The following is a 71,048-nucleotide window of genomic DNA, read 5'->3' on the forward strand; positions in this document are numbered from 1 at the left end:
GGCAGTAGTATACTCTTTACCTTTGTGCCGTCTCTCCAGCCCTCCACTAGAAGATACTTGAATATAGGCTTCCTCAGCTCCCTACACTCCTAAGTGTCTTTCTCTTAACCCTCAAGCCCCAACTGAACTGAACATGTGCTGTTGATGTGTGCATGACTAAGACCCATGGGAAAATAGCTGCCACCACTCCCCATGGGACTCAGAGGGATGGCCAAGGCTTTCGCTGGTCTATGTGTGGACATTGACAGTGTGTGCAGAAAATGTCCACCATAACTTTCTCACTCCCCCACCCCCCAGACATAGTTTCTCTGTGTAGCTTTGGAGTCTGTCCTGAAACTCACTCTATAGGCCAGGTTGGCCTCGAACTCACAGAGATCTGCCCGCCTCTGCCTCCCGAGTGCTGGGATTAAAGGCGTGTGCCACTATGCCTGGCCAGCTTTCTCCCTCTTGACTGGGGCCTGAAGACAGCTATCCCACAGAGACTGCTCTGCTCCCACCCTACATTAGCTAGATTCTCTCCTTGACCAGACGTATACCATAAACCCCGCCTTCTTGTTCAGCTGTATGCAATAACCCACCTCCCTGCTCCACTCTATGTATTAAACACAATGAACCTCCGAGGTGGTCTGGTTTTATCAGAAAATCCAGACCACCCGATCCCAGCCTTTCTGTCTGTCTGTCTGTGTTTGTCATTTTTTTTTTCCTTACCACCCTGAGTCAGGTCCAAGTTCCTGGAACTATGCAAGGACTCAACACAGAACAAGGAATGATGCACGAATCCCAAGCGAGAGCAGGTGAAAAAAAGGCTTTCCCAAGCAGGGGTGCAGTCTCTGAGAGGGACAATAAGCATCAGTTGTCTTATCAGCTGTATATATCCTTTCGGTGACTCTCAAACCTCAAAAGTCTGCTAAGAAGTCGTTTTTCCTTTCTCCCATGAAGTGGTTCCAGAGCTGCCTTGGATGAACTGACGACCTTAGTCAGGGAAAGCTGAGACACCAGTGCAGCACAAGGGGCTTAGCATGTCCTTTCCGCGGAGGCGGGTCTCTGGTGAGGTTTCTAGAAAAGTGCAGGCTTAAGGCGATTTTATAGCTCGAAGGCAGAAAGGCCTTTGGCAGCAGTTGACTCTGCTAGAATTCCTGCTCAGTTCTTGGCAGAGGCTTCCACTGATGCCAGGGTCAGGGCTTCTCATGTGCACTGCCCTTCACTCCTATCTCAAACTGGCTGCACTGGGAAGACAGTCAAAGAGATGTAAGGACTGCCTGTATTAGTTGTTTTTCTATGGCTGTGATGAAACACCATGACCAAGGCAACTTATAGAAGAAAGAGTTTATTCTGGATGTAAGTTTCAGAGGGTTGGAGTCCATGAAGTGGCAGCTGAGAACTCACATCTTGACTTACAATCAAGAGGCAGAGAGAGCTAGAGTCTGGTATGAGTCTTTTGATATCAAAGCATGTCCCTAGTGATATACTTCCTCTAGCAAGGAAATTTCAAAACAGCCTAGTATAGACTCTGTTGTGTGGTTATTAGTTTTAACTCTAATGAAGATTTATAATGAAAAGGAGCAAGCTGAGCAAGGAAAAATATTTGAAGAAAAAAGTGAATGGAATTCACCAGAAAGTGAATGGAGCTAAGTCCTGTGTTCAAGGAGATAAACAGATTAAGAAATGGAATAAAGGGAATGGTGACCTCAGGGCAAGATCCCACCCAGCTAAGTTTCCAACTTGTGAAAAGGAATTAAAGGAAAGCTTAGACCTTGGTGGTGAGCATACCTTTAATGTCAGCGTTCTGAAGGCAGAGGCTGGCAGACCTCTGGGTTAGAAGGGGCCAGGCTGAACTATAGAACAAGTTTAGGCAATGAAGGAAACCATCAAAAACAGAAAGCTAGTGAAGATGTAATTGAACAAGGGGGCCATGGTCCAGCCCCAGTAAGCAGCAGAACTGGGCAACTTTGGCCACATGGTTCTGGAGTTAAGGATAGAAGAAAGTGTTGTTAGACTTTCTTTGGACTGCCAGCCCCCAAAGAATGACACAGAGACTTATTAATCATGAAAGCTTGGCCCTTAGCTTAGGCTTGTCTCACTATCCCTTATAACTTAAATTAACCAATTTCTATTAATCTATGTTCTATAATGTGGCTTTTTTTTTAAATCTCTCCTTCATTGTGTACATCTGACCTCCTCAGTGTCTTGCTGACATCTCCCTTGTGCCTAGATTCTAACCCTAGGTTCCTCTCTCTGCCTGGAAGTCCCGCCTAACCTCTCCTCCCTAGCTATTGGCCATTCAACTCTTTATTAAACCAATCAGCAGGTACCTTAGGCAGAGACACATCTTTACAATGTACATAAGGATTACCCACAATAAGAAAGGGGTTATGGAATTTGCCTTCCCAACTAAGGAAAGCCACTGAGGCCAGGCATGTGTCAGGGGTGTCCCTGAATGAAGGCTTAGAGAGGCCATTGCATGAAGCTGTGAGGTTGAAGCCTGGATTGCCTTGGAGACCCCAAGATGTTCAAGATGCCAGAGCTGTGGGATACCTGCCAAAGAGAGCTGATAAAAGGGAGTGGAACCAGCCCAAAAGAAAGAAGTGTGTTGCAGTCAACAAAGCTGAAAAGAGTTGGAGCTCTGAAGAGCGCTTTGACCATGGAGATGCAGAGTTTGGAGTTTGCCCAGCTGGTTTTTGGTCTTGCTTTGGTCCAGTATTTCCTCACTATGTTCCCTTCCCTATGTTTTGAAATGATGTATATTTTGTGTCAATATATGTTGGAATGATGTGATCTACTTTTTGGTTTTGATTTTACAGGGAATTACAGTTAAGAGATTGCATGAGTCTCAAAAGAGACTTTGAACTTTAGACTTTTAAATAAGTTTGAGACTGTTATAGACTATGGGGACTTTTGAAGTGAGACTGAATGCATTTATTTTTTATTTTCGTTTCTGGTTTACCTGTATGAGGGTATTGGATCCTGGAACTGGAGTTATAGACAGTTGTGAGCTGCCATGTGGGTGCTGGAAATTGAACCGGAGTCCTCTGGAAGAACAGCCAGTACTTTTAACTACTGAGCCACAGCCTTTGAGGGCCAAGGAGTAGAATATGGTGGTTTGAAAGAAAACCAAAAGCGAGTGGCACTATTAGGAGTTGAGGCTTTGTTGGAGTAGGTGTGGTCTTATTGGAGGAAGTGTGTCACTGTGGGGGTGGACTTTGAGGTCTCCTACACCCAAGATCCTGCCCAGTGTGACAGACCACTTCCTGTTGCCTGCCTATCAAAAATGTAGGACTCTGATCTCCCAGCACCATGTCTGCCTGCATGCCACCATGTCACACCATGATGAACATGGATTAAAACTCTGAAAATGTAAGCCACCACAATTAAATGTTTTTCCTTTATAAGAGTTGCTGTGGTATGGTGTCTCTTCATAGCAGTAGAAACCCTAAGTAAGACAGTTACTTTTGAGCACATCATGAGGAGTCTGCATGTCTTATGTATGTTCCCTGGGTACAATCAGAAAGGTGACCATGCTTTACTCATAAAAAAAAAAATAGGGGAATGGCCCCACTCATGAGCCTTACACTTACTCCCTTCATCTAGCTTCAGCCTGTCTAACATCCACACTTGAGAGAATTCCTACAGATGGAGGCGATGGCTCATCTGACTGCTTCTTGTTGATAGCGGATGATGGAAAAAGCTGCCAGTTGACCTGGAGGCCTGTGGCAGAAACTGGGAGGAATTTCTGTATCTGGTTCCATTTGTCAAGCTGTCTACAATGGACAAAGCTAGCTGTCAGGTGGAGTGCAAACACATATTTGCCAGTGGGTCTAGGAAAGACTGGTCCAGTTAGCTTTGGGACCAAGGAAGATGCGGAGGCCTTTTCAGGGCTGAATGTGTTCCTTCCACTGCAATATGAAGAGATCTGACTGTGAAATGACTGCCCCCTTTTAAAATAGATTATGGAATAATGGAGAAGTCTTATTTTCAGAAGGAGCTGGGAGGTCATGTCAGATAGAGCAAATCTAGGCAATCCACAAGATAAGCCCCAAGTAAAAATCTCCTCAATCCTATTTGAAGTAGTTATCCACACCAAGGAGCTACAGGATTGAAGATGTAGCAGATGAAGCCATAAGGTAGGGGTAAGAAAATAAGAAAAAGGTCATGGGCTGGAGAGAGATCGTTTAGAGGTTAAGAGCACTGGCTGTTCTTCCAGAGGATCCAGGGTTCAATTCCCACCAACCACATGGTGGCTCACAACCATCTATATTGAGCTCTAGTGCCCTCTTCTGGCTTGTAGGCATACACACAGGGAGAACACCATATACATAATAAATAAATAAATCTTAAAATATATAATATATATAAATTTATTGACGAGTGGTGGTGGCGCACACCTTTAATCCCAGCACTTGGGAGGCAGAGCCAGGCAGATCTCTGTGAGTTCGAGGCCAGCCTGGTCTACAGAGTGAGATCCAGGATAGGAACCAAAACTACACAGAGAAACCCTGGCTCAAAAAAAAAAAAAAAAAAAAAAAAAAAAAAAAAAAAAAAAAAAAAAAAAAAAAAAAAAAAAAAAAAAGAAAGAAAGAAAGAAAAAAGAAAAAAAGAAAGAAAAAAGGAAAAGGCCAACATTTCTTGGGCTAGAGAGATGACTCACTGGTTAAGAGCTCTTGTTCTTGTAGAGGACTCGGGTTTGACTCCCGGTACCCACATGGCAGCTCACAACTGTCCATAATTCCAGTTCCAGGGGATCTGACATCCTCATTGGGACCAGGCACACACTTGGTACACACATATACATGCAGACAAAACACCCATATATGTAAGATACATTTTTTTTTAAAGATCAACACTCAAAGCAAGGCTTTTCTATGCTTTCTGTTTAAGATCTAGGCACTTACCTATCTTCTTGAAGAGGGATTTTAATCCCTGGTTATGCTCATAGGTGTAGGACATAGGGCATATCTGGATCACAATTCTTGGTTGTCTGGTTTGATATCTCTGGGTCTGGATGACTATTGACCCTAGAATAATGAATCTGGAAGTCATGTCTGCTGATCTGGTGATGATGGAGTGGACAGGGTCACAGTGTGTGACCTTCCTAGTCTGAATATAGAGGTGGGGATAATGAAGGAAAGGACTTTGCCAATATCAGATTCCAAGGTCAAGGGGCTTTTCACTCACATAGCTGTGCCTCTCAGAGATGGTGGAGGGACCGCTGAAGTGGACCAGTGAGGGCACCTGTTTTATCAGGCTTATGTTTCCTCACAGAACACAAGTCATTAGAGGGAGGGCCTTCCACAGAGAATTTCAAAGGGGCTCAAGTCACTTAAGGAAGGGCTGTTCTGAACCTGGATCAAAGTCTGGGATATCAGTGTAGTCCATGGTAACTGAACTTCATGGTGAGTGTTTAGAGCCCTCCTTCAGGTACAGTGGAGGGGAGGTGGGACTCAACACCTAGTCTATTTGAGATCCTGTTTGTGGCCAGGTAGGCTTGTGGAATCCAAATCATGCCACAGTCTCACAAAGCAGACCTCTGATTACCTCTGGTGCCTTTTTGCTCTCTAAAACAAAGCCTCTATCCGCCCTGAATATTCTGTTTCCTCTAAAGGTCATGCCTCCCTGCCCTGTAGTTTATGTGGTGGTCATGCCCTGGAACAAAAGAGCCAGTTGCTTCTTTTTTTAAGCTCTGGGGATCACACCAGTTCCAATTTTATGTTTTAGGTAAATTTATGAGTGTTTTGCCTGCGTGTATATATGTGTACCATGTGTGTGCCTGGTACCCTCAAGAGGCTAGAAGGCATCATATCTCCTGGAATTGGAGGTAGAGATAGCTGTGAGCTGCCATGTGGGTGCTGAGAATTCAACCCGAGTCCTTGGGAAGAACAGTAAGTGCTCTTAACTACTTTGCCATCTCTCCAGCCCCAAACTGGTTCCAAAAAAAAAAAAAAAAAAAATTTACATAATTAAATTTCTCTCCATCCCTCCACCGTGTGTGTGTGTGTGTGTGTGTGTGTGTGTGTGTGTGTGTGTGTGGTGTATGTGTGTGTGTGTGTGTGTGTGTGTGTGTGTGTGTGTGTGTAGTGTATGTATGTCATGGATGGCTTGTGGAAGTCAGAGCACAACTTTTGGGAGTCAGTTCTCTCCTGCTACCATATGGGTCCCAGGGATCTATTCCTTCCCATGCTTATGAGGTGATCATGTCTTCCTCATCTAACCAGTGGAATGGCCACATGTGCTACATCACCACAATCCCTGCCCTTCATTCCTGTGGGGAGCTAACTCCATGTCTTCTTCGTGGGCCTGGTGGTGTTTGAACCAAGTTTGGAGAGACTTCCAGGAAAGAAAATGTAGCTATCTTAGAGACACTGGCTCATTTGACCTGTAAGGAAGTCTTTGTTTTTCTTACCTATACAAACTGTTTCTAGATTCCAGAATATATTTCTTTGAAAGAAATTGTGGCAAAGGGAAGGGGAGATCACAAGCTATTTCCACATCTGCTCACTGCCTGCTTTTAAAAGGACAACTAAATTTATTTATTTATTTACTTACTTACTTATTTATTTATTTTCAAGACAGGGTTTCTCTGTGTAGCTTTGCGCCTTTCCTGGAACTCACTCTGTAGCCCAGGCTGGCCTTGAACTCACAGAGATCTGCCTGGCTCTGCCTCCCTCATGTTTCCATAGGGAGTCTCTCTGTCACCACTTGCTTGCTCCTGTGTGGGTGCACATTCATGGGAGAATGTATGTGTGTTTATGTGTCCTCTCAAGTGCTGGGATTAAAGGCATGCACTACCACCGCCCGGCAGGACAAATGAATTTAAATCACACCATGGATGTTTAAATCAAAACAGAGGACAGAGAATTGAGAATATGAACTTTATTTTTAGAAATGCTTTTTGTCCTTTAAAAAGTATTAGCACTCCCATGCCAGATGTGATGGTGCACACTCTTAATCCCAGCATCAGGAGGCATGTAGAGGCAGATGTCTGTGAGTTCAAGGCCAGCCTGGTTTACATAGTGAGACCCTATCTCAACAAACAAACAAAAATAGTACTAGCTCCTCTTTAGTAAGGCTTTCCATATATCTCATATAAATGTTTAAGAATACTGAACCCACTGGGTGATGGTGGTGAACACCTTTAATCCCAGCACTTGAGAGGCAGAGACAGGCAGATCTCTTGAGTTCAAGGCCAGGCTGGTGGACTACAGAGTGAGTCCAGGACAGCCAAGAATACACAGAGAAACCTTGTCTTCAAAAAAACCAAAATAATAAAATAAAATATAAAATAATAATAATGATAATAATAATACTGAACCCAGGGAGGACACAGCATCACAGTTTCCTACAGGAAAAAAGCTATGACTAGAGTCAAGGAAGAAAACATTTAATAGCATGTTCTACATGTCAGCATTATACAGCGTATTCATGACATATGCCATAGAAATATTTTCTGTTTTTAAACATGAATTTTGAGCATAATGATCAAGGACCCTGAAGCCAACATTGCTCTTCAAGTTTTGGCAGATAACATTTACAATATACACACACCCACACACCAAATCATTAGGTAGCTAGACAAGGGACCAGCATTAGCAGATGTGGAGGCCACTGAGGATGGATCCTGTCTTGAATTTCCTTGGGAACAAATAGGGAGATGAATCACTTTAACTGTCCCTCAATGTTCAAAATACCTTGTTAGGCATGGTGGAGAATGCCCTTAATGCCAGCATTGGGAAGGTAGAGGCAGGAGGATCGCTGTGAGTTCAAACCTGGTCTACATAGTGAGCTCCAGGACAGAGAAAGATTGAAAATACCATGTGAAAAGGAAGGTGATGATATCAAGGCTTTATTGTGGCCAAGGAAGACAAAGAGTCTTTGTCTCAGTCAAAGAATACAATCTGACTTTTACCTCTCGTCCTGAATGGGCATGGCTTTCTAATCTGCCTCTAGTGTAACGTCACACACTGTCTTCTCTTCCCTTTGTAGTTGTTTATAGATTTTAGCAGTTCCCTTTGCCTCTTCTTTTTTTCTTTTCTTTTCTTTCTTTTTTTATTTTAAGTTACTTGGTAGTGTATGGATGTTTGTGTGCTTGTATTTCTGTGCACAATGTGCATGCCTAATGCCCACAGAGACCAGCAGAGGGCACTGGATTCCCTGTAACTAGAATTATAGATGTGAGTTGCCATATGGATGATGGGAGCCAAAACTACTGGGTCCTCTAGAACAACAGCTAATGCCTTTTTTTTTTTTTTTTTTTCTAGACAGGGTCTCTCTACATGACCCTGACTGTCCTGGAACTCACTATGCAGACCAGGCTGGTCTTGAACTCATAGATATCCACCTGCCTCTGCCTTCTAAGTACTGAGATTAAAGGCATATGTTACCACAGTTGGCCAGTGTTCTTACCCTGTGAATCATCTCTCCAGCCCCTGTCTCTTTCTCTCAGTGATAACTCAAAATGTCTAATAATTGGTAGATACCATGCCCACTTAGTCTCTTCTTTGGATAGCAGCCCAAATCCTAAGCATGTCTGCCCTACTCTGGGCATTCTCCTTCCTTCTGAAGGGTACCACCCCCATACAGAATCCCTCCAGCTCTCCATCACTTCGCCTGACTCCTGACTCAGAAGGCATGTCTTTTCTTTCCTCATCTAGCCCCTCCTTTCTGGCTTGCCTGATTTGTCATTTTCTCTCAAACTAGAATAAAACAGTCCTCAATTCCTTCCAAGTCCATTTTAAAATTCTTTGACAAGGAAACTAGCAAGCCACAAAAGGGAACCTTCCTATGAAATAAAATTCTAGCTTCTCCAGTCCCCCCCCCACCCAATCCACTATAAAATATCACTAGCTTATCACTTATACTGTATTTGGCAGTTTTTTTTTTTTTTTTTTTTTTTTTTATTTCTTTCTTTTTTTTTTTTTTTTGTTTTTTTTTTTTTTTTTTTTACTTCTGCTGGTCATGTTTTTTTTTAGAGCAATATCCACAGCACCCAAATATCTTACAGTTAACACAAATGACACTATTAGCAATGATCTGAATTGGACAGTTATCCCTTTTAACACTGACAAATTGTATGCACATTTCATGTAGACCAAAGCTGGGAAATCATGTAAAGGGATCTCTGCATATAGGTCCATCTACAATTCAACTTTATTTTAACTTTTCCTAGCAAAATTAAGTTTAGGAAAAAAAGTTTAGAGAGTTTCTGAGTATTTACTAAAATCCACCCCCCCTTTTTTTTTTAACAGTTTAAGCACCTTTACATTTATAGGATCTTGTAAATCCCATAGGGTTTGTTTTTTCAGCCTTAGTTTCCAGAATTATCAGCACCAGACCCAACCCATTTCACAAGGAAACATGCACAAAACCAGTATTCCAACTAGATAAAATTTTAGATAGGCCTGCTTGAAGTAAAATTCTTTAAAACTGGTTTTTATTTTAGCTTTTAGTATTTTAGTATTTTAGTCAAATACTCTAAATTCACCCATTTTAGCTCATCATGGTTTTAGAGAGAGAAAAATACAGAGGCAGTAGCTGCAATTTATTAACAGTCCAAAAAATGCCTCCCAAATACTCACATTTATACATGCTTACACACACACACACCTTTTAAACAGGCACACTAAGAATGATAATTTTAGTACACAGAGAAAGAAAAATTCACAAATCAAGTGGCCTGTTTAGTAGTAAGTTACTTGTGGGAATGATTGGCTTGGCCCCATATTGCTTTAGAAACAATCATGAATTACCAAAGGCTAGTCAGATAGAATTTTTTCTAGGGGGCACCAAGGGAGTACGCTTAATATTTTTCATGTTTACATAACTGCAACAGAAATGTCCTCAATTTCATTCTCATTTCTCGATCTCAAGTGTGTTAAGGAAGGGATGCAGTGGGTTGGTTTGGTAAAGCAGTGGCCACAAAATTACCCTTCAGGATGAGCTTAATTGGGAGAAAGGGCCTCCATGGCAAAGAAGCAGCATGATATATCAGAGGACATGCCAGGCCTTACAGGAAAGGAGAGGCTGCCCTTCAAAACTTGAGTGGAGCACCATGAAAAGATAGCTTAAAACAAGAGAGTTATTGTGGACAGGATGGTGGGGGGTTGCAGAAAGAGCTGTGAGAAATCCTCCCAAAGTGGGTGGTGGTAAGTTTCACACCATGTGATTTAGTCTGGGATAGCTTACCTGACTATTTAGTCTGGGATAGCCTTCCTTAGCATGAAAGAGCCAGGTACAGGATAGGACCATGAGTTAGAGGATGTAAAAAAAAAAAAAATCATAGCACAACATGACTTCTTAACACTCCATTTCAGGGCGAGAGCTGCAGGGGGAGGGGTCTGAGTTTTTCAGTCTGAGATTTGGCCAGCTTAGAGTCACCAGTGTCTTCCGAGGCAGCCAGTGATCCGACACGGTGACTGGGAGAAGCACAGTGCTCCCAGCTGACCTCCCCAACCTTCTCTCTCCCATACCAGACACCCAGATGGTTTAAGGCCCATCACACAAATGGCACACTAGCCCAAATGTAGCCGTACAGAACTGAAGTGGCTCAGATGAACCAGGAAAGATAAAGCCAATCACCAAGTGTCAGTCACCAAAATCATTTAAAAAGAACCCCAAGTACACAAAAGAGCTCCAACCTAAAGGAAAGCCAAAGCCTGGCCGGGGAAAGATATGGGAAGGCTCAAGCTTCCTAAAACAGCCAAAACGAAGTCCAAACACTCATTTCCCTGCTTTACCCAGCGGAACAGACGATGCTGGCTAAAGCAGGAGGCTTTAAAAAACTCCCTGGAACAAAGCAATTCTAGAAGCTGTTTGGGGCCGGTCAACTTTTTGCTCTCCATTCGGGGTCAGCTTGCTGCCAATGGCTGCCACTCAAAATGTGTCTTTCCTCCAGGCTGGCTTGACAGCTGTTACTGAAGTTATCAAACTCAGAGTCTGTGTCCTGGCAGCTCTGATTATCAGGCTTGGCCACCCATCCTCCAGCTCCCCGAAGAATTCCGTCTCTTGTCCCTGGCCTTCTGCTTGCCTCAGCTCCCCTCTCATCCACCTATGCCTGTGCCTTTCCACATACAGCTGTTCACAGATGCTGCCATTCCTGTCAAGAGATAAGGCACTGAAGACTCAGTATAGGACTAAATCACAGCTCTCTTCCTCAGTCCCTGCCCACTGCAGTATTACAGGCAGGGTAGTTAAAGTTGGGGCTGGGCAGCGAGTTCAGTAGTTCCCAGACCAGGGCAATGGTGTGGTGTGGAGGCCAGAGGCTGGGGAACTTTGAAAATAAGTCATAGGAGCATAACAATGCTGAGAGAACTACTGACCCCCCAAAACTCTGATCCACAGAGGGAAGGACTTGAGAGGGGAAAAGCCTTGGTTCTCAGGAAAGTGAGAGCAAGGAATGAGTTTCCAAGTTCTGGGCTCCCACACTTGAAAACCAGGGAAGTGAGTTTTATTGTGAGCCCCCCAAACAGGGGTGGGGTTGGCAAGCCTCTGGGCCAGCCACTAGGGTTCATTTTGCTTCCCAAGTGGTTGAACTGCTCAGTGTTGTCCCACCCACCAGTGGGTGACCCCAGGTTAGTAAGACAGGGCTTACTCATCTTTACCCGCAGAAATGGGGGAAACCACCTTTTCCATTCTTGCAGGCTCTGCTGGTGACCGCCAGGTCCGTGCCTCTAGCAGCCTGCTCCCATCTGTCACCACGGAGGGACTGTAGAGTGGCTGTGGTAAATGCTCAGGGTCTGGGAGCAGTTACAGATGCGACTCTTCAAAGCCACCAGGTATGGTCTTCCCCCCAAGGAAAGACTGAGACAGCGACAATAACAATGAAGACTGCTTTAAATTTAAGGATCATGGCCTCGTTTAGCAAAGCAAACAAGAAAAATACACAACCACCCCAATCCACAAAATACCAGGGAAATACAGGAACACAAGGTATGTGCAGAAGTCCAGACCAAGTCCTGGCTAGAAAATCTAACCCAAAATAAAACCAAATGTGACTGAGGGAAGAAGAACCAGGGGGTGGTGTGAAGGACCTTTCAGAGGACATAGTGAGCTACGACAACCTAGAGGGCCACAAGTGGTGTTCAGATACACCAAACGGTAGTGACCACAAACGAAAACATTGGCGAGCAGGAGGGAGAGATACAGCCATCACGAGAAGGTGGAAGTGAACTTACTAGCCTAGGAGGGGGGCACAGTCCCAGCTGCTGCAGGAGGAGGCCAAGGAGCTGGACCCAAGGCCATGGGAGGGGACAAACCAAGTCTACTGAAGAGAAGTCCCAGGTCTTGGAGATGTCAGCCAATGAACACCAGGAAGAGCTATTTAGCTCATGACTACCACAAGGAGGAAGTTACCAGAAGCCTGTTAGTGAAGGAGAAGTCTGGGGCAGGCCCCAAATGCTGGTGGAGCGGGAGGACAGCGCTGGTGAGCTGAGCTTGAACGAACAGGGTACTCCACAGAAGCCAGCTGAGGAGGAATTCCAAGCGGACGCAATGGAATGAGAATGGGCACAGACTTCCTAAGCCGTGTGTGTGTGTGTGTGTGTGTGTGTGTGTGTGTGTTGTGTGTGTGTGTGTGTGTGTGTGTGGTGAGGTTGGCTTGGGGCCAGAGAGATGAGAACATGAGAAGTCTGTGGGTGAGGAGGAGGTGAAGGTCACACCAGCCTTTGAGGAAGAGGCAGACTTACTCAGTAAGGCAAGGAATCATGAAACTTGCTCCTAGGTAGCTCTGAACATCCCCCCCCCCAAAACCAAGTGTCAGGTGGCCAAGGATAAGCAGACGCCCTCACATTAAAGGTACTCATTTCTTTGAAAGCTGGTGATAATTCAAAAGGCTATTTGATTTTATGAAAATACTTGTGTGGATCTCCTAATGAAATTAGTTTTTGATGACGTTGAGAGTCCATTTGGCAAAAACTCGGACGCCAAGGTCCTAGAGCAGTGGGAATGGGAGAAGCGGCATCCATTAGTCCTAAGCCTGAGGACAGCCATGCCATCCAGTCAGGACTCAGACAGGGCTGTGGGAGTGCCTGTGGCACCTGTGCTTCTTCCTGTGCTTCCACTGTCCCTCCTTCCTGTGCTGGAAAGCGACACGGCTGCTTTCTGTTGAAACTGGGTCCTTTCCTAACCGTCTTTGCTCCACAGCTTGATGGGACCCCTGGAGCTCACGACTTTTGCAAGTCCTGTGGTGAACAAGCACTTGGGCAAGAATGGGTTGCGCAGCCTATCCTCAGGGCGATTGAAGACCCACAGCCTGACAGGATTGGCCACTTAGAGCAGACCTCACAGAGATCATGGCCGAGTGGGTGGATGTGGGCGCAGCTTGCTCCAAAAGGAAAATGTAAAGTGCCAGGGAGTAGCCACTGGGAGAGGTTTTTAAAGTTGTTTTTTTTTTTTTTTTTTTAATTGTTTTGCTTGCATGTATGTTTGTGCACCAAACGCATGCAGTGTCTGTAGAAGCCAGAAGAGGGCGTCAGATCCCCACGACTGGGGCTGCAGATGGTTGAGAGTCATCATGTCAACTGTAGAAATCAAACCCGGGTCCTCCAGAAGAGCAGCCAGGGCTGTTTGTTCTTGATGTATACTTATGTTTTGGAGCTATTAGGATAGAGCCCTAGTGTCCTAACAAACAAGGCTTAGTAATGCATCTTCAAAGCAAATTAAAGACAGACTTGATAGTGAAAACTAGAAAGACTTATTCAGTGTGGCCATGTTGGGAAACAGGACAAGGAGATGCAATGACTTTCTGGGTCTCTAACTGGAGTCCTGACATGAGGTTTAGGTGTAAGGAAAGGGCCAGAATTATGCACAGGTAAGCAGTTCTGGTGGAGGTATGGGTCCGTTCATCACTGGCCTTTCATTGTCTCGGCTGGAGTCTTTTTGCAAGCAGTCAGACAAGATGTCAGAATGGTGGGGAATCCCTTTCCCTAAGATGAGTCCCTCCTCTCGCTGGATCCAAGCTTCAACCTCCCCTGAGTGAAATTTCTGAGGGAAGTCCAATTTCTTGGACTAGTCTCATGATTAGAAGGAAGGCCAAAAGTGTTTCTTTACAGGTTACCTTCAAGAAGCACGAAGAAGCCGTTCAAGCGGTGGTGGTGATCATCCCTACTGCTGCTCTTCCAAGAGTGCCGATTTTGCCCTCACGAACCTTTTGAAGCAGTGGGTGTGGCTGATTATAAAGTTTTTATGCATTTGTCTGTCTGTTCAACTTGTCATAGTTGATCAATTTTTTTTTTTTTTTTTTTTTGAGGAAAGGTTGCACCCTGGAGCTCACTCTGTAGACCAGACTGGCTTTGAACTCACAGAGATCCACCTGCCTCTACGCACCCCCCCCCCCCCCAGTGCTGGGATTGAAGGTGTTTGACACCAAGCCCACTATTCTTTTTAATGAGAATTTACCTCAACGTTGTGTTAAGTAGTTCTAAAAGAAATAGTTTGTGTTTAATCTTGTATTTTTTCATATGAACTTCTTAAAAAATTTTCACCTAATTTTATCTTTTATTTGGTTTGTTGGTAATAGCTTGTTACAAATAATGGTTGTATTTTACCCTTAACACTAATTGCATGTTTTAAATATATATATATATTTTAATTTTTTGAGATTATAATTGCATCATTTCCCCCTTCCACTAAATGCATTCTATATTCCCAATGCAGGTTTAAAAGCTTGTTTTCATGGTGCGCTCCTGCCCCCATCCCGCCCCTCACCTATGAAGCGCCATCTGCTGGCAGAATGGCAGTATAGCTTCAGGGTGGTTAAAAAGCACCTTGCTTAGGACAACTGTTCTAGATTTGGCAGTTTTGTCAACAAAAATCCGAGCAAATATGGAATTTACCATTTACTTGTAACTGAAATGAGCTTCACAGAGATGTGAGCTAACAGCCTTCGTCCTCTTCCTGCAGGGAATGTGCAAATGTAAGCTGCTGTGCACGGCTTAGGAAGAGGCTGGGTTGCTATTACAAGCAATGGACTTACTATGTACACTGGCATTTTGGGTTTAAATTGTAAATCAAAATATGTGTGTTCTGCTTGGTTAGAATATATGTACCCTTTCGTGCAGTGGAATCCAAGGTCTTGTCTACTAAAAAAAATACTAACAGGAGAAAATTGCCCCCTGCATAGAAACACAGAATAACACTTATGGGGATTGTGTTTTGATTGAGAATGTCTCCTAGTCTCAGGCAATTCAATGCTTGGTCCCTAGTCTGCAGTGCTGTTTGGTGAGTTTAATTTAAGTGGCACAGACCTGCTAGAGGAAGTACATCACTGGAGTTGGGCTTGGGAAACAAAAGGCCTCACAAACGTCTGTTCATACTCTGATTCCTGCTTGTAGCTGAGGGTGTGAGTTCCAGCTTGCTGCTGCTGCTCCACGCCACACTTTCCTACTAGGATGGGTTTTTCTCCCTATGACAGTGTAAGTCCAAGTAAACGCCAATAAGTTGACTTGGTCATGGTTTATCAGAGCAACAGAATAGTAACTAATACAGGAACCACAAATAATTCAGTTCCTTAAAAAACCCAAAAAACTGAAGAACCAATTTGTGTTCTTTAAAATGTCAGGAAGTCTCACCACCACAGAAGTGGACCTTTACTCTAGCTCTGTACTTGATCGTTTCCTGATGGACACTAACTAGGGCATTTCTTGGCCTTTGTCTGCAGAACAAATTTTCGGGCTGGGGAGAGGGCTTAGCGGGTAAAAGTGCTTGTTTCACAAGCTTGCAGCTCTGAGTTTGGTCTCTGTCACTCATGGAAAAAGCCAGATGTGGCAGCATTTATCTGTAATCCCAGAACTCCTGCAGGAAGATGGCAGATAGACAGCCAAACAGGCCCATAACTTGCTAGTGCCATCTTGTCTACTGATCCATCTGTTAGCCTGTGTGCTGATGTGATATTGTCTGTTATCCGTGTATGTTTCTGTGTGCCACCTTCAGCTGCGATATGTTACATAAAAATACGCCCCCTCCAAAAGGTTTAATTCAAGTTGGCCTATAGGTAAGCAAAACATACATGTGAACTAAGTCCAAATTCCTTCCAATTCCTAAGACTTAAACAAATCTATTTTAAAATTACAAATTAAAACAACAAAAAACAATCTCCTGAACTGATAATACACTGGCTGTGTTACCACTAGATACTTCAATAATGTCCATGTCTCAGTTTCAAAAACCACCACTTCTTGGGGGTTCGTTACAATACTCTGTGCAGGTGTCAGTAAATCTAATGAAAGGCTGGTGTAACTGGACAGGGCCGGGTTGTCCCTTGGTGTGATGTCCAGATTGTGTCCCAAAGAGTTGAGCCACAAGACACATTACTTGGGCATCAGGTTTCCCTTTTGCAGGCTCTTAGTTTTGCTGATAAAAGAATCTAAGATTTAGAATGAAGCTTGAGGACCATTTTACTAGACTTTAAGAGGAAAACCAGATGGCAAGCAAGGTATGTCAGTAAAATGGGGGAGCAGGAAAAAGGGGGGGCACAAAGGAGACTTTCTCATCTCATGTGGGCTCAGCTCAGGAGTTAGAGTTCCAGAGGCTCTGTCACAGAAAGGTCCACTGGGTCAGTGGCTCTGAGTTCTTGTCTACAACCAGAAATTCATGGTTGATAGACGGAGATGCAGTTTGTTCTTACTGTTTTTGAGACAGAGTCTCAGTGTGTGATTCTGGATGGCCTTGGACTAGCCAAGATGGGCACATCTGCACCAAGAAATGTTCAAGTCAGCATACCTACGTTTAAATTCATCTTCGGCACTCCGGGTAGCTCCTGGCGATCACAGGATAAAGTGGGACAAGCATTTTGGATGAAGGAAAAAGGAACTAAAGAGACATACATAAGCCTGGCAGTGGCGGCACACGCCTTTAAACCCAGCACTCGGGAGGCAGAGCCAGGCGGATCTCTGTGAGTTTGAGGCCAGCTTGGGCTACAGAATGAGTTCCAGGAAAGGCGCAAAGCTATACAGAGAAACCCTGTCTTGAAAAGCCAAAAAAAGAGACATACATACTTAATACTACTTGTAATAATAACAAGACCACGCAGTTAAAGAAGTTAATGTTAACCACTGGGGGGTGGGGGTGAGGAAAACTAATAAGGGCAGGACCACGACTTTAGAAGTCATTGCTCTAAACCAACAGTGCTGTATATACAGCACGCAGCCCACATGGCTTTCTCCCAGCCAGCTTGTAAACCTCACTGGGCTTAGTGCTTACATGCGGGCCCCGAACATGGTGTCTAACCTAGGGTGACCTTGAATTTTTCCTGGTTCTCTTGCCTTAACCATCCCCGTGCTTGGTGTTTTTCTGAGAGCCAAAAAAAACGCGGCGTTGGCCAGTCCCCAACACTTCCAAGGCCCAAACACATCAGGAGCGCGCCCACTACCTCGTGGGGAGAAGCTCCGCCAAGAGCCGCTAACTCCAGGCCACACCACGCAGGACTCCACAGGACGCTCGCCGGGATTTACCGAAACCTCGCCTCTTGCTAGGCAACCGAGTCTCCACAGCGACCGGAAGAGGAAGATGCGGGGCTGCCCGGAACCGCGGAGGGCGGGCGCACGCAGTCTCCCTGGGCTCCGCGGAGACAGGGATACACAGCGTCCCGGTCGCCATGAAAACAGGCCACACCCCGGCTATCCCGGCCCGTGCCCGCCCAGTGCGCAGACGCGCATGCCGTTCCGCGCATGAGCAGTGCGGCTTGGAGCCCGCCAGCCCGTGTCTCCGGCGCCAGCTACGCCGCTGTGGCTGTCACTATGGCCCATTACAAAGTGAGGGGGGCGCGGCGTGGCTCGGGGCGTGCGGGCGGCGCCGGGTGGGAGTTGGGGCACGTGCAGGGCTTGGGGGCGGCGGCGGGGCGCGCCGTCTTCCTGCTCCGGCCCCGGGCTCCGGTCCCTGACCCGCCGTATCTCCTCAGGCCGCCGACTCGAAGCGCGAGCAGTTCCGGAGGTACTTGGAGAAGTCGGGAGTGCTGGACACGCTGACGAAAGGTGAGCTGGGGGGACGGCGGCTGTCCGCGCTCGCGCGCTCCTGGCCAGGTGGGGCCCTACCGGGAACCGGTGAGGCCTTGGGGTCCCGCGGGTCGGGCGCACGCCGGTTGCGGGACGTCACCTCGCCCCCGTGGCCGCTCTCTGCCCGGGACTGAAACTCTTGCAGCTGTTGCAAAGTCTCTCCAACTTCCGTTGCTTTCTCCCGAGCAGCCGCAGTGGACACGTTAGTAAGAGACCTTGAGGTCCCAATTACTCCCGCCTCATAGTGTGCGGGATCTTACACATCTTCCTTCGGACAAAAGGCAACTAAGAAAATTACCGAATTTGAAAGAGGGTTACTATTAGTCTTCAAAGCTGGGGATTCATAGACAATTTGGGCCGTCGCTTTTCAACTCCCTCAGCCTGTAGTAATTCCTATTTTGTGTAGATTTCATAATTACAGCAGAATTAGATTTTGAAGAGCTCCAGAGCACATAAAAATGACTATATCGTTTACCTTAAAAAAACGGAAGTTTACTGTTAGTGTATCCCTTCCTTTCTGGGTTTAAAGTTAGAGAGAATGGTGACTGAAACCACAGGATCCTCAGAGAGAGAATACAGCTATACTAGCCTGACAGTACATTGAATGTCTGCTACATGTTACTCAAAACAACATTGCCTGGTGTTTTCAAGGGAGTAGAATGGAATTGCTGGCAGGAATTGAAACTTTGGTCCTTTTGAGAATGGGAAGTGTCTGGGAAACTGTATCTGCTTTTTAGGGAAACAGAAGATAGGGGAAATTCTATCTTTTGGGAGAATTTAGCAGAAAACAGGGCTTTTAATTCCCTCACACGGATGAGCTGACAAGTTTACTTACTGCCTACTTTCGACTCAGATAGTAATTTCCTATATATTTGCAAGTCAACGTGAGCAAACAGTAAGAACTCCTCTCTGAAACCATTGTACTTTGTGGCCTCAGAAGTGTCACAGATGCGTGGAATTCTGGGAAAACCCCCTCATGTTTGTTTCTTTCAAGTAATGATCTTATTCCAGCCTTGTGTTCTGGGCACCAAGGGATACAGCTATGGAAACGTCCCCATTGTCAGGAGCTAGTAGCTTAGTTAGAGAGACACACACACACTAAAACAGTGCCAGCTAGTAGTAAATGTGTGACTTAAACCATAGCAAGACTAGGGGATAAAGATGTGACACTTTACATTGAGTGGTAGAGGGAAGACCTTTGGACAGAAAGTCCAGATAAGTATCCTTAATCTGAAAATTTGAAATCTAAATTGCTCCAAAGCCTATAACTTACTGAGCATTGATGTGGAAAATCTCATACCTGACTGTTTAAGTTATGTCAGTCAAAATTCAGGAACCGAGGAATATTTGCTTGTCATGTTCACATATGGAACGTAAATGAATCTCATGTTCAGGCTTGGATCTCATCCCCAAGATATTTCATTATGTATGTATAGATATTCCAGACTGGAGATAAACACTGAAATACTTCTGGTCCCAGGTATTCTGTGTGGGGGTGGGGTGGGGGTCGAATGCAGCAAGTGGACAGAAAAGCAGTAACAGGCAGGTGGAGGACAGGTAGAGATAACTGAATACGGAGAAGATGCGCAGCCTTCAGGCTGTGTAAGAGATGGGAAACATCTGCATGCTCCCACCTTCAACCTTTGTAAACTAGTCTCCTAAATAACATCTGACAACACAGTATCTACTAATATGATTTAGAACTCATTTTTAAAGGTTCAAACATGTTTTATACAAATTTACATTTTCCTATCCAGCAAACATTTCAGAGAGGATTTAAAATGGTTTTTAATGTCAAAACAGTGTAAGAAGCCAGGCATGGTGACATGTTTTTAGTGCTACAGTGAGGGAAGGCAGGTCTTGCATTCACTGCTTGTCTGGGGTACATAACAAGACCAAACTCACAAAAGCAAACTAGAGCTAGGCTGGAGGGATGGTTCAGGAGTTCAGACCACTTGGTGCACAACCATCAGGACCAGAGTTCAGATCCCAGCCCTCATGTAGTAAGTCAGACAGGGTCTCTGTGTGTAATCTCAGTGCTGGGAGGCGGGAAGCGGATACAGGATGAGCTTCAAGGCTTATTGACTACAAGCCAAGAATGCAAGCTCCAGGTTCAGTGAGAGATCTTGCCCCAAAAGGTTTAAGGAACATGCAAAAGACCAAGGCATCTTGTGTTATTTCTAATTGTACTTGATAGACTGAAGTAGGATGACTGCTTGAGTCTGAGGCCAGCCTGGCTGAGTAGCATTTTGTTATTTTGAGCAGAGTATCAACCTATAAAATACCTGGCTTTAAATAACCTGACTGCTAGGGGCCAGCAGGAAGGCTCAACAGGTGAAGGTGCTTGCTGCCAAGCCAGATGGATCTGAGTTTGATTCCTGCAACTCATTGGTAGGAGGCGAGTATAGAATGTGTCTTGAAATTTATCCTCTGACCAACTCCCCTCCCCATATGTAACTAATAACAATAAATCTAGCTGCTAAAGCAAAAAGGAATATGATTTGATTGAATACTCTTCAGATAGAAAGTACAATCATCCCATAGAAAAGCACAAGAAACTTAACGCTTTGTAGCATCAGCCTTGCATGCACTACTGACAGGAATTTGGAAGCTGAAGAATAATGGAAGGAAAAGGCAAGAGCATCAATAGTCACACCTATAAAAGTTTAGATTCTAGCTGGCCTGGTGGTGCCTGTCTTTAATCCCAGCACTTAGAGAGGCACTCTGAGTTCAAGGCCATCCTATTTTACATAGTTCCAGGACAGCTAGGGCTGTGTAAAGAGATGTGGTCTTTAAAAATAAGTAAATAAAAGTTAAGATTCAGTACAGATAAGTGGAAGTAAATGGAAGAAACATTTTTGAGTATATAATTAAAAAAGTAATAAATAGGGCCTCGAGTATCGCAACATAATAAAAGATGATTGGCAGATAGTGGTGACGTAAATGTGATTTCTCAAAAAGTTATGTATTTTGATGTAAGTTAAAAGTAATTGCTCACAGCCGGGCGGTGGTGGCGCACGCCTTTAATCCCAGCACTCGGGAGGCAGAGCCAGGCGGATCTCCGTGAGTTCGAGGCCAGCCTGGGCTACCAAGTGAGCTCCAGGACAGGCGCAAAGCTACGCGGAGAAACCCTGTCTCGAAAAACCAAAAAAAAAAAAAAAAAAAAAGTAATTGCTCACTTGCTGTTTTTCATACTGTATTTAAATTATTAAAACTCTAATAAAGGACATGTAAATTGGTTTAAAACAGGACTTCTTAATTTAAAAGTTAGACACATTGGACAGTTGTAGTTTTTGCTTTTGTCAGATTTCCAAAGTTGGGTGTGGTGACACACCTGTATGGGAGAACTGAGGCAGGAGGATTGCCATGAGTGTGAGGCCAGCTTGGGTTAGCTGTCTCAACTACACACAGGTTCAGGCATCTACAAGCTCAGGGGATTTTTGTAAAGGGTCCTCAGCACTAATTTGGAGAACTTGCCATCTGAATATTGAATTCCAGGAGGGCTTGTTCACTAGATGAGTGAGACAGTGTTCACATGAGGCCACATATTTTTTTTTTTTTTTTTTTTTTTTGGTTTTTCGAGACAGGGTTTCTCTGTGTAGCTTTGCGCCTTTTTCCTGGAACTCACTTTGTAGTCCAGGATGGCCTCGAACTCACAGAGATCCGCCTGGCTCTGCCTCCCGAGTGCTGGGATTAAAGACGTGCGCCACCACCACCCGGCTGAGGCCACATATTTTTAAATGCCAATCTGAGCATGTTGATTACTGGTAACATTTTTGGTTGGTCTAGCCTGTCATATATAAAACTTAATTGTTGAATATTCTGAATGGAACTGAAATTTCTCTAGTTAGATTACAGTAGACTGTTTTGGTTTTTTTGAGACAGGGTTCTTTGTAGCCCAGGTCTGCAGCTCATTGCTTTTCTACAAGTGAATGTCCTCCAACTCCTTATCCCCCTGCCTCACCTCCTCGGTACTGAGATTACAGGCGTGGGCCAGCACACCCAGCTTCCTTAATTGTTCTGCCATTTTCCATGCCCCACTTCAGTCAGACTTGCGTACAGAATTCAAGAGTGCCACCCCCTTGCTTTCAAATTGTTGAAATATATTTGTAGCCCTTAGGATCAGAGTTCAACTAAGCTGTTCTCAGTTTTCCATTGTCTGACCCTAGAATGCCTTTCCATTTATTACCATTACATACAACATACTTGACACATTAGTTTTCAATATGTGCTCTGAGCTTTCCCATTTTTCTAGGTCTCAGGTCTGCCTCTGATGCTAAGTATTTCTCCAGTCTCACTCCGAAACTCAGTAACCACCATTGCAGTTCAATACTCTCTGCCTTCCTTATCTTCTGCCATGGACTGTAAATTTGTTGCAAGCAAGAACACTGTCTGAATTATTCACCATCCTATGGACAGTGTTAGCAATCTGCTTGCCATACAGCAAGCAGGCAGATAGTATTTACTGAGTTTCAGAATATTAGCCATCTACACTGAAGACTTCATTGCTTTTCTTTCTCTTTGCAGTGTTGGTAGCCTTATACGAAGAACCAGAGAAGCCCACCAGTGCTCTGGAGTATCCTTTTCATCTCTGAAGTCAAAAGGCCACATTTTTGACATTTTAATTTATTCAAATATATAATAAGCTTTCAATACTTTTGTTTATTGAAAAGTTCTTTTGAATCTTCACATGACCTTGGATCACCTTGGTGGTGTGGTGGGTACTGTCCCCCAGCCTCATTCTGCTGTGAGTACATTCTTAACACTGATGTTAGTTTTTTAAAGCATCACTTAGGAGCTGCTACCCCGGAAAACCCAGAAATAGAGCTGCTTCGCCTAGAATTGGCAGAAATGAAAGAGAAATATGAAGCTACTGTAGAAGAAAATAAAAAACTGAAAGCAAAGGTAAATTTAAAAAAGAAATTCAAATTAAAAAACAATCTTGTCTCTAATGATTATCTGACCAAATCCTTACTACAGGCCAGGGATGTAGCTCAGTGGTAGAGCATCTGTTGGCATGTGCAAAGGTCCTGAATTCCATCTATAGCATGATAAAACCAGAGTAAACAACCCCAAAACTTCACTAAATGGGCATCAGGGAGGGACAGTATCAGTTTGAATCAAATGCATAGCAAACTTAAGCTTCATCTAGAAAAATCCCAAGACCAACAATAAATAGGATAAGCAAAGAGTGGTCAAGAAGAGGGAATTGAAAACCTGCATTAATAAAAAGTAGGGAATACTGGCTAATACTGCTTAAAGTACATGGATAATTTTAAGGTTCTTAGGCAGTTCAGGTCAGCCTAGGCCACTGCTTTGTTAAGGGTACCTAGAACAGGGCAGTGCATAGCCCACACGGTCTCAAGCATGCTTGCTCCAGGCTCATAAGGACAGACTTGATCATATCTAGAGCTGAAGTTTTCCCTTTGTTCAAACTCCCATAAACTTGAACATCAACTTATAGTCTTTGAGGCTTATTACATTCAGAACTACACAAAGCACTTTCCAAATCTGACAGTGAATTAAAAGAAGTCATACCTTATGAAGTCCAGTGTTCTTGTAAGGAACCACAAGCTTTTATTTAAAAAAAAAAAAAATGCAGTGACTGAGATTATCTAAACTCTTTGTAGTCGCTGTGTAGACCAGGCTTGATTCGAACTCAGAAACCCCTACCTTTGCCTCCCTAGTGCTGGGATTAAAGGCATGCACCCTGCCAGGGCCCTTCTGGTACTTTTAAAGTCACTTTTCATTGACTGAATATACTAGTAGAAATCACATAACTCTTCGTCTGCTTTTTAAAAACAGTTCCATATTACACAGCACGACAGTTTTGGAAAGATAGACTGTTATGTACCTAGTATTTGAACAGTTCAGTCATGAATTGAAACTGAAGTCTAGCTGCTAAAGGTTTATACAAAAAGGGATTTTGTTAGTTTTAATTGTACTCAATCTTAAGTAAGCAAATGGTTTAAGAAAGATAAGTTCAGGAATTGATTATTGACTCAATAACAAAGTTGAATATAATATCTAATTTCATTGTGTTACTAAGTTTTTTACCCAATTTAAATAAAATTCATCTAAATCCTCTGTCTTTGCCCCATAGCTTGCTCAGTATGAGCCACCTCAGGAGGAGAAGCGTGCTGAATAGGATTCTTCTCAGTTGAAAAGACACTGAAAACTGGTTTTGTATCACTTGAATAGCTTGTATAGTATATAATCTTCCTGAAAAGATGCTATAAACTTTTAATATGTTAAATCCACTCATCACACTTTAATGTTATAAACACATATACATAGAATCACCAATAAAAACTCAATATAACTTTCTTTGGGTCTTAAAGCAGGAGAATCCAAAGTAGATCTTGAAGAAAAGCTAAAGAGCCACATAACTTTTTACCTTCAAAGACATTTTATTTATTATCCAATTAGGATTGATGGTACTGGTTGTATTTTAGCTAGGAGATTTAGCATGGAGCTATTCCTTGGTTGAGGACTGGAGCATAGTAGGCACACTCATTCTTGACAGTGTATTCCCAGTGGACAGATCTGTGATGTAGGATGCTTCTGCATGGATTCCCATGCATCTTCTGCTCCTTATATAATATGGGACAAGTAACTCTTCTTTGCCACCACTTTGCCTTAGATAACTGTGTGTGTGCCAGTATGAACTCTGACACCACCTTTTCTTTCTATGCACTCATGCCCATCTGATAATGCTGCCTTGCTGTGCTGTGTGCTGTAGTGCGTCCTGGTTGCACATTAGTCTGTGTTGTTTTCAGTTTGCTAACGCTGCAGCTACTGGACTGTAATTTACATAGCTTCCAACAGGACTACACTCCTACCCTGCCTTACTTAGTTCCTTAGTTGAGCACAGAAGAGAGATAATATAAAATTCTGGGTTCACGCACAAACTGGGATGGGAAAGGGATGAACCATTATGTCACAGATGATTATAATATATAATTATATAGTGCTTTTTTTCCTCTTAAAGGTATTTTTTGAGCCTTAGATTAATTTTATCTTTATTATCCCTGTGAAGTAGGTAGGGCAAATATGAGGGGAGGTGGGTGCTGAAATTTTTAGGCCAAAGACTGACATTTATATGAAGTTGTTGCTAACTGTAGACCCCTGGGCAGGTCAGTTAATGGCTTGGCGGTTCCCTTTCCTCATCTGTACCATGAGAACACGTGCTGCCTACCTCACAGGGTTGTTGTGAGGTCAAATGAGATGATGTACATGAAAGATTTGTAAACGGTAAAGTACCACTTGTTTTGGTAGTCCTCTTCTTTCTTTTTGGGTAGGGGACAGTCTCATGTACCCCCAGGCTGGCCTTGAAGTTCTGATCTTCTTGCCTCCAACTTCTGAATGCTGGGATTACAGGCATTCACCACTACATCTGGCCCGTTCTCCTCTCTCTGGGGAGACTCACAATCAGATGTGTGTTGATCACTTGCTTTCCTCACTCACAGACACTGAAGTCCTTCTATTTCATGCCTTCTATCTGTATTGTTAGGGAGCCTGTATTTAAATTTTGATCACAGCACACATCCAATCAAAGCTGGTTTAACCAGCTGAGGCACTGGCACCTGCTGGAAACTCTGACCAAGCCATTCACAAGGGCATTGTAATCAGTCATGTTGGCAGGAGTGTGGCAATGGTCTGCATTTCTTCCAGTCACAAGTTTGTTTCTGGAGGGGGTCCAGCTACTAGTGGAAGAACATTCAGCTGGACTGATTCTCTGTTTACCGATTTGAGTGCCTTTAGATGGATAGCACTGGGCTAAGTGCTGGTGTGGTAAAGATTTATTTATTAGGAGACACATATGTAAACAACTACAAGGTGGGTTAGGATGTGCTAAGAATTGTAGGAATAGCAAAAGAGGTCCTCAGGAGGATTTGGAAGGGAGAGGACTTAGCTTCTTTAGGCAGTTTGTATAGCAGCCGTTTTGTTAATACAGACAACTACATTTTGTTTTCTGGCAGTCTCTTTTTTTCTCCCCACCTCTCATGGTACTATTGTTATTTTTATTCTAAAGCAGGCTAACTATATGTAGGTGGAATTGGCCTGGAACTTACTATGTAGCAGATGGTAGCCTCAAACTCAAGATCCTCCTGCCTCTGCTTCCCAAGTGCTGGGATTACAGGTGTGCACCACCTGGTCTAATGTTATGTCAGTTGGTTTGTGACAGTCTCTTGAACCATCCTTTTGCATGTTAGTTGCAGCTTGTGGGCTTGATTACCACTTGTAGGTGGAACTGTCCTGGGCCAACCACTGATATTTAGGAATTCAAAGTTTGGGGCTGGAGTAATGGCTCTGTTAAGAGTACTGGCTGCTCTTCCAGAGGTCTTGAGTTCAATTCCTAGCAACCACATGGTGGCTCACAACCATCTATAGTGGAATCCAGTGCCCTCTTCTGGCGTGCAGATGTACTCACAAACAGAGTATGCAGATTTGAAAACCAAAATAACCATAAATAAATAGGTCCTAAAAAAGAAAACCAGATTCCAAGGTCACCGGGCATGGTGAGCACCTGACATGGGTGCTGGGAACTAAACTGGGGTCTTCTCCAAGAAGCAGTCCTGAGCCGCTTCCATCATTTCCGTCGAGGACTTAAATGAAGACTGTATACAAGATGATGCTAAATGTAAGTGGAAATGGCAGCTGCTTTATCTACAACATGAAGATTAGGGGCTACAGACATGGCACAGTGGGTAGAGGTGCTTGGGCACGGGCCTGAAGAACTCAGTTCATTCCCTGGATCCCATAAAGTAACAGAAAAATCAACTCCCAAGAGTGTTTTTCCACGTGTGCACAGCTGCGTGCACATAATGCATATAAACATTCTGAACAGACATGATGGTCCATACCTATAATCCTAGCACTTGGAGGCAAGTGGGTCAGGAATGTGAAAGTTATCTCTGACTACATAGTCAGTTAGAGGCTAGCCTTGGCTACATAAGATCCTGTCTCAACTCCACCCCCAAAAGGGGTGTGTGTGTGTGTGTGTGTGTGTGTGTGTGTGTGTGTGTGTGTGTGTATGTATGTATGTATACTTTCACATCTTACCTACCCTACAAGGTTATTGTTCGGATCAGATTAAACACGGTGGGTATAAGTGCTTTGCAAGCTGTAAAGGGCTACCTACAGATCAGTTGTAGTGTTGCCACATCTGTAAATACCACAGAATTGGAAAGACTGGCTGGTAGACTACTTTGGAACAGATTTTAACCTGATAATCTTTGAGCACAAACAAAAAAGTTAAAGACACCAAGTCATATAGTGATTTAAAAAATGTAGTTATACAAGTAGGGTTTCTGACAAAATACTAGTTCTAGTGATCACTAATGTGAACCATTTAAACTTCTATCTGGGAATAGAAAGGTCCAGGTGCTAAATGAGCCTGAAAGCCCTGCTGGTTACTCTGTAGGTACCAGGTATCTGAGGGATGCTGACAAGCATGAATGCATTTTAAGGAAGAATGATCAATAGGGAGAAGGGATGTGAAAGCATGGCTGAGTTGTTCAGTATGGTTGCCACCAGTTACATGGGGCAGTTAACTCAAAACAAAAACTCAGTTCCTCAATCCCTGCAGCCTCGTTTCTAGCATTATATGGTCAGCGGGTGCTATCCTGAACAGTACCGACATAATGTTTCTACCCTTGATGTCCTGCTGAACAGTACTGTAGAAGCAGTGACTGAAGGAAGCGAGGAGAGCAGGGAGCAGAGAAGACAGTGTGTAATGAGGACTGCTTGAATAGTAGAAGGGCCGTTGTAAAGAAGGCTTTGAGGAGTGTGACTGTTGGACTGAAACTTGTTTGATACTGATACTCTAGCGGGGAATAACCTGGAACAACTTTCTGGTCCTCTTGCTTCCTTGCTGCTGTGATCACAGGCAGGTGCTACCAGGTCTGGAGTATGCAGTGCTGGGATGGAACCTAGGGTTTCAGAAAAGCCAAGCAAGCATTCTACCAACTGAACCACATCCCCAACCTTTGGAATAAGAAATTTCATAAAAATGTATTTTTCTTTTATGTGTCTAAGTGTTTTGCCTGCTTGTGTGTATGTGTATCACGTGTATGCCTGGTATTCTTGGAGTGCAGAAGAGGGCATTGGATTTCAACATTGGAGCTATGAAGGGTTGGAAGCCATCACAGGGGTGCTGGGACTGAATGTAGGTCCTCTGCAGGAGCACCAAGTGCTTTTAACCACTGAGCCATCTCTCCAGCCCAGAGTAAAAATTTGAGCAGAACAGAGCTTTGGAGATGGCTCAGTGGGTAAAGCACTTGTCACATAAATGTGAGGACTTGAGTCTGAATCCCCAGAACTCAGGTAAAAGTGAGCAGCTTTGTGTCTGTAATCCCAGTGCTCCTGTTGTGAGATGAGAAGTGGACAGGAGTCAGCCCAGAAACTGGCAGGCTAGCTAGCTTTGCATATGCAGTGCTAAACAACAAAGAAGTAACTTTGTCCCCAAACTCAAGGTGAAAGATAAGATATCTGAGGTTGTCCTCTGATCTCTATCTACTCCTAGACCCCACCTAAAACTGTTAAAACTTTTACCACAGCTACCCTTAAATTTGATTTCCTCTGGCAAACAGTTGGTTCTCTGAATCCATGGATTCAGCCAACTGGATTGGAAATTTTGGGGAGAAAATTGTACTGAGCATATGTAGACTTTATTCTTGCCTTACTCTAAGCAATACAGTGTAACAACTTTACATTCTCCCCCATGACTTCTTAAAAAAAAGAGTTTCTAGCTCAGGCTGCCAAGGAACGTGATGTGTAGATAGAGCAAGCTGACTTCAAACTTACTGGGGGGTCTTGCACCTGTCTCTAAAGTACTAGGATTTACAGGTGTGTGCTATCGCCCATGCCTGGCTAAGACATCATGTCTTTGTACTGGGCATTATAATTAATGCAGAGCTGATACAAAGTACGCGAGTTGTGTGTATAGGATCACATGCAAGGAACTTGACCATCATCCAATCTGTTCATGGGATTAAGGGTGGCCTGTAGGCAGTCTCTCATAGTGAGGGATATGTACATTTAAGTGCATTCTGCCTATTAGATACTATGGAGTTGGAACTTTTTAGGTGAGTTGTGATGAAATCTGAAGATATGTCCTGCTTTTAACTTCTAAGATCAGGTATAACCAATGTGTCAGACCTACACAAGCTTACTTTTTTTCTTCACAGTCAAGTCATTCTCTGAGTAGGGGATAGGGCTGTGGTGGTACAATTAGCCTAGCATAGGCAGAAGACCGCCCTGCAAACAACACAGTCATCACATAAAACCAAGAACCCCTACCCCATCTCCTTTTAAGTGTACAGAGCCGTACTTTGTCAAATTTCCGCTTCTGGAGTCCGAGACGTGAAAATTCTCATAGGGCTTTCTGAAGCCTACTTTGGCAGCAAGCATTTGCCTTCATTATTCCTAATTCCTCTGGTCTCGAATCACAAGGAAGTCTAAGCTGATGCAGTACTCAGTTGCTGGATGGGATAGTGGAGGAGCACTTTGACTAGGTGGGAACAAAAACAGCAGGATCCTATCAGCGAACTGCTTGCAGAAAGATAACGATGTTTTAGCACGCTTGTATTTGTTTTCCTTATCGGCTCCAGCTACCAGGTAGGGCAAGTTATCACTGGGACTCCTAACTGTCTCTGCCGGGCTCCTACTTGATACACTTTCTCGCACATCCCAACCGCATCATCGGTCAGGACTGGCTCATACACGACCTCCTGTGGACTTCTTCACCCACTTCTGGAGCGGTTCATCTGTGCTCATGGCCTTCTCACATAAAATCTGTACTGAGTCTGCTTACACAGATGTCCAATCTCTGTTCAAGCAACTCGAGAGCAGGCAGGGGCAACTCGGTTTCAGTTTCGAGAGCCTTCCTGGTAGTACCCAGGACCTGGCAGGCATCGTATAAATAAATACTGGCTGGGCAGCTGCAACCAGAGGAGGGGAGGGGGGGCAACGAATTCTTACCCAGACGCCCAGAAGCATCTTCCCTGCGGTGCTCTCGGAGCCCGGAAGGAGGCGGTGAGCGGTGAGCAGCGCAGCGCGCAGGGCAGGCCGAGATGCGTGAGGGATGCGCCCAGGGCGAAGGCCCGGAGCCCGACAAGAGGCGCGGCCCGGCCGGATCTCCTCGTGACTCCTCCTCCCCCCCCACCACCATCAGCCGCTGCTAGTCAGGTGATTCCGGGCACGTGACGCACACCACCAACCCTGCTGCTCCGAAGTGGCAGCCCACCCAGCCAATGAGGAGCCAGTGCTCGGCGGCAGTCCAATCAGAGCCGGGTCTGGGGGCGGGCCCTGCGGCGGCGGCGGCTGCCGGGGGCGGCGGCAACAGCGGCGGCAGGGGGGAGGCGGCGGCCTGGCCTGGCCTGGCCTGTCAGGGCGCGGGCGGCGGCGGTCCAGCACCATGTCCCTGCAGTATGGGGCGGAGGAGACGCCCCTGGCCGGCAGTTACGGAGCAGCCGACTCGTTCCCCAAGGACTTCGGCTACGGTGTGGAGGAGGAGGAAGAGGAGGCAGCGGCAGGCGGCGGTGGTGGCGCGGGGGCCGGCGGTGGCTGCGGCCCGGGCGGCGCTGACAGCTCCAAACCAAGAATCCTACTCATGGGACTGCGGCGCAGCGGCAAGTCCTCCATCCAGAAGGTGAGCGTCCCGCGCCGGGCCCCCCGCCCTCGGTCTCGCTCGGCCCGCGGCGCCTAGGTGGCGGCTTCCCGAGAGGCCCGAGAGGGTGGCGGCCTGGCCCCGCGTCCCGGCGCACCCTCCACGCCTGCGAGCGCAGAGCTTAGGCGCGACCCGCCCAGGGTCCCCGACCTGGCTCTCCACGTCCGACTCTGCCCGCCGAGGGCCGAGCGGGCCGAGGAGGCGACGCTGGCTGGAGGGTGGAGGCAGGTGCCGGGCACCGCCCTAGATCTCCGCCCTCTGGGTCGCAGCCCCCGTGGCGTTGAGGAAACCGACTTGTCCTCTCCGGTTCTCACGTGGAGAACTTGGTGAGCGGGCTCTCTTGCAGCAGCATCTCACTTAAGTGACCCGAGTTTTCAAGGATCCCCTCCCAAGCTTCGGGCCGCAGCAGCTCTAGAAAGAGTTGTGGCAAAGACACCGGGCATCAAGTTTGTTGTTAGTCTGTTGAACACTTCTGTAACGTTTATTCTGGGGAGGGTCCCATTACTGCACCTACTTTATTTCTCATCGCCCGGTGATTGCAGTTACAGGTGACAGACAGTCCCCTGAAAACTGGTCACAAAAATCTTTGGCAATAAGTGTTTTGCAGGCAGACGGGCATCAAGGTATTTGTTTTCACCTTGGGTCTGCCAAGATCGTATAGGCTTTTTTTGTTTTTAGTGAACAGAAAAATAGAGGCAGGGTTGACTTATTTCTTCATCAACCATTCCCATTACAAACAGCGAACTTCTGATAAAACTGGTGTCACCGACACCCCGGCTTTCCCTGTTTTCCACTCTGACACAAAGGTTTATCCACATCTCTGGTACTTTGTAGATGGCGATGTTTTTAAAAAGTGGCCACCCCCTCCCGCTGCCTTTGCTGGACTGCTGTTTTATTTGCCTTATTTCTCTTGCCTGTGTCAAAAGTTGGGCTTTTGGGGGCAAGTCTGCTGTATGTTGGGATTGTATTGGTCAAGCCTTAAAGCTACATCTCTAGCCCTCTGTTTGTTTGTTTCTGCCTGTCTGTCTGTCTGTCTGTCTTTCTTTTCACTTTCTTTCTCATGCATCTCAGGCTGGCCTTGATTGAATTCTGATCCTGAGTCTACTTCCCAAGTGCTGAGATTACAGGTGTGAGCCACCATGCTAGGTTTTACTTGGTGCCAGGGCTTTAAGCCTGGTAGACAAGAAGCGCTCTCCCCACACTGAACTACACCTCTGATTCCCTACTGGATGCTTCACAACTCATTGTCTTTACCATTTCTTTTGGAGCTGCCTCTTCTCTCCTCCCACAGGCCTCCTGACTTCTCACTCCAGACAATTTTACTTTCTGTTTAGATTATAAATTCAGTGAGGGCAGGATCCAGTCTGTTTTCTTTCTTGTTCCTTAGAGCCCGAGATAGGTGTTTATGTTATTTTTGAATGAGCACAAAGTCTTAAACTTTATCTGGAATAGCTCCATGATCTTAAAGCAGGTTTTGACAAGTTTAAATCTTTGACAAAACACAATAGAGCCTGGCTGGATGACATTATAATTTTAGTATGGAGGAGGCAAAGGCAAGAGGATTGGGTTTTGAGTCTGGGCTACATAGCTAAGACCCCTTTTCAAAACAAAACCCCTTCCCCCAAAATAAAAAATTACAAACACTGAGAATGAAAAGACAAACATGTGGAAACAGCAGAAGCAAGAGATGCTGCTACTACTAGTGTTGATGCCGTTAAAATAGTGCAAGAAAAGCCCAGTGTGCATGAGGGAAAGTTAATGTGGCGTCTTTGTCAGAAGTAGGACAGTGCCAGTGATTTGCCATCCAGTTATTACCTTATTTATTTATTTATTTGTTTATTTGGTATCGAGGTCAAAATTTTACTGCCATAGGATTTTTAACATAAATTCTGTAGTTTAGTAGTTGTGAAATTGTTTCTGTTTCTCTTAACAGGTGGTGTTTCATAAGATGTCACCCAATGAGACTCTCTTTTTGGAAAGTACAAACAAGATTTATAAAGACGACATTTCCAATAGCTCCTTTGTAAACTTCCAGATTTGGGATTTTCCTGGACAGATGGACTTCTTTGACCCAACCTTTGACTACGAAATGATCTTCAGGGGGACAGGAGCATTGATATATGTCATTGATGCACAGGTAGTTAGGCACAGTGCTTCTCTTCTCTGGTTGCAAAAAGATGTAGAAACAGAGGAAAATTGTTGGTTTCCCTTGTCTGTCATGTGCTTGAAGCTTCTCTCTTTCCAGTAGATCCCCTGACAGTTTAAGACATGCAACTGCAGAGGGATTTTTGGGAGCAGACCTGTCATTGTACAATTCCAGACTCTCAGGTGCTTAGGAGGTGTCATTTACATTTCTTGAGTCCCAGTTAAGGAGCAGTTACCATTGGCTTCTACTTTTATTGGCTAATAGTAGATATTGCTGTACTTTATGAACTATTACAGTGGTTAACTCACCCATTGAAGTATCCCACCAGTGGCCACAATATAAGGAAGAATATGATAAATGAGTCCATTATACTTTTCCTGATTTGTTTTAAGTTGAATTTAATCTAGCAAGATATGCCGAGGGCCCAGTGTGTGGTGGGCAGATGGATGGGCTGTGCCCCTACCCTTGCGCTTACCTTTTGTAAGCTGAAGCTTACCATTGTAGGGAATGCTTTCTGAGGGATGCCAACTCTGCAGTGGTGCTTTCTCATACACGATCTGATTTATAGGGTATTGTGTGGGTAGTTATTCCCATTTACAGATACTTGACTAGAGATTTAAGCAACTTGCTCAGAGCCACACACCTGACAAATGGCAGAGCTGGGATTACTTTAACAGTCCTATTAGGAAGAAATGTGCATTTTGCCTTTCCATTCTTTATAGTAAGAGCATTAAAAATTCAGGCATTGACTTGGTATTTGAGTTTCTATCTTAAGAAATTGAAGAGCTATTTACTGGTTATGTGTCAGCACGTCTGAATATTTATGAGTAATTAGGATAGCGACTTTTCTGTGGTTGGGGAAAAAGGTGGTTTGAGACTTTCTTAACTTGTTACTTATGTTTTATAAGATTCTTTGTTAAAAAATATTTTGTTCTGACTTTCAGGATGACTACATGGAGGCTTTAACACGACTTCACATTACTGTTTCTAAAGCCTACAAAGTTAACCCAGACATGAATTTTGAGGTTTTTATTCACAAAGTTGATGGTCTGTCTGATGATCACAAAATAGAAACACAGAGGGACATTCATCAAAGGGCCAATGATGACCTTGCAGATGCTGGGCTAGAAAAGCTCCATCTTAGGTAACAACATGCGTGTTTGATATGAGAGCCCTGTAAATGTATTCCCATCTCTGTCATTATACACACCAGCTTTCTGTGACTGGTGGACCCTTCCCCAATTCTGTAATCTCTTCTTTGTTGAATTCCAAGCTGTTTTGTAAATTACTTTTTCCCTTTTTCATTTTCCTGATGATTGAAGTCACGTGAAGTGTTTCCATTGGCGCTCTTGCAGATTCATCTCAAGGGACTGGAGTCAGGCTGTTTCCTCACGGCATGAGTCTGCTTTGGGACTGCTCCCCTCTCGGTTTCTTCACTTTTTAACCCTGGTTGGCTTTGTGCAAGAAATCTGTCATAATTTTTGTGAAAGTTGAGTTTGGGTCTTGTTAATGTCTCAGTAGGAAGAGCCTTTTAAAGTTGTACACTTTCAAGTGTGGACTGACTCTAGTGTATGTTAGCTTTTAAAACAGTTTATACTTCCTAGAAACTCTGAAGTTAGGTATGTTGTCTTCTCATTTACATAGTACTGCTGTTGAGTTTGAAGGAGTGCTGGGTTACAGTTCAATATGAAGAACTTAACCCTAAAGAACACATACTAATTTGGATTGATGGTTATGTATTTTTTGTATTTATATTCTAAAAGTGTATGAGGAATGTTATTGTATATCTTTTGTGATAATGGGAAGAAGTGAGTATTTACAAGTATGTAAGAGGATGTCCACTTGACCATAAAAACAGCTTAAAGGGGAAGCAGAGAAGAGATGCAAGTGATGCAAGTGTAATTTCCTTATCCTTGCTGTATTATAAAAACTTCCTTCTATGCTCAAGCCAGTTGTCCTGTCCCTAAGGTTTCTGGGCCTTAGGCTAGAGGAGCTTTCAGGTAGTTCCTAGAAAACATTGTAGGGAAAATCTCACCGACCCTCTTAGATTAAAATCTTTAAAACACTTTATAAAAGCAGGGCGTGGTGTTGTGCCTTTGTAATCCCAGCACTCGGGAAGCAGAGGCAGGAGAATCTTTGTAAATTTGAAGTTAGCCAACCAAGGCTACTTAGTTAGATCCTGTCTTCAAAGGCAAAAGTAAATAAATGTTTATAAGAGAAAGTAAAAGTGCCATCCCATAAAACTCCTCAATCTTAGGGAATCTGTTATTTTATTATTTTTTATTTATTTTTTTGCCAGAATTTAAAACATTTTCCTTGTACTGGTAAGGCACCATTAGGATTCTCTCTACTCCCTGTCAAGCTTCCTGTTAAGCTCTGCAGGACATCCTATGATTACCCCTGTATTCAGAAGGGCCCTACATTAAGCCTGTTAGCCTCAGTAGAATTTTGCACCAAGCTTTTGTTATTTATGTGTGCTGGGGATTGAGTCCAGGACCTTGTGTATTCTGTCTGCATGCATTCTACTCTTGAGCTGTGCCCCCCCCCATCCCAAACCTCTGTTTAGCACCAGCCGTTCTGTGGATGCGGTGCAGCTTGCTTTTCCATTTCTAGGAACTCAGCTTATGAACATGCTCTGTGCCTTTCAGGTTCTGCCTGTTCCCAACCATCTCCAGTCCTCACAGATCTTGAGGACTCTAACCTTGCTGAAGTTTTTGCCTAGAGGAAACACTGACAAGCCCCTTTCTTGCTAGTGTTAGGAGTCAGATGGCCTTACTGCTGATACTCTGACCTCTAGAATAGAGCCCCTTCTTGATCAAGTTCTTACTTTACTTCCTTGTAATTTTCTTTGAATCATCTGTAAAGTATAAACACAGTTCCTCATTTCTGATGTGGTAATGTGTTTATAAAATATATCATAAATACAATTAAATGATGAAAAGTGTCCTCAATGAAAAAAGCAGGTGGAATTGTCCATAGTGTTTAAGGGCCCCTTTCTCAGATTTCTGTTTTGTTAAATCTACCTGTGATTTCTTTACTGCAATCCATTCAGAGGCAACTCCTGCTCTTTATAGGTCTCCATCCTCCTTAGGCTACTTACCTAATCCTAAGGACCAGTGTAGTCATTTATTCAGAAGAGATCGGGTATTTTAGGGTGTTCTGGCTGCAGACTAAGTTGACTCAGCAAATCCTTATGAGCACTGTTCAGGCAATGGGTTTGCAACTGTTAGGGAGATGACAGAGCTGCTTTCACCTGGGGCTTAGGATTGAAAAGGACACAGCTCGTAAGAAATGTGTGGTGGAGTTTTAAGTCCTTACCAGTGCTGTGAAGAACAGATTATGGCAGGAGGGTAGCAGGTACAGGTTTACTATTTCTGTAGACTGGTGTTGCCGGAGAGGAAATAACAGGCTCTAACATACAGCCCTGGAGCTCTGCTGTGTAGACCAGACAGCCTCAAACTCACAGAGATCCACCTGCCTCTTCCCAGGTGCTGGGATTACAGGCATACACCACTATGGCTGGCAGGAAAGAACTTTTTTAGGTGACATTTTAGTAGAAATGGGAATTGTATTATTTAATAAATACCACATTACTCTGCTGAGTATGATGACAAAAGCCTATAATCCCAGCTTAACTCAGGGAGGTGGGAGCAGGAAGATTAGATATCATTCTCAGCTGTATAGTGAGTTTTAGGCCAGCCTGGGCTCCATGCTACTCTGTCTAAAAACAAAACAAAACAAAACAAAACAAAACAAAACAAAAACAAAATAAAACAAATGACCCTGTCTCTACCTTGGTCTTAGCTTTTGTCTCTGTTTTGTGCTTGGAGAATAAGCTTTAAGGGGTGGTTTACAAAGCTTATGTGGTCCTTGAGGTTTCTCTTTTGAAGAGCCTTCTTGGGTGTTCCCTCAGTTCCCTCTGTGTAAGGTAGCAAAGTGGGTGGGTGATTGGCACGGCCAGGGTGGAAAGTGGTCTTACTAGCAGAAATGATGGGGCTGTAGACAGGGGCTGTTGGAACATTAGGGAACATGAACTTAAGGCATTCTGGCTGGTTCCTGAAGTTGTTTTGTGAAATAACCATCTTGTGTTGTATTTCTCAGCTTCTATTTGACCAGTATCTATGACCACTCAATATTTGAAGCCTTCAGTAAGGTGGTCCAGAAACTCATTCCACAACTGCCAACTTTGGAAAACTTACTAAATATCTTTATATCAGTAAGTGTGCTATTTACTTTGATATAATTTCCATTCTACTGTTGTTGTTAAATGTGTTTGCATTTAATTCTCCCCCCAAAAATGAGACTTGAACTAAAGATCAGTGACTCAACATGTAAGATAAATAATGGCATAAAATATAGCTTGAGTTGTTTCCTTCTGATTTTATTTTATTTTATTGTCTTTTAGGTAATGTTCCCTGTACTTTGTTAATTATAAGTATCTTCATGAAGGTTGGGATATAGCTTTGTGCTAGAGCACTGCTTGGTGTGTGGGAAGCCATAGGATCAGTTTCTAGTACTATACACACAGAAAAGTAATAATTAATGAATTATTGCTGGATGTGGCGTTGTACATCTGTAATCCCATCATATAAGATACAGGCAGGAGGATTGAGATGAATGTCTTGTAAGGCTCTGTCTAAAGTCTCCCAACCAAGCATCATTTATTTTTGATGTTTAATTGTATACTTAAAGGTGATATGAAGGATTGGAGTGAGTTCATTGGTAGAGCATTTATTGAACCCTGCATTCAGTATCCCAGAACTATAAAAAAATAAAATAAAAACAAAACCACAGGGAATATTACTTTTAAAATTAAGAATGTTTTTCAGTGATTTAAGGTCTTTATGAAAAATTGCAAATTGTGATTTTTAAAAGAAACTGAACACTTACTCAATTTTGTTTTTCCAAGAATTCAGGTATTGAAAAAGCTTTTCTCTTTGATGTTGTCAGCAAAATCTACATTGCAACAGACAGCTCCCCTGTGGATATGCAGTCTTACGAACTTTGCTGTGACATGATTGACGTTGTGATTGATGTGTCTTGTATATATGGGTAAGTGCTTTACACATTTCGGCAAGATCCCAGATAAGTGAAAACTTACCTAATTCCTACCTCTGGCTTACACTGAATGAGATAGAATTTATTCTTAAAGTTACACTGATTTCCGTACTGTATATGTGAGTGTAAACGTGTGGGTGTGTTTGCCAGGCCGCCTGTGTTGTGGTCAGAGGACAGCTTTCGGGAGCTGCTTCTCTCTACCCTGTTGGTCTGGGCGACTGATACTCAGGTTGTTAGGCTTGGGGGCAAGTACCCTTGCCCACCGAGCCATTTCAGCAGCCTGAAGTGGGATTGTTTGGAACATGTGTGTCATCTTAGAACACGATGTCTCCTAAGCTGGACCTTCAGAGAGGATAGCAGAGAACACCTAGGAAGTCTCTTTCTGTACTGGGGGCTTGCACGATCTTCTCTCTTCTGGGACTTGGCAAGTTTAAACAAAAGAACCCAACTAGATTATTTAAAATGGTCTGGGGACCAGGTGTGGAGGCAGAGGCAGGCAGGTCTCTGTGAGTTTGAGGCCAGCCTGGTATGCATGGTGAATTCCAGGCTAGCTAGGTCTACAGAGTGAGACCCTGTCTCAAACTTTCCCCAAGATGGTCTGAACAGCCAGATGAGATTGCTTATTTGTAGAACCTCAACACTTGGAAGGATCAGAAGTCGAAGGCAGCCTATCTAACCAAACAGCAGTAAATAAGACACCCTGAAAAGGTCTGAATAAATGTTACTTCCTAATTTTAAACCACACTAAAATGATCTAAATAAATGGTACTTCCTAATTTAAACTTAGGTTTTATGGAATGAGGGACTTTTGGGGGCTTTTGTTTGTTTGAGATGATTTTAATATGTAGCCCTGGCTGGCCTAGAACTCACTTCGTAGACCAGGCTGGCCTTGAACTCACAGAGATCCACCTGCCTCTGCCTTCCAAGTGTCAGGACTAAAGGCACATACCACCACACCTGGTAGAATGAGAGATTCTTAATCTTTTTTTTTTTTTGGTTTTTCAAGACAGGGTTTCTCTTTGTAGTTTTGGTGCCTGTCCTGGATCTCACTCCTTAGACCAGGCTGGCCTCAAACTCACACAGATCTGCTGTAGTTTTGGTGCCTGTCCTGGATCTCACTCCTTAGACCAGACTGGCCTCAAACTCACACAGATCTGCCTGCCTCTGCCTCCTGAGTGCTGGGATTAAAGGCATATGCCACCAATCACCTGGCGGGATTCTTAATCTTAACAATGTCTTTAAAAAAAAAAAAGAATTTTAGCTGGGTATAGTGGCATTCACCTTTAATCCCAACACTTGGAAGGCAGAGGCAGTTGGATCTCTGATTTTGAGGCCAGCCTAGTCTACAGATGAGTTCCAGGACAGCCAGAGCTACATCATAATGAGACCATCTTAAACAAACAAGCAAAAAAAAAAAAAAATCAGGATTTTAGTTGTTAGAAGGACTTACACATAAAATATTTGATGTATACATGTGATTTCTGAAATAAGTCTCTCAAATACAGGCTCTTATGTACGGACAATCCCTAAACTCTATGTAGAGATTTATAAACACCAAAACCAAATGAACTTGTAGACTGGCCCTCTTTCCTCTGTGTACTAACATCAGAATGCCCAGGGAGCTTTCAGCATGTCTGCTTTCTAATGTGTTTGCTTACCCTGTCGGTGCCTTCCTTCAGCTGCCTGTGAGTAGAAGACCTTACCTTGTCGACTTCTGTCTATTCACACTGATTAGATGCTGTCCTTTGTTGGTACCACTTTCTGTAATAAAAATGAGGTGGTCTGCTACTCAGTAAACTTTTGTGTTTTCCATTCTTAAAAATAGATGATTAGAACATGTTGCTTTAAAAAAAGAAAGCTAGTCAATGTGTTATAAACCAGTCTTACATTTTTCAAACTGTTATTTTTGTGTGTTTGTCCTCTATGGTACTCGTGGGAAGGTCAATGACAACTTCAGGAGTGGGTTCTTACTTTCTGCCTTGCTGAGACAGGGTCTCCCTTGTTTCTTCTGTGTGGTGGACTCCAGGCTCATTTGGCCCTCCTGTGCTGAACCTCCTGTCTCCATCTTTCCATTCCCATCATGCAGCTGTGATGTCAGGCTTGTGCAGCCAGTGCTTTTACAAACATTTCCCTGGTCCTATCACCTGGTTTTTGTACTTTTTTTTTTTTAACTAATACCAGTTTTCATATTTTAGATCTTTCATTTGTAAGCTCTAGTACATATAAATATGGGGAAGGTTTGAAGTCTGCTGTGTTCCATGCATCCCATGTAAGCATGTAAGTGGGAATGAATATACAAGATACTGATGGGTCACATGAAGTGTATGTGGTGGCTGATACCTGACGTTTGTTTTATCTGAGAATATCTGTTATAATCTTTTCATTGAGAATTTCAGCACTAGCCAGGTTCCCTTTCTCCTCAACTGAATTCCTTTAGGGTGTGTTGCTTCAAAATCTGCTTCCTTTTGGCTGTGATCTTCCTGCTTGGACATATTTTGACTAAAATTCAGATAAGCATATTTGCTTTAAAGTTTTTTTTTTTTTTTTTTTTTGAGACAAGGTCTCAAGTAGCCCAGGCTAGCCTCAAACTTGATATATTTAGTAGAGGATGACCTTGGCCTTCTGATCCTCTTGTCTCTACTTCCCAAGTGCTAGGATTACAAGTGTCCCTCACCACACACACCTACTCTTATGTGGTGCTGGGGATGGAAGCTGTCTATATCCCCAATTTAAGCACCTGAAAATCGTACACGGAGAGTTTTGACCAAAACAAAAACAAACAAACAAATAAACCTTTTAAGTTTTGAGTCTGCTTTTAAAGGTCATTAGCATACTTTATTTCTTAACTTTATTAGTCATCAAAATCTGTCCAACATAGACATGAATAGCTGTCTAGATGTCTCTTGTTCTCTCTGCCCCTATGCTTTGCATTTGCTAAGCAGTGCTTACAAAGCAGTGTCCAGCCAAGAATGTGCCTTTAATGTTCTTTTTAATTAAAAAGATTATTTTTGTGTCTACCGTAGCACACATGGAGGTCAAAGGACAACTTTGTGGAGTCACTTCTTTTACGTTAATGTGGGCTCCAGGGATTGAACTCAGGTCATCAGGCTTACATGGCACAACTTTCTCATGTTGTGTAGTGCGTGACTGAATCATCTGGCTCAACACTAGACACTGCAGCTGCGGGCTGCCAGTCCAGCCACAGATAGTCGTGTACGCCTGTGTTGGTTGTCAGCTGGTGCCTGCTCTCACTTCCTGTGTGGCACAGACTAGGATCTCCTTGACCTCTGGCTATCAGCTGACAGCACAGAGCACTGCAGTTCCTCTTCTTCCAGCAGGAGAAGGCAGTTAGTTCTCTTTTATACCCTTAAAGCATGTGGCTCAGACTTCCCTACTGCTCTGATATTGGAAATTGCTTGGGATTGAATTAAAACCGGAAGTTTGAGTCCAGACCTTGCCAGACATCTTTTTACTTTTTATGAACTGGAGTTTTACAAATTTAAAATGGGCATAATTCTCTTATTTGTATTTAGATTACTATGTTTTGTCCTGACACCGCCCTCCCCCCCGAATCCCACCATATTAAAGTGGTTAAATAGGTCAGTAGTAACAATTCTTCCCTGGGTTGTTGTGGGAATCAAATTAATGTGTGAAAAGGTAAGCTGTAAGATTGAGAACAGTTGAAAAAATCAGTCCTCCTTCATGAAAACAATACATGAGATGGTAAAGACAGGAGAAAACAGGAGGGAAACATTGTTTCCTTCAGGTACCTGTTGGTAGCAGTTCCTTCTTAGTATGTTTCCTTCACTTTTGTTTTTAAACAATCTTTTTGAAACAGTCTCATGATAGGCCAGGCTGGCCTTGAGTTTTCCATCCTCTTCCCCTCAGACTCTCGAGTGCTGGTGCTTTTCATCCTCCTGTGGACGGCAAAAACACTTCTTTAAGATTTATTTTGTTTCTTCTGAGTGTCTGCACCTGCATGGGTTTATGTGTACCATGTATTTTCCCCTCGGAGGCCAGAGCGCAAATCAGATTGCTGAGACCGGAATGTCGGGGTTCTGAGCTGTCTGATGTGTGTGCTGGGAACCAAATCTGGCCCCTCTAGAAGAGCAGGAGGTGCTTTTAACCAGTGGGCCATCTTTCCAGCCCCCAAACCCCTGTACTAAGGAGGCAGTTTTGGCAACTCTTTAATTCCTAGCAGGCGCAGGGGCATGCACGGTATGGTGCAGCATGTGGAGGTCGGAGGACACATGGGGGTCATTTCCGTTTCAGTTTGTGGACTGAACTCCAGGTGTCAGGCTTGGCAGCAAGCTCCTTCACTGGATGAGCCTCCTCCCTCCCCAGCCCTCAAACTGTTGAAAAGTTGTTGATTTATAACATAATTCCTACCTCTCTCTGCCTGGGACTGGTCTTCTGGAGACTTTATGAATTTTCTTGATTTTGTGTGTGTGTGTGTGTGTGTGTGTGTGTGTGTGTGTATGTTAAGGAAACATCAAACAATGTCTGAGAAAAGGTGTGATTGGATTGGCATGTAGAATACCTCCTACAGTAGCTAGCTGAGAGGGTGGCAGGTCCTGGCTGGTCATGTAGCTTGAGGGAGGTGGGAGGGAAAGCCCGCCCTCCGCTGAGCACTGGCCAGCATGATAGCGGAAATGTCAGTGGTTCGGAGCACCACCACTGTCACCTTTACCCACAAGCTTGATTACAGCAGTGACAGAGGGACATGCACAGCTCTGCTGCTGACAGAAGCTGGTGTTGTGAGGACTGACTCTTACCCTAAGTGATGGCTGTCCCAGTGTGTTTAAGGCGGTGTTGTTCCTTCTCAAAGGATGTTTGGGGAGGGCTGGAAAGTTTGCTCCTGTACAGAACGCCTCATTGGGAAACGTCTAATAAATGGTGCTTTCTTTCAAAATAGATTAAAGGAAGATGGAAGTGGAAGTGCTTATGACAAAGAATCGATGGCCATTATCAAGCTGAATAATACAACTGTCCTTTATTTAAAGGAAGTCACTAAATTTTTGGCACTGGTTTGCATTCTTAGGGAAGAAAGCTTTGAACGAAAAGGTAATGAAGTTTTTTTTAAAAAAACTGCTTGTGTTTATTATTCATTGTTTAAATTTTGTTCCTTTTTAAAATTTTATTTTTTTGCTGTGTGTGTCCAGGTATGCGTGCACATGTGTGACTGAGTTCATGTCTGTGTACCACATACATGCAGCCAGTGGAGGCCAGAAGGCGGCATTGGATCTGCTGGAACTGGAGTTACAGGGTGTCGTTGTAAGCCATCATTAAAAAGAAAAAAGCCTGCGGTGGTGGTGCACACCTTTAGTCCCAGCACTCAGGAGGCAGGCAGGCAGATCTCTGTGAGTTCCAGGCCAGCTTGGACTACAGAGTGAGATCCAGGATAGCCAGGGCTACACAGAGAAACTTGTCTTGGAAAAACAACAACAACAAAGACTTATTTACTGTCTTCTATGTTTGTGTGTATGCCTGAGTGTATGTATGTATGCCACATGGGTGCAGGAGCCTGAGGTGGGCAGAGGAGGCTATGGAGCTACAGGTGGTTTTGAGCCATCATTGGGTGCTGGAAACCGAACCTGGGTCTCTGTAAGAGCAGCAAGCATTCTTAACTGTTGAGCCATCTCTCCAGCCCCCAAAGAGTTGTTTGTTTGTTTCTTTTTAAATTTTTATTATTTTATGTGTGTGAGTATTTTGCTTGCCTGTATGTCTGTGAACCACTTGTATGCAGTGCCCACAGAAGCCAGAAGAAGGTGTCAGATGCCCTGGAACTGGAGTTATAGATGGTTGTAGCCACCATGTGTGTACTAGAAATCAAATCCTGGTTTGAGCAGCCAGAGCTCTTAATGTCTGAGCCATCTCAAGCCTAAAGAGCTGTTCTTTGACTGTTGTTTTGTTTCTGAGACAGGGTCTCTATGATGGAGCTCTAGCTGTTCTGGAACTTGTTATGTAGACCAGGCCAGTCTTGAACTCACAGAAATCTACCTGCCTACTGAACACTGGTATTAAAAGCATGGGCCACCACACTCAGCTGAAAAACTGTTCTTAAGTTACATTTTTATTATGATTTCTCAAGTTCTTGAAAGCAGTATTGCACTGTAATACTAATGGCTATCTTACAAGTCAGCTTAAATACTTCCGTGTGTCTGTCTATATGTAGTCCAGATGTTCTCTTTCCTTTTAAAATCTTGTGCTTTCATCAAGATTTTTAGCCCATCCCATCTTCCTCTGTATACTTTGTTGGCTCTTCTTGCCTGTGGTTTGTTTTCCATCTGAGCCAGTCCTCAGCTATCTCTTCTTGTTGCATCTGCTGGCTTTTCTCCTTCTGCAGGGTCTTCAGTCTTCTGGAGCATGTGGCTGACAGTCCTTCCTTGAGCACAGCTTTCTTCTCTGGATCACCTTGTATATTTTGTCTGTCTCCTATTCCCTTCTGGCTGGTTTTCTTTGTCCTAATTTCATGTTCTTCAGTGCCAAATCTTTCTTCTTGCTTCTCTCTCTTCGTGTCAGCTCCTAAGTTCATGGCTTGGGAGTGTGTTCTCTCCTACTGTGGGCTCCAGGGATTGAACTTAGGTTGTTAGGCTTTCATGGGAAGTGCTTTTGCCCATTAAGCTGGCTCTCTAGCCCTAGTTCATGGCTTGGGTTAATCAGTTTGTGACTGGAAAATTTACCCCTGCAACTTTCTGAAGCTCATGTTCTAGTACCATGTTAGGCCCTGTTTGTGAGACATCCCCATTTCAGTATTAGCTGTGTTCTGACCGTTGTGAGTAGCCGTCACTGAGTGATAATGACCCCTCCCCATCTTCTTTTCCCTTCTGACTCCTGCCTACCCTGCTTCTGACATGCTTTCTGCTGTTTTTCTTATGTGCAAACTTCAGTGTCTTGTGGTCAGGCGATTGGTGTTTCCTTTGTGGACTGGTCCATAGATGGGTTGATTTCTCTGTAACCTCCCTGGCTATCCTGGAACCCACTCTGTAGACCAGGCTGTCCTTGAACTCACAGAGATCCGCCTGCCTCTGTCTCTACCTCTTGAGTGCTAGAGTTCCAGGACAGCTAGGCTGTTACAGAGAGAAACCCTGTCTCAAAAAAAAAAAAAACCCCAAAAAAAAAAACAAAAACAAAAAAACCCTCCTTCTGCCTAAGCCTTAAAAGAATAAAAAAAAAAAAATTATATACAATGTTTTTTCATATTAAACAAAGTGTGTGTTTACTTTTGACCTTAAGAACCAGTGTGGAGCTGGGCGTTGGTGGCACACGCCTTTAATCCCAGCACTCGGGAGGCAGAGCCAGGCTGATCTCTGTGAGTTTGAGGCCAGCCTGGGCTACCAAGTGAGCTCCAGGAAAGACGCAAAGCTACACAGAGAAACCCTGTCTCGAAAAACCAAAAAAAAAAAAAAAAAAAAAAAAAAAGAACCAGTGTGGAGTCTGGGGAGGTAGTTGAGTGGTTAAGATCATTTCTTGCTCATTCAGATGACCCTAGCAGCCAGGTGGGGTGGCTCACAACCAGCTGCAGCTGTAGCTCCAGGATCTTATGCCTCCTGGCCTCTCTGGGCACTGCATTTGGGTGCACACACACACACACACACACACACACACACACACACACACACACACACACACATACACAGAGTTAAGAAAAGAGCTGGTATGACATTCAGCTGCAGTCTTCGGTATATTTTTCTTGATCTACATCCCTTTTTTGGTGCTGTGTATTTTATTTTTTCTATGCATAACTTACTCTTGTTTCATAACTACCCATAAGCAATATTGTGCAAATGATGCTGAATTGAAGTTGAGTTTTTGCAGCATGTGGTTTTTCTCCTTGTTTGGGTTATTTTTGAGATTTCCCACTGTTGCATATTGAACTTTGTTTTTGTTGCTAGATATTTAGGTTGTTTTGTTTTGTTTTGGAGACAGAGTTTCTCTATGTAGTCCTGGAACTCACTTTGTAGGCCTGACTGGCCTTGAACTCACAGAGATCCACCTGCCTCTGCCTCTCAAGTGCTGGGATAATAGACATGTGCTGCCACTGTCTGGCTCCCATTTAGATTGTTTTAAAGGTACAACTAATTTTTGACAAATACCTATGAATAAGCCATATATGATGGCTTATATCTTTTTTTTTTTTTTTTTGGTGGCTCATATCTTTAGTCCTAGCACTTGAAAGGCAGAGGCAAGAGGATTGTTGTATGTTTGAGGCCAGCTAGGTGTCTTAGTGTTTCTGTTGCTGTGATCAGACACCATGACCATAAACCACTTTGGAAGGAAAGGGTTTATTTCAGCATACAGTTCTAATCACAGTCCATCACTGAGGGAAGTCGGGACAGGAACTCAAGCAGCAGGGCAGGATCCTGGAGGCAGGAGTTGATGCAGATGCCATGGAGGGGTGCTGCTTACTGGCTTGCCTCCCATGGCTTGTTCAGCCTGCTTTCTTATGGAACCCAGGACCACTAGCCTGGGGTTGACATCACCCACAATGGTCTGGCCCTCCCATAATCAATCATCAATTAAGAAAGTGCTCTACATATTTGCCTATAGGTGAATCCTATGGCAGCATTTTCTTGATAAGATTCCTTCTTTCCAGATGTGTCAACTTGTGTCAAGTTGACATGAAACTAGCCAGCACACTAGGACTGTAAAACAAGATGCCATTTCAAAACACAAACAGGTTGAAGATGCAGCTCCATTGTTAGAGTTTGTGCAGCATGCAGGAGGCTCTGGGTTCATAATCCCTAGCACCACATAAACTGGGTGTGGTGGTACCCACCTATAGTCCAGCCCTTTGGGAGCTGGAGGCAGGATCAGGAATTTCAGGTCATTTTTGGCTACTTAATGAGTTTGAGGCCAGCCTGTGCTTCATGAGAGACTGCCTGAAAAAATGAACAGACAACAATAACAGCAACAAACCCCAACCAAAATTAATGCCCAGGAACAGATGTGCTGTGCACACGTGTCGTCTGTCTCTAGGGTGTGTGTGCAAGAATGCACACTCATAGACACATTAACAAAGGACTCTTCCTAGTGCCTTTACCACGTTCACCCCTCATAGCAGGGTGAGGGTGTTCTCATCATGTTGTCTCCTTATAACGCTTGATACTGTCTGAGTCTGTAACTGTGACGTGGAATCTCATTTTTAACATATTTAATTGCCAGTTAGGGCAGATCACTTTTCATGGCAAGCACCTTTTCGTAGACATTCAGGTTTCTTTGGTAACTTGTTTTTTATAATTTCATTACATTTAATTTATTTGTGTATATGTGTGTATGTGTACAAAAGTGAAATCTAGCCAGTATAACCAGAGTTCAGCCTCATCCATGAAGTTTTCATCGCCAGCTTTGCCCTGCCTGCATTTAGCTCTCCCTTCTGTGGACTTCTTTAGTTGGCAGATTGTTTTGATTTGTTGTGTTTTGGCTTTCTGCCCTGCTAGCATATGCTCGAAAGTGTGGACCTGATGCTGCTGCTCTTGACACATTACATCCGCTATCATGCTGTCAATAGTGTTCAATGACTTATCCAGTCTGCTATAAATTACTGAAAGGTCACATGATGTTTAGGTAGGCCACACGGTGTTTTTTGGTATTTGATAAGGACAATTGAGGTGGGATGGTCTTGCTACACCAGTGGGTGTATATGGTGATTCTAAGAATTGAAGAGCTTGCTGTTCAGTTTGAGCATTTCAGAATTTCAAGCCATGTTTCTGTATCTAGCTCAGGGGAGACTGAGAAATGGAATGTTTTGAGCTCAGTATCAGCTGCTCGTTCAGAGTTGGGGTTCTGTGTGTACAAGTGAAGTAGGGGGGTGTTGACCTGCCCTTTCTGTCACAAGAGAAACCTTTGTTCCCCCAAAGTCTCAAGTGGATGTTCAGTTCCTAAACAGATGGAGAGGAAGTCTCCCCTCCCAGAGATGGGTGCAGGGTGCTGGAGCCCTGCCGAGCCTGTGCTCATGCTGCCTCCCTGTTCCTGCAGCCCTCACTCACTGCCCTAGAGGGCAGTTTAGTAGTAGAAAGAACTTTACCCTGACTTCAGATTTCATTAACACATCCACTTTCCCACTTTTTTTTTTTTTTTTTTTGTCGGAGCTGAGGACTGAATCCAGGGCCTTGCACTTGCTAGGCAAGCACTCTACCACTGAGCTAAATCCCCAGCCCTTGTTTTTGGTTTTTAGAGACAGAGTTTCTCTGTGTAGTTCTGGCTGTCCTGGAACTCAGTTTGTAGCCCAGGCTAGCCTCAAACTCAGAGATCCGCCTGCCTCTGCCTCCCGAGTGCTGGGATTAAAGGTGTGCGCCACCACCGCCCGGCGCACTTGATTTGTTAGATTACCAGCCCGCCCTGTCCACTCCTGCCTTAAAGTAAGGCAGCAGTGTTAGCAGCTGAGTTCTTGTTTACCATGATTGCAATGTGAGAACTTCAGATGTGGAGAGCTGCACAGTTGACATTAAGTAGACAGGCTCTTGTTCTCTCTCACAGGTTTGATAGACTACAACTTCCACTGTTTCCGAAAAGCTATCCATGAGGTGTTTGAGGTGGGTGTGACTTCTCACAGGAGCTGCAGTCACCAGACCAGTGCCCCGAGCCTGAAAGCATTGGCACACAATGGCACACCACGGAATGCCATCTAGTCTGAATCTCAGCAATTGAGGCCCAGTGCCAGCTCACTCCTCACTCCAGGGTCAGATGCCGTGGGCTACAGAACACGGGAGTCTGGAGACGATGGGGAAGTTTCTCGTTTAGATGAAAGCCCTTGAGCCGGCTCTGTGCACCTGAAGCTACCATCTCTTTAAAATACGGCACAAAAGAACTCGAGAGACCTCAGAACTCAGTGTGGCTTTCTCCTCTTTGGGTCCTACCTTAAATAGGTGGGTTAATTTGGACCTGGAGATGATACTGGTTATCCATCTTTACCAGTGAATGTCGCTGTCAATTCCAGCCTCCAACAGCAGGAAAACCGAGTTTATCCGCTTCTCTTAGCCTTTCACTTGAGTAGCGTCTAAAGACCTTGCTTTGCTTACGTTCTAACACTGCCTCTCAGAGCTCAGATCTCACTGTACCTCTCAGACCGTGGAAGTGCATTAGCTTGCTGCCTCAGAAGATGCAGCAAAGGATGCTTCTGTGTTTGTCCTGAAGAAAAAAGGAGATTCCTGTGTGGCGTTGGGGAGAGCCAGGCTCAGCAAGCAAGAGCCGCGTCAGTTCCCTGGCTGTGGTGAGGAAAAAACTGAAAGGAGAGAATTTCCACGCCGGCATTTTGGGTAGCAGATGGATGCAGTCTCCTCATTTGATTGTGATCATGCACAGTGTAACAAGGGAGTCGAAGACAGAAAGGTTTCCTTCCCACAGTCCCCTACGGTGAGGGGCAAACCCATTATGTCACTGAAGTACTTAGCTCACTTTTCTTTAATTTTGATGCCATGCCTTTTATTCTACACTATGTAGGTTCTTTAAGAATTGTTTTGACCATAGATGACCCTAAGGCTCTGGTGGACTGTCCACTGTGGGTTGGAGGAAGCATGTGGTGGGACAGTGTGTTACTCTACATACCCTGTCTCCGGGATTCTGACACCGAGTGTCAGCTGTGGTACTTTCCTTTGCCCGGGATATGAATTCATAATTGTTTCTCTTGTTCATGGCTGATACCCTTCCCATTGATTTAGACTTACACATTTTCTTTACTGCACATGCCCAGTAGTCACATTCCAAAGCCACTGGGCCACTGGAGTGCATCAGTGCCGCTGTTGAATAACACGTACTCAGGTCTGTAACCTAGCAGTGAGACTTGGAGTTCTTCCTGCAGATGGCTGGCTGTTGAGTATTTACATGGACCATGGTGATATCCAAAGGACAAATGCTTTTATATTTATAGATTTCATTGAACTATATGGAAAATGGGTATCAATAAATGTATTTACTCCAAAAAACGTTTTTCTTGTGTGAAGTATGAGAGTGCTTAGCAGGCAGACACAGTGGTTCTTCTCTTATCAGTTCCAGTCCTTGACTGCCACGTGCGGTCCCCATTCCTGGTTTCAGGACTTCAGGTTCTGTCTTGATGCCATCTCCATGACTCATTTCTGCCAAGGGCTGGGAGGTGTGGGCCCAGGGGAGAACATGTTTGGATTTGGGCTTTATGTCAACAGTCCCACTGGTGGTGGGGGCGTCCAGAGCCTGCCATGGCTTGTGCACTGCATCCAGGCTGAGGGTAAGGAAACCGAGCTGCCGCAGGAGTTGAAGATGCGGGGGAGCTGGCTCTGCTGGTGACGGTGCTGCCACCAAGCCTGATGACCTAAGTTCAGTCCCTGGGGCCCACCAGGTGGAAGGAGAGAGCACCACACATACATGGTCGCTCATGTTTGCCTTTACCCCCAACAAACGAAAGTGTAAGAAACAACCCCCAAAATCATGGTACCAAGTCTCCTAGGTACTCATTACTGACTTCAGGATGTCAATATTTACATAAAAGCATAGTTAGGTGAGTCTAAGCCGACTGAAGAAATGGTCATTAACTTAACCAGAAGGAAGTATTGTTTGAAGGATGTCTAATTTCATAATTAGACTAATTTAGAACTTAAGTTTTGAAACTTCAAAATAGAAGTCACAAGCTGTCTGAAAAAACATCTATTAAATATATCTAACCATTCCCTGTTTTCACACAGTGGGAACAGGTCAGATGATAAAGAGCCTTGCTGAGAGCTGTGGATAGGAAGGATGGTGTGTACCTTCAGCTCCAAGCAGGGGATGTCCTTCCTCATGCCTAAGCCACAGCTGTAAAGAGATGCTGAGGTAAACCAAACGTCGTACATGCTATTGGTGGCAGAGTAGGACATGTCCTTCAGCCTAGCACCTGTACTTACTTGCTTCCTGTCTCGGGCCCAGGGTTGGAGATACTGCTTCACGATTTGCATAGCACTCTGTTGTAACATGCACCTGTGGCCTTAGCTACTCAGAAGGGTCACTTAAGTGTTGTGCCCTGCAACTGTGAGGTGACTTTAAAAAAAAACACACCCACAAGCATAATTTAAAGCTCCGAGGCAGGAGAATCAGTGAGTAGCCTGCTGTTGTACATAGTTCTAGGTCAACCTTAGTTACAGAGTAGAGACCCTGTCTTACAAAACCAAACTAATACACATTACTCAAGGGCTCAATAAATTATTTTTTTCTACCTTGACAAAATTATAAATGCAGGGGTGATTTAAAAAGTGAAAAACAGCTTTAAAAAAAAAAGACATGGAAAGGAAAGTATTCAGGAAGAAGGTTTACCTGAAATGTGTGGACCCCCAGTGGCTGTTTACCTACAGCTACCTCAGAGCTGGGAAGGTTGGCCAAGTACATTTAACTTCCTCTGCAGTGAGGCGGCTAGCTAGTTCTCAAAAGGGCTGCTTTTCTGTGCCCCAATTCACAAATGCACAGATATAAATGTTATATATGACCATACAGAATATAAATGTTACATATTTTGCAATACATAGATACACACAGATTATAATATACGTGAACGTATATCAGTATCATTTGTGAGTTGTGTTGATTTTACATGAGCTCTGTGCTGATACAGAGAAATGTGATTTAAAAGATAGCATCATTCTCAACCCTTATTGAGAAAAGCCCTGAGATTGATAGACTTTGGTAAGGTTCTCTATTTGTCCTTTCCTTGTTCTGCTTAGGCCAAGCTGGTCTCGAACTCAGAGACATCTGCTTGCCTATGCCTCCCAAGTGCTGGGATTAAAGCCGTGTGTTTCCCTTAGCAAAATGGCTTCTCTGAACTGCCTTACCCCAGAGTAAGGCACCAGACACCCAAGGACGTGAGGGAGTAGCAGCTGCTACCAATCATCTTCATAAAGTGAGGTAGCCACTCCATTCCTGCTGTACAGATGGGAAAATAGAGGCACAGAGGAGGCAAACTGGAGTGCTGGAGTTAGAGACGGACTGTTTACAGAGTCCCTATCCTCCTTACACTAACGCTTGGCCTTGCTGACTGAGGAGAGAGGGTTTGCTCATGTATGTAGGGCAGAAAAGGGATTCTAATATTCCATCTGGAAGCATGCATCTTGTCATCTCTTCTGGGAGACGGGCTTTGGACAGTCATTGTACAGACATCGAAGGACCTGAGGAGATCTGCAATAAAGAAGCCTGCTTACCTTGGCGCCATATTTTATGTGTCTGTTTATTTGACCCATTAGGAAATGCCCATAAAGCAGTGTGTGAACAACACACAAGGCCAACTGGAACATTTTAATAGGATTGGAATTTGGCTTTTATTTTTGGTGCCAGGGTGAGGATGAGGATTACATACTCTGGAAGGCAAATGCTTTCTCTCTTACCTTTGTCCTGCATCCCCAACCTGGAACTGATTTTTTAAATACCATTTTCTAAGTGTCTTGCATGAAGCAAGCTGGTTTCTTGGCTGGCTGGTTCTGCACCAATCCTTGTAGGGAATGAAGGGATGGGCTTATTTGACTAGCTCTTTCTCAACATGCCAAGACTAAGGAAAAGCCTTTGCATGTGTGAACTGCCTCACACACAGGCTTTGTTATGAAGGCCAGGGCTCTGTCCTGGTCTGGGTGGTAAATAAATAGCATGCCTAGTTTTTTTTTTTTTTTTGTTCGTCCTGTCTGGTGCTTTAGCATCTGGCCCCTAGGTGGCGGTGTTGTATTATGTTAGTGCATAGTTTCTTGACTGCTTATTTGCTGAGTTCTGAAAGTTTTTATTGCCTGTACCACTCAAGGGCTCGCCTAACTTAGAGACCCAATGATTTTCTGAAGTCGTTCCTCTGGGAAGATATTCAACACTTATCTGAGAAATTTTATTGGAAGTGGAACGGTTTGCAACTTTCTCTTTTTAACAAGGTTTAGCTAGGATGAAGGTCACAACATTGATTCTATGTTGAGTTACAAAGGATCCTTAAGAAGATAGCTCTATCCAAATTCCCATAGCGCCCAGAATCTGCTACATTCCAAACTATTTGTTGTAGATGTGTTGTGAGTACCCTTAAAGGCTCCCATAGGAGGAAATGCCACACGTTTAAATTAAAATACCAGCTTTCATCACTTTTCCTTTGCCTGAAATGAGGTTTATTGAAATTATTTCACACTTGAACTTGAGAGATAAAAATTTCATAAAGGAAAAGACCAGCATCACATGACCCTCCAGTACCTGCCTTCTTCCAGGCCTGTGACTTTGTTCTGCAAAGACAAATTTTAATGTAAAAGGAAATAGATACATCAATGCACCCCCAGATCTGTTTAGATATAACTTAGAATATTGCATATGCAGCAGCCCCAGTTAAAACTCAATGGGATAGACACACACACAGGAGGGTAGAAGGGGGACTAGTTGGAAAAAAAGGTTTGGAGGGGAGGGAGATGAGAGAAGATAACGGGTGAACAGGAGCAAAATAATTATATATATATATATGAAATTGCCAAAAATATACTAATTTGAAACAATTACAAAGTACAGAATAAGGAGCTGAATGATAGGAAACCACTTTCACCCCTGATTTCACCCCTACACCCCCTACCCCCGACTTCAAAGTGTCTGCATCTACCAACCACAGCTCCTAAGGTGTCACAACTTTCTCCAGAAGTTTCTTAAACTTTAAAAATCATCACCCGAGCTATCGTGATCAAACATGGAGGCATCTGGGAGATGATTGGTTCTGTTTGTTATAATAACCTACATAATGGACAGACACAAGGACTGTAAAAGCAGAATGTTAATAGTCTGCAGTGCTCTTTTTCTGTTTGCTTCTTTTAAAATTATTAACTTAGTTTTGTGTGTGTACCTGAGTGTATGTATGTGTGCCATGTGCATTTGAGGAGGTCAGGAGAGGTGTTGGATCCCCCAGAACTGGAGTTATAGATGGTTGAGGGGCACCATACGGGCACTGGGAACCAAACCTTGGTCCTCTACAAGAAGCAGTAAGTGCCCTTAATTGCTGGGTCATCTCTGCAGCTCCTTGTGTTCCTTTCAAAATCAGGCAGGGGCACATGTGGTTTGGGTGAGCTGTGCACATCTCTTTCAGCATGTTCTCCTGCCTCCATCCAAATTGCCACACTGTGCACTCCAGGTAATGAGCCAGCTCAAAGAAGAATGGTAACGTATTTGAGCAGGCCAGGCCTGTATTATTCCAAAAATGCAGTGCTGGAATGCTCTGAATGGAGGCTTTGTTCCAGAAAAGGCCCTGGCTTGGCAACTTTGGGAGACAGGCAGAGAATCAGCCCAGAGCTCTACCAATCCTTTCTCTAATACGTTTCTTGACTTTGGTAATGGAGCGATTTGTGATTTCCACGAGTGGGGGCTGCCTTTGTGGCCTAGTGTCTCTCTTTTTGGGTTAATGTTTAAGACAGAGCACTTGGATTCTGCGTCCCTGCTGTGTGCCCCTGTGGTAGCCTCTCGGCAGAAATGGGATGATTGAGAAAGACATGCTGTTTGGCACAGAGGAGCTCGTGTGAGGTTTGAGTTGCTAGATTGCAATAGAAATGTCCTCTGACTGTCTGCTGCAGCATCTTTCCTACGGAGATGAGACCGTCTGGCACCACACTGAGGACTGTCCAGACTTGCACTGGGTCAGCAGAAGTGAAGATGCTACGGGGCAGGAAATAATGCTTTGTGCCCTCACCTTAAACCCTTCCGTGCCAGCACTCGGGAGGCAGAGGCAGGCGGATCTCTGTGAGATGGAGGCCAGCCTGGTCTACAAAGTGGTGTCCCAGGACAGCCAGAGCTGTTACACACAGAGAAACCCTGTTTTGAAAAACAAAATCAAAAAAAGAAAGAAAGAGAGAGAGAGAGAAAAGAGAAAGACAAAAAGAAATGAAAGAAAGCAAGAAATATCCTCTGAGAACCAGAGTGATGGGGAGACGGCTGTACTTGAGGGTGGGTTGTCACCCTGAGCAAGGCAGGGCACATGAAGGGTGGACTTAGAGAGGACCGTGGTCATCGGTGGGAGGCTGAGATGGCAGTTAGGAGGCTCTTGGCAGATAGAGAGGAACACCAGATGGCTAGCATGGGATGTTGACCACCAAGGTTCAGCATAGGAACTTGGGGAGTGAGAACAAATAACAGGCCTGAATTGTGCTTAGGGATACTAGTGACCTCAAAATTCCTTCAAGCTAGAGACCTGGGCTACTGTGTGTACCTGAGTGTGTGGATGTGCGCCTCTGGAGGTCCCTGACTCTCCTCTTCCCAGACATCATCAGGTCACGAGTTACTGATTTTTGACTTCTTTTTGAGGTCCAAGGTAATGGTCAGAAAAATGCTTGTTGAACTAGTAAAGCTCATTCCCCCCAGTCTAGCCTCAAAGCTCCTTTCTTTAGATTATTTTCTTTTATTAAAACTTGCAGAGTTGCTCAGTTGGTAGAGCGCTTGCCTAGCATGCATGAGGCCCTGGATCCTGCTCTTAGCATCACAGACGCTGGACTTGGTGGTACACGCCTGCAATCTTAGCATGGGAGAAGCAGCTAGATCTCTGAGTTTGAGGCCAGCCTGGTCTACAGAGTGAACTTCAGGTCAGCCAGGGCTACATAGTGAGATCCTGTCTCAAGAAGGACGATCCAGGCTATATTCTAATGACTAACAGACTATTTTTATTATTATAAGCCATCGTGCTGAGGGCTCTACTCACACCTCTCCTTTACTCCATCAGGTTGGAACTGTTGTTAGGGTCTATATTACAGATGAGGGAACTGAGGCAACGAGCGGAGGAACTTGTAAGAATGTATTTCCAGATGTGTGTGTGTGTGTGTGTGTGTGTGTGTGTGTGTGTGTGTGTGTGTATTTGAAGCATGATCTCATGTATCCCACCTTAGTGCTGAGATTAAAGACATGTGCCACCATGACCAGCTCCATATTGTTAGATTTTTCTTTTCTTTATTGCATATTGTTAATTTTATTGGCAGAGATTGGACTTAAAGTCTCATCTGTCCAATGCCTAAGCAGAGCTCCACCTTCTTGGTGGCAGAGGGGCTACATATGGACTTGGAACTGTGCCTCTTAGAACTCTTTGAGGTATCTGCGCCACCCAGGGCAGAGGCCGAGTATCTGGGTGACAGACAGACTTTCTCTTCTTGGTCACAAGGAGAGACCTGGGACCAAGATAGGTCTTCTCAACCTCTCTTGTAATTAGGGGCTCTTGTGCAAGTTCTAGCAACACAGCGGGATGACGCAATTGGAACTGCTTCAAGGTTCAGCCCCTAGTCCTGATCCCTCTGCCTAGAGTGTTGCAGACTGCTAAAACTTCAGTCTCCATGTGGAAGGACCCTAGATATGTGGATCTACTGTAGAAGGCTCATCCCAAATGCTCACATTGGATGGATGGATATGTATGCAGGGCAGATTTTTCTGGTGCTGAGCCTTTGAGATTGAGGGCTTTGTTACAGCAGCTCATCTTTGCCTGACAGATAAATCTGCACACTGTATGGGTCATGATCCTTGGTTAAGAACTCAGGCAGGTAGTCAGTGGGAAAGGAAATAATCATGGCCAAGAACCAGGCACAGTGGTGCCTGTAATCCCGGCACTTAGGAGGTGGAGGCAGGGGGATTGTGAGTTCAAGGCCAATTTAGACTATACAGACCCTGTCCCCTCAATATTTTATTTTTAGTTTTTCTGCAAAGAAATGAACTGGAAAGATCCAGTTTTTGTGTCAAGTTAAAAAATTCAACAATGATGTAACTCCTTGGCCAGAACCAGTCTGTCAAATTACAGAATTTGAAGTCTGAGGTCAGGGAAATGCTCTTTAAGATAAACTTCTAGTGCAGGGGGTTCACCACATGAGTATAGGGATCAATGGATGGGGCACAGGCTTCTGAAAGCCCCTGAACTTGTGTGCAACATCCTCTGGACCTGCTAGCCGGAACCTGCCTGACCTCCCTTGCATTCAAAAAGATGAACAGCTAGCTGTAAGTCTAAGCATAAGCCGTTTGGGAGGCTCCTTTAGACCAGAAATACAAAACCAGACTTGGCTGCACGTTCAGGTTTTTACATTTTTTTCCCCCTTGAGGTTTCCAATTCTGCCCCTATCTATGTAAAATCTATAAAAGGAGAGTTTCTCTTGAAACTGATACATTAGCATTTGGCACAGTGTGGTTGAGCAAGTGCAATAGTCTGGGGGAAGGAAGTCAGGAGTCTGAAACCAACTGTCCTGTGGTCAAGTAGAACATTAAGCCGATAGTCTTAGGGACCAAAGCAAACGTCTGTTGTTATTTTACTTCTCGGCCAACAGCCTCTTCCTGTCTGGACGTTTGAGGTCCTTTGTCAGTTTGTTGGGGTCCCTGGCCGGGTTCTTCCCCTAGTGAGCCTTTAGACTCTGCCTTTCCCTCTTGATTTCTCTTCTTCGGAAGTCTCCTGGCTTCCCTCCCCCATCTCTCTCCCTCCCCCTCCCCTCTCCCTTTCTTCTCTCCTTCTGTGTTTGTGTAGGCCAGAAGTTGCTGTCTGTCTCTTCATTGTTTGAGACTAAAACCCACCCAGCCTGGAGCTCATTGATTCAGTCAGCTAGACCAGGGCAACCTGCCTAATGCTGAGACCCTTTAATACAGTCCCTCATGTGGTGGGGACCCCCAGCCATAAAATTATTTTTGTTGCTACTTCATAGCTGTAATTTTGCTACCGTTATGAATTGTAATGTAAATACCTGTATTTTCTGATGGTCTTAGGCGACCCCTGTAAAAGGGTTGTTCAAACCGGCCAGTGGTAGCACACACCTTTAATCCCCGCATTCGAGAGACAGAGGCAGGTGGATCTCTCTGTGAGTTCGAGGCCAGCCTGGTCTACAGATCGAGTTCTAAGAAAGGATCTGAAGCTACACAGAGAAATTCTGTCTTGAAAAACAAAACAAAACAACAACAACAAAAAAGGTTTGACCCTCAAAAGATTGCAACTCACAGGTTGAAAACCACTGAGCTAGACTATCTGGCCAGCAACCCCAGGGATCCACCTTCTTCCGCTTTCCCAGTGCCGCATCTGGCTGTTCATATGGGTGTTGCAAAGCCACATTTAGATATACCCATTGAGTCACTTTCCTGGTCTCTTACCAGGTAGCCCAAGCTTGCTTGAACCTACAATCCTCCTGCCTCAGCCTCCCAAATGCTAGGATTACAAGTGTACACTACCGTGTCCAGCTCAGCTCCTCTTCTGATGGTGTTGATGTTTCAAACAAACAAACAAACAAACAAACAAACACAAACAAACATTTTTTAGCACATACTAATTATGCACAATAATAGTTTCATTATGACATTTTCTTACATGCATATAATGTATTTTGATCATATTCACCATTCATCTTTTCTCTTTCTTTCTTTCCTTCCTTCCTTCCTTCCTTCCTTCCTTCCTTCCTTCCTTCCTTCCTTCCTCCCTCCCTCCCTCCCTCCCTCCCTCCCTTTCTCTCTCTCTCTCTCTCTCTCTCTCTCTTTCTTTCTTTCTTTTTTTTGTGACAGGGTTTCTTTGTGTAGCCTTGGCTGTCCTGGAACTTGCTCTGTAGACCAGGCTGGTCTTGAACTCAGAGATCCGCCTGCTTCTGCTTCTGGAGTGCTGGGATTAAAAGCATGCACCACTACCACATGGCTAGTTTGTGTGTGTGTGTGTGTGTGTGTGTGTGTGTGTGTGTGTGTGTGTGTATCCGAACATTTAATCAGTTACCTAGAGGAGCTTGGTGAGGGCTGTTTACAGGAGCATATGTACCTTACCAGTGGCTACTACTGGAGAAAGTATCTTGTCCTCTCTGCAGGAACCATTAACCGCTTGTAGGACCTCAGGGAGGGCTGGGTCTTCATGAGCCGACCTCCTCCGACAGAATGTTGATGGAATGAATCTTGTGTGGGTAATAACAAACAGCTGTGGAGAGCCATTTCCCACTCAGATGTCTGGGTTCTACAGCATGCCACCCTTTCCTCTGGCTCGTATCTTCTTTCTGTTCTCCTATCCTCAGTGTTTCATGAGCCTTGGGAGACTGGAGTGTATCACTCAATAGTCACTTGTGGTGTTCCGGTGCGGTGAGTTTAATGAAGTCTGACAAGGGCTAGCACTAGGCTGAGAGGCAGGGCCTGGGCACTGGCTCCCCTCTGTGCTGCCCTCAGAGCAGTGCTGAGTTCCCTCTGGGCTCCCACTGTGCATTCTGTCCAGACTTCACTTTACCGAGCTTGGGAACGATGGGACCATTGTCCACAGTACTCCCAGAGGTCGCTCCTGCGTGGTGGAGGACTGCTTAGGAGCCACGACTTCTGGGCTCTGCTGTGGATGACAGTCAGGCTCAATCTCAAGTACTGATTGTCTGCTGTGGGCTGGGGTGGAGCCAGACATTTAGTCACGCATCCATCATGTATTTATGGAGTGCCTACCAGTCGCAGAGTCGCACGGCTCTGTTCTGGGCTCTGGAGCTATATCAGTGAGCAATGTATATATATAAAACAATGTTGATTGAATTTCATCGTGACGAAAGTTAGGACACAGAGGGGAAAGACAGTGACTCCAGAGAAGTGACGTGACTTCCCCTAAGTCACGCAGCTGGTGAGTGAATGTGGGTTTTCTGACTCTAAGTTGTATGGGCTTACCACCCTACCAAGGAGGGGGAGGGGAAGCAAGCCAGGAGAGGGGATTGAAGAACCGTGTTGATTGTGTGTTTGTGTTTATGTAAGAACGAAAGCTTCTTTCTGTCAGGATGTACTATAAACAAAACAAGGGAAACCAGGAGAAATGTTCGCCGTGCATAATAGACAGAGTTAATATTTTTATACACTTTCACAAATCAGTAAGAATTACACTCCAAAAATAAAACAGGGAAGGGTATTAGTATGTGATACGCATGGATAAAGTAGAAGAGACCAAAAATATGAAGAACCATAAACTCACTGGTGATAGAAGAAACGCTAATTAAAATAATGAGCTTTCCTTCCCTTTATCAAATGGGCGCTTTTTCAAAGGACGAGCTCCATGCTGATGGGGGTACGAACGGGATCTTTCAGACAAGCTTCAGCAACCCATTTTAGGATGTTCTTAAATAGATCGATTCTTCTACTTTTTTAAAAATAACATAGATTTGAAAAGCTTTATAACTTTCAGTTTTTTTAACCATATTAACAGCGTCTTCCAGTTTTTCTAGAGTAAATGAATATGTATCCTTTTTATAATTAACAATATACATATATTCATTTTTTAAAAAAGACTACAAAAATAGAAGGGAAACGAAGAGATGTTTGTTGGTTTTACATGTATCAGAATGAGGTTCTCAACTCAGTAGGGGGCAGAGTTTATCATCTGCAGTTTCCAAAGTGTCACACTGCCCTTCCTTTGTGTGCCCTTATTTGTCCCTCTGTGGCTGTCCTTGTTTCAGCTCTTGTTTAGAGCCCAGTCATCAATGCCGGGAGTCCTGTGCCTGGGCCATGCAGAGCTCATCCCTTCATTGTTCATGTTCTCCATGGTGACCCGACCCGACCTAGCTCTACTCCCCAGTCCCTTGGGGTGACTAAGACAGAGGGATCCCAGGCCCATCCCCCTGCAGCCAAGCAAGGCTGCTGCCATGTGACTTATTGTCATTTGGTGTTGAGGGCTACTGCCCTCAGACTGCATCTAGTCATTTGTTTGTGCCCAGGCTTCAGTGGTGTGTAGTGGTATTGTGTTCCCCAAAATATTGTGTACCTTAATAAATTTATCTGGGGTCAGAGAACAGACAGCCACTAGATACAAAGGCTAGAAAATGGTGGCACTCACACCTTTAATCCTAGCATTCCAGAGATAGAAATCCCTCTGGATCTCTGTGAGTTCAAGGCCACACTGGAAATAGCCAAGCATGGTGACACGCCTTTAATCCCAGAAAGCCAGCCTTTAATCCCAGGGAGTGGTGGTAGAAAACAGGAAGATATATAAGGCGTGAGGACCAGAAATTAGAGGCATTTTGGGCTGGTTAAGCATGTGGCTGGTTAAGCTTCTAGCAGCAGTTCAGCTGAGAGCCATTGGGATGAGGACACAGAAGCTTCTAGTCTGAGGAAACAGGACCAGCTGAGCAACTGGCAAGGTGAGATAGCTGTGGCTTGTTTGTCTCTCTGATCTACCAGCATGGACCCCAATAACTGGCCTCGGGTTTGAATTTGTTAATAAGAACTTTTAAGATTCCTACTACATCTGGCGCCCAACGTTCGTGTTACGAATTCATGAAAAAGCTGTTTGCCTGTGGCCTTGTGAGCCCCAGCTCAGGCCCAAGCTACACTCAGCGGGTTGTGGTGGCGCACGCCAGTAGGATTTGCTGAAGGAGGCAGAGGCAGGAGGATCCCAAGTTTGAGGCCGGCCTAGGAGGCTTGGGAGAAGCTTTGGCCCGGACTGAACCACAAACAGCGGTGGGACCATGGAAGCAGTGGCTACTGCTCCACGTTGCCAGTTCCTTCTCATCATGTTGGTGACTGCGGTGATGCTGCTACCTGGAACAAAGGGTTTACTGCTGCTAGTTCAGAGAAGAATTGCCAGGACCATCGTGTTACAAGAAAGCATCGGCAAAGGTCAGTTTGGAAAAGTTTGGCAAGACAAATGGTGGGGAAAAATTGTTGTGAAGATTTTCTGTTCTAAGGAAGAATGTTCATGGTTCCGAGAGACAGACATTTATCAGACTGTGATTGCTCCAAACCACAGAGGAGGCAAAAAAAAAAAAAAAAAAAAAAAAGTCTGCAGGAAACCATGACCATGCCTAACAGTGACTTTGAAATCTTCAAAAAGATGACAGGATCCTACAACGATGATTCCACATGGACTATGATAAAGCCATTAAGCCGATTAACACCATGGAAGAATCGACTTTGGACTACAAACTGGTCAGGACAATTTCGAGAGGACTAGTTGAGATGATACAGCCTGACAGACTACTCGAACAAGGACTTGAAACAAGCCCTGAACTTTCCTTTTATGCAGAGAATGGACAAATGATACAGGACTTGACAATTAACCCAAAAATTTTCTTTTCAAGATTCCCTAAAGATATCTTCACCCCTAGAAAGCAAAAAGAAAAAGAGAATATAGATATGAGATAGATCATCGAATCTACTCTGAGAAAAAAGATAAAAGAGAATATAGATATGAGATAGATCATCGAATCTACTCTGAGAAAAAAGATAAATAATAGGATAAATAGGTAGATCATTGAATCTACACTGAAGAAAAAGGGGAAGATATAAAAATAACAAAAGGTAGACTACTGAATCTATTATGAAAAGAAAAAAAAGAATATGGATATGATAAGATAAAAAGGGAGATTATGGAATCTATTTTTAAAAAGGAACTACTTGTTTTAAATAAGATAAGTAATGAAAATTTTTTGGTCTGAGTTTATCAGATGTTACTGGACTGGACATTGTTAATATATATAATGGAGTTTTCATATGAATCTGTCAAATGTTAATGGACTAGACATCATTAATGTAATTTTTGGCTGTATATATTGTATATGCTTATTGGATAGTTTTTCTTGTATTAGTTATAAGCTTTCTTTAATTTTAGACAAAAAGAGAGGAGATGTAGTGGTATTGTGTTCCCCAAAATATTGTGTACCTTAATAAATTTATCTGGGGTCAGAGAACAGACAGCCACTAGATACAAAGGCTAGAAAATGGTGGCACTCACACCTTTAATCCTAGCATTCCAGAGATAGAAATCCCTCTGGATCTCTGTGAGTTCAAGGCCACACTGGAAATAGCCAAGCATGGTGACATGCCTTTAATCCCAGAAAGCCAGCCTTTAATCCCAGGGAGTGGTGGTAGAAAACAGGAAGATATATAAGGCGTGAGGACCAGAAATTAGAGGCATTTTGGGCTGGTTAAGCATGTGGCTGGTTAAGCTTCTAGCAGCAGTTCAGCTGAGAGCCATTGGATGAGGACACAGAAGCTTCTAGTCTGAGGAAACAGGACCAGCTGAGAACTGGCAAGGTGAGATAGCTGTGGCTTGTTTGTCTCTCTGATCTACCAGCATGGACCCCGATAACTTGCCTCGGGTTTGATTTTATTAATAAGAACCTTTAAGATTCATGCTACAGTGTTGGGACAGAATGTAGGCTTGTTGAAATAAGTGGGTTTGGTCTCCCAGCACTTCATACACAAAGGATCAGTGTGTGTGTGTGTGTGTGTGTGTGTGTGTGTGTGTGTGTGTGTGTGCGTGCATGTGTGTGTGCGTGCGTGTACGCCAAACAGATGCATGTGAGGCGTCAGATGTGTACCTGTTAATCAGTACATTGCTCTGTTTTCTTCTGAATTCCTGGGTTGTGACAGCTCAGAGTACCAGGAAGGAGTCAGTACAAGGGTTATTGTGAGAATTTCAAAGCAAGATGAATTTTGACTCACTTAATTGAACAAAGAAATATGTTCCGTGGCACTCTATTGACAGAAGCAATAATTATCCACCAAGGGTAGTGAACCTCCTCCTCGTTGGCACGGTGTAGGTAACCAATAAACACAGGGTGAATGGATGCGTGAGAAGCCGGAAACTAGGACAAGATGGCATCCTTCACTTCCTACTTGTCTTATTAGGCTCTCCAGACCCTTCAGCCCCTTCAATTCCACTTGACACAATTCAGCTTTTACTTGAGACATGAGGTGGATGTCACTGTACCTAAGTGATCAGCAAACACTAAATCATCTTCAAAGTAAACCAACTTGTGGGCTGAGACAATGTTCAAGAACATTCATTAAAGAACCTGGGTCCATGTAGAAGGGCTGTCACTGTCATTTTCTCAATGGATGTGTGTGTGTGTTGTTGTTGTTGTTTTGTTTTTTTTTTTTTTTTTTTTTTTTTTTTTTTTTTTTTAGACAGGGTCTCATGTAGTCTAGACTGGCCTCAAACGTCAATGCAGCTCAGGATGACCTTGGTTTTTAATTCTTCTCCCCTACATTGAGTTACAGGTGCAGGTCATAGGTGCCACACCCACTCTACGCAGTGCTGCTGGTCCACCCCAGGGCTTCACGCACTCCAGGCAAACCCCCCACCGACTGAGCCACACTCCCAGCTCCTCCTGGAGGTTGTCGAGTTGTTTCTTCTGCCAGCTTTCACTTCCACACAACACCCCTCCCCCTCCCCTCCCTCCTCTGACTGAGGACCTGAGACACAGGTGGGAACCTCCCTAACTTCTCTGGTTGCATCTGCTCTGTAGGCAGGAACGGGAGTGTGAAAGCAAATGTCACTGCGGCAGCCATAATTTAAGACGTCCTTTAAAAAAAAAAAATTCCAATTTCATCATTTCACAGAAGAATAGATCAATATTTCTACAGTTAAGAGTTTAGTTAAAAACCCTGCTGTGCAATGAAATAATGCATCTGCTATTGGCGTAGAGCGACTGGGATGTTAATTCCTTGGTTTTGTGTCAGTTAAGGGCAAATTAGCCTTCCAGCACTAGTCATGACTCATTATGTCATTATGTAGAAGGCACTTACTGTACCTCCACTACTATGCAATTTAGATCCAATAAAAATTGTGACAGCGTTTTTATCCACTTCATTAAGCTACTAATTTCTTGTAAAAAAATGTACATTAATCTTTTTATAGCTTCATGCAGAGTGGCATATTTTTAGACTCTAACATTGATTAGGTCCTGGTTAAGAATAATTTTCACAGTACTTTTAAGAAATGTAAATAAAGTTACAATAATTTAATTTTTCAACATAGTTATGACAGTATTGATCTTCAAATGAACATGTTGGCTGAATTAAATGTGTAGCCCAAATGAAATACAGGCTGAATATTTAAGCACGCAACAAATTACAAAGCCTGGGCTGAACAATGCCCTGCAAACAGAATGAGGGGAGGAAGCGTGAACCGCCACAGAAAATATTAATTGCTCATATTTTAAAAGATGTAAATGGGGACTTTCTTCTTTGACATCTGACTTTCCTTACCCAAATGTTTAAAAAATACAGTGAAGAAAGTCTTCCCCCTTTGATTTTTCATTCCTTGTGAAGTATTAATGGTGCTCCTGTCTCGCTGCAGTAAGGAAAGTACGCTGGGTTCAGAGGAGACAGTGTCCAGGCTCTTCCGTGGCCACTGCAGGTGGTCAAGCGGGCAAGGGCAGGGTTGGGCCCATGTGCCTTTGGTGGCAGAGCTGCTTCTCTTTGCTCCAAGGACACGCCCTCCCCAGTGTTTGCACAGTGCTGACAAAGCCGTGAGTCACGTCCTCACTGCCTGCCGGAAAGGTGAGCTCGGGTGGGTGGGTGGGTGCGAGCTGCCTCTGATGAGCTCACTTCTCAGATCCGGATCAGCCTCTCTCCGCCTATAACCTTGATCTCGCTGTGAGCTGGGCTCTGCCTTTGCTCCCCTCTGCCTTCTCAGACAAGGGAAGGCTCTGACTCGTTCTGCTGTGCCGTTCCAGGGGCCATACCCGTTGCTGCTGGGGCTGATGGTTGGTTAGACTCTGGGGTGGGGGGCGCAGGGAGACAGACACTGTATGAATAGTATCCTATTGAATTCAAAGACCCAGAATCCCAGAGGGTAGAGTGTCCCCTTCCTCAGACGATTGCTGTCTCCTATGGGAAGGCTTTGTGCTGGGCCACTCTAGAATCTGGTTCTAGGCTCGAAGGCCTGCTGTCTTCCTGGAGAGAAGCCTCCCTGAGAGCCTCTTCTTCCATACTGCAAAGCTCACTTCTTTTAATCTTCTGGATTTTCTGAGCCCCGTGTGTTTCCAGAAAAGGTGTTTTTTGTTTTGTTTTGGTTTGGTTTTTGGTTTTTCAAGACAGGGTTTCTCTGCATAGCCCTGGCTGTCCTGGAACTCACTTTGTAGACCAGGCTGGCCTCGAACTCACAGAGATCCGCCTGCCTCTGCATGCATTACCATCGCCTGGTGAGAAAGGGTTTAAGTCGAAGGTAAAATGCATTTCCTGCCCATAACATCTTCCCTTCTGGCCCCAGTGCAGGTCTGGACAGCGTGGTGCCAGCCAGTCTCGTCGCGATATGAAAGATGCTGCACCAGCCGGTGGTGACAGCAGCTGTGTCCTCTGGGTCCATTGATCAGGTGCCTAATTCCAGAGGTGTGGATTATTTAGGGGCAGAGGCAGCACATAGCCCAAGCATATCTTTGGCCCATGAGTATTCTCTTGAAAGTCTGTTGGGCTGGCGATGGATGCCCTGCTTTTGGTCTTACCTGAGAGCCCTGCTCACAGAGCCTCTTTCCCAGCATTATCTAAGGCCACTCCCTTTGGCCACCACCCCATCTGTCTCCCAGCTGTTCACAGCTGTGCCATGTTCCTGGGTGTGAAGCCAGATATGACTGGTGTTTTCATTTGTAAAGCTTGCCTTTTTTTTTTTTTTAAAGAAGTTTCATGTAGCCCAGGCTGGCCTCAGATTCCCTATGTAGCTGAGGATGACCTTGAAGCTCCTTGGTCCTCCTGCCTCCATCCCGAGTGCTGAGATTATGCATGAGCCACCACACTTGGTTTATGCAGTGTTTGGGATTTGAACCCAGGTTTCTATGCATGTTAGTCCAGCTCTCAACCAACTGAGCTACAGCCTTGGCCCTCATCTGTATAGTCTTTGCCTGTAAGGAGGCACAGGCTAGCTTAGCCTTCACTGCAGAAGGGCATCCTTACTGCTGAGAGGCAGAGACAACCCAGACAGGCAAAGCAATTAAAGTTATGCAGGTGGAATATGGTAGAGGCAGAAGCCAGGGTCTTGTGCTCCGGACGTCAGAGCTTACAAAATGCTTTTGAGTGGGCCAGAATAATGGCTCAGTGTTCAGACCTTGAGTTCAGTAGGTGAAGTCTGAAACTCCGCTCTTCCCCCTCCCATGTTACCTGATTTCTCAGAATCTCTCCATCTTTTTTTTTTTTTTTAAAATGGGAATAACTACCTTTTAACTTCGTGTGATTATGAGGACTAATCAGAAAAATGTGAATTGATCTTGTGTGTAGAGCAGGGTGGTTGTGATTATTTCCATCACCATCACCATCATCACCATCACTGCTCATTTGTCCGAATCTTCCCATACCCCCATGCTGCAGGTACTCATGTGTTCCCTGATAATCACAATAGCTGACATCCACCGTGAGTGAGATGAGGCTGGGCAGTGCTTAGTGGGATCTCCTCGAAGCCTGCTCCTGAGTTGCTCCCTGCCTGTGCCTAGCAGCGCTTTTGCCAAGGTTCCAGCCTTCTTCCTTCCCTGCGAGAGTCCAGGCTTGGGGGTGCTGAGTTTCATGGCTGGTTGGTTGATCTCCTGGTCTCAAGGGTAACCCGATGCGGTGGCTGAGGAAGTCAGTTCCAGTCTACAAGAGGAGCCTGGTAGTGCCCCAGGCACACACCTCTCCCTCCAGGAAGAGCTGATGTTCTGGGGTCACAGAATTACTCCCCATAGAGAGCTCTCTCTGCTTAAGTATAGGCTTTGTTATGTGCTGCTGTCTTCAAGGCAGCCGGGGACTGGCGGGAGGTTAAGTTCTGTTTCTTTGCTCAACAATGACTCCTCTGAGGTTTCTATAAATACTCAATCAGTTCCCTATTATGACAACATGAAAGAGTAGTTGGTTGCATCTTCCTAATTAAGACTTGAAGAGAAGTCAATGGCAACGAGAAACACTACACTTCTGTGCTTTCCACTCTCCTACAACCTCCTTTTCTTCGCATCCGGTGGTCCTCTCCCCAGGGCACAGCTGTTAGCTTGGCCCCAAGGTTCGCAGGCAGGCCTGGATCCTTGTGCCCTGAGCATCAGTGGAGGGAGGAGGAAGCTGTGGGCTGCCCCTCCCCACTAAGCTGGGAAGTCCCAGAGAAGGAGAGGTTTCAGTTTGTGGACTCCTTTGCCAGATGGCATTTGATACGAATGTGGATGTTAATGGTGTTTGGATAATGACATTGTCTGTGGCCAGGGCTTTATTACAGTTATGAACAGCACAGTCCTTGGGGGAGTGGCCATTCGGTTTAGTTACCTTTGTGTGTGTGCCGCAAATGTTTAACAGACAATTACCAGGAGGCTGTGTTCTAGAGGGGTTTGGGTGATTCCTGGCTTCTCAAGCAGGTCCTGAAGTCAGCCCGTATGGTGGGGCAGAGGTGCCTTGGAGGGGACTAATGGCTGAGGTTACCCACTTTCCTTTCGTGCACAGATAGGTCACCCAAGCTTTCGCCAGCTTTCCCACTCTTGGAGGATGAACTCCGCTGCAACCCCTCTCCATAACCAGATACATCAAAACCCTACCTTTTACACTTCCGGGGATGGGGGGCTTGAGATTCTTCCTATTAAAAATGAATAATAAAATCCTCCGCTTTCATCTTAATGGGGTTAGTAGGAGGTGCTTAGCTTTTTATAGCTACCTAGCTGATCGAAAAAGGCAGACAAAGCCATCACAAAATTAAGGAAGAGGTCATTGTTAGAAGACCAGAGACTGGAGTCTTTTAAAAGCATTTCTGGTCTTAATTCAAAGCGCCTCTCTGGAGTGCTTTGGGAAGCAGGCCCATGGGTTTCCTTTGCTGAACCAAAGCTTTGGCAAAGTGGGGACCACGTAGCAGGCTCCTCTTGGAGTCCTGCAGAAGGATCGGTCCCTTCAGGGCAGAGATGACACTTCCAAGACAGATTGTCTGGCCGATGGTTAGGCCTGATTTCCTATAAGCTGCAAAAGCTTGACCCTTGTGAGAAATGAATGAACGAATGAATTGGGACCGCAGGTGTTTTTGGAGCCTTGTCAAATGGCTTCAGAGACAGAGCTGGTGGTTGCTATGGACCAAATGCTCCTGGGATCTTAGCTATCCGGAGTACATGGGAAATCAGGAGGCTGGGCAGAACTTCTGGAAATAGCTTTGAAATGGATTGTTGTGTGAGCTCCTGCTGTGGACGGCCCGGCTCCGAATCAGAATACAAAACAGACGAGATGCTCTTTCCCTCCTTTTCAGACTAATGATTTTGTCCTTTTTCCCTCTCCTTCTCACTTTATTTCTTCATCTATAACATCTGCAAGAGGGCAGCCAGACTAATAAAACGGTGCTAAGCTTGACTAATGCCAGCCATTGATCCGAGGGTGGGACCCGATTAATCAATGGGATTTTAACCCTGTTTGCTCCCCCAAGGGACAGGAGGCCCAAAGACAGCTCTTGCCCCCAGCAGAAGGGAGGATCCCCGAGTCTCCATCTGTGAGTTCTGGGAGTAGGCAAGACGTGGGTGCCTGCCCCCCAGGAGCAGTCTTTGTGACCTTTTCAGAGATGTTCCCAGGGTGTTGGCTGTCTGTTTTGGGGTACTCACTTGCTCTGGCTGTGTGATGCTACTGAAGAGTTTGCCGGGCTCTGGGGATAGGTGTCTAGAATAGGGAAAACCTCGCTGGACACACAAGGCACATTTTGCATAGGCAGAGGCCTGGGAAATCATTCTCTACTTTTCCTTGCAGTATGCTAGGGGAGAGTGAGGCTGACAGAGGGAGAGACTGCCAAAGATCCTGCAGTGAGTTAGCAAGGCTACCCCAAAACTCCTCTCTCCCCTCCCTGTGTGTGTAAGGCTGAGGAGAGTTAGAAATGGCCACAGCCAACACAAGGTTGGCATAAGCAATTATAGAGAATTTAGGCTGAGTGTGGATACCCAGACTGAAGAGTTCAGTTTAAGAAAGTTATATTAAAAAACAAAAAAAAACTGATCTGGGTATGGCAACTCATACCTTTGGTTCCAGTACTTGAGAGGCAGAGGCAGGTGGATCTTTATGAGTTCAAGGCCAGCCTGGTCTACATAGTGAGTTACAGGACAGCCAGGGCTACAAAGTAAAACCCTCTCTCAAATAGATAGGTAGATGATAGATGGGTGGATGGATGGATGGATGGATGGATGGATGGATGGATGGATAGATAGATAGATAGATAGATAGATAGATAGATAGATAGAAAGACAGACAGACTAGAGGGGGTGTTCACAAGATGGCTCAGTATGTAAAGGAGCATGCCATCTAGCCTGACAACCTGAGTTTGATTCCCAGGATCCACATGGTGGAAGGGGAGAGCTGACACACGTTATCCTCTGACCTCCACACACATGCTATAGGGTGCCTGCATGCACATACATGCACATGCATGCACACACATACACACAAAATATGAAAATATTGAAAATAGTCTAGAGAGTAGGGAATGTAGCTCATTAGTACAGTGCTTGCCAAGGATGCATAAACCCCTGGGCTTGCTATTCAGTACCACATAAGCCAGGAGTGTAATGCCTGTAATCCTAGCGCTCAGGAGGATCAGAAGCTCAAGGTAATCCTTGGCTGTACGTGGCATTTAAGGCCACCTTACATGATACCATGTCTCAAGACAAAACAAGGCCCAAAATAAAAAGGCTGGGCATTTCTTTCATTCCTTGTTTTTTGGCTGTGTGTGTGTGTGTGTGTGTGTGTGTGTGTGTGTGTGTGTATGTGTGTGTAATAAAAAATTTAAAGTTTCCATTTAGTTTATGCAGAGATAGGAGCCATTGGGAAAGATGGCAAATGCCTATAATTACAGCACTTAGGGATTAGATGTAGGAAAATTCAAGACTCAAGGGCATCTTCAGCTATGTATTGAGTTCCGGGTCAGCCTAGGCTCCCTGAGAATTTGTCTCAAAACAATGAAGAAAATGAGATGGGGTGGGGGCCGGAGAGATGACTCGGCTGTGTAGAGCACTTGCTGCTTGTTGAGAGCCAAGGCTGGTCCCCAGCACACACACCGCACCCATAACTGCTGTGACTCCAGTTCCAGAGGATCCAGCACCCTCTTCTGGCCTCCTTAGACACCGCACACACGGTGCACATACATATATGCAGTCAAAGGTTCAAACATATAAAATAAAATGAATAAATTTTTTTAACTGAGTGTTATTCTGGGTGTGGTGGCGCACACCTTTAATCTCAGCCCTTAAGAGGCAGAGGCAGTCAGGTCTCTGTGCATTTGAGGCCAGCCTGGTCTACAGAGTGAGTTCCAGGCAGCCAGAGCTACATTGTGAGACCCTGTCTCAAACAAACAAACAAAAAATTTGAGCATTTCCAGCCTTACAAAAGCCCAGGTGTGAGCTAAACCTTGATGTTGGTGACGTTTTGTTGTTTGTTGTCTTGGGGTGGTGGTGCAGACAGAACCCAGGGCCTCCACCAGTGCTAGTGAAGGGAGCAGGCATGAGCACCTTGGCCTAAGTACTGCCATTTTGAATTCAGACTCCATTTTACCTGTAGGGTGAAATAAAGTTCAGGTTCCCAAGTCCTAGGGGAACTGAGAACCTTCCAATAGCTGACCAGCCTCCTCCCTAAACCAGAG

At 44.6% G+C, this 71,048-nt stretch overlaps 2 protein-coding genes and 1 long non-coding RNA gene across 3 annotated transcripts in view; all 3 read left to right on the forward strand.

Moving 5' to 3' along the window:
- Positions 1–17,491: 17,491 nt before the first annotated feature.
- Positions 17,492–25,247, forward strand: LOC114681174 (MYC binding protein). Its single transcript, XM_028854512.2, has 5 exons — positions 17,492–17,738; positions 17,885–17,957; positions 22,506–22,554; positions 22,754–22,883; positions 24,082–25,247. Exons 1-5 carry the CDS (start codon positions 17,655–17,657, stop codon positions 24,124–24,126), a joined length of 381 nt encoding a protein of 126 aa, XP_028710345.1. The 5' UTR covers positions 17,492–17,654; the 3' UTR covers positions 24,127–25,247.
- Positions 25,248–30,306: 5,059 nt separating this feature from the next.
- Positions 30,307–49,779, forward strand: Rragc (Ras related GTP binding C). Its single transcript, XM_028854508.2, has 7 exons — positions 30,307–30,633; positions 32,585–32,788; positions 33,742–33,941; positions 36,899–37,013; positions 37,707–37,849; positions 42,771–42,919; positions 48,335–49,779. The coding sequence occupies exons 1-7, from the start codon at positions 30,400–30,402 to the stop codon at positions 48,484–48,486; spliced, it is 1,197 nt and encodes a 398-aa protein (XP_028710341.1). The 5' UTR covers positions 30,307–30,399; the 3' UTR covers positions 48,487–49,779.
- A 9,364-nt stretch (positions 49,780–59,143) lies between these two features.
- The window catches only part of LOC119087447, a 22,521-nt gene continuing 10,616 nt past the window's right edge, over positions 59,144–71,048 (forward strand). Inside the window, exon 1 of the long non-coding RNA XR_005090901.1 lies at positions 59,144–59,357. This is a non-coding gene — a long non-coding RNA (uncharacterized LOC119087447). The remainder of the gene's footprint in view (positions 59,358–71,048) is intronic.

This window comes from Peromyscus leucopus, chromosome 2, assembly GCF_004664715.2.
Source record: "Peromyscus leucopus breed LL Stock chromosome 2, UCI_PerLeu_2.1, whole genome shotgun sequence".
Taxonomy (NCBI): Eukaryota; Metazoa; Chordata; class Mammalia; order Rodentia; family Cricetidae; genus Peromyscus; species Peromyscus leucopus.

Coding starts and splice junctions, on each gene's coding strand:
- LOC114681174 (XM_028854512.2), top strand. CDS start 17,655: ATGAGCAGTGCGGCTTGGAGCCCGCCAGCCCGTGTCTCCGGCGCCAGC. Junction 17,958..22,505: donor GCTGGACACGCTGACGAAAG/GTGAGCTGGGGG, acceptor TTCTCTTTGCAG/TGTTGGTAGCCTTATACGAA. Junction 22,884..24,081: donor ATAAAAAACTGAAAGCAAAG/GTAAATTTAAAA, acceptor TTTGCCCCATAG/CTTGCTCAGTATGAGCCACC.
- Rragc (XM_028854508.2), top strand. CDS start 30,400: ATGTCCCTGCAGTATGGGGCGGAGGAGACGCCCCTGGCCGGCAGTTAC. Junction 30,634..32,584: donor GCAAGTCCTCCATCCAGAAG/GTGAGCGTCCCG, acceptor TTCTCTTAACAG/GTGGTGTTTCATAAGATGTC. Junction 42,920..48,334: donor AGAAAGCTTTGAACGAAAAG/GTAATGAAGTTT, acceptor TCTCTCTCACAG/GTTTGATAGACTACAACTTC.